The sequence below is a fragment of the Lepus europaeus genome, chromosome 7, assembly GCF_033115175.1.
Source record: "Lepus europaeus isolate LE1 chromosome 7, mLepTim1.pri, whole genome shotgun sequence".
Lineage (NCBI taxonomy): Eukaryota > Metazoa > Chordata > Mammalia > Lagomorpha > Leporidae > Lepus > Lepus europaeus.
In genome coordinates this window covers 91,376,742-91,445,615 of record NC_084833.1, presented here as the reverse complement: position 1 = coordinate 91,445,615, position 68,874 = coordinate 91,376,742, and the positions used below count along the sequence as shown (strand labels likewise).

The window sequence follows — 68,874 nt, the reverse complement described above, 5'->3', positions numbered from 1 at the left end:
GTCTCTGAAGAAGCTGCAAGCAGAGGAGGTACTCGGAGCTCCCTGTCCAGTAATGCTTGTTCCTTGTACTTCTATGCAGGTAACTGAATGGTACTTTTGCTCTAATTTTTTTTAAAAACTCACTATCAGCTATGTTCATTCCTACCTCAAATATCTAGAATATGAGACTATAAGTTAATTAATTCCAAATTTCCTGCAAAAGAGGAAGAAAAATAAGAACCTTTTGAACTTTAGTGCATGACTTAGAGCTTACAGTATTTAGAAAGATGTGGTCAGCTAATTTTGCTGTAAATTACTATGGTTTCAGCAATACCTCATGTGTCTGGGAATGGTTTCATTTCCTCTACAATGATCAGTAATAGTCACAAAAAATTAAGACTGTGAAAAAAAACCTGTGTCTATATACAGACAACAGATCAGTTCCTTTTCATTACACAACAGTTTGGGGCAATTTTAGTGACTCTTTTTGTATAACCTGCATAGAAGTTTAGTTTTCATGCTTTTATAATATAGTTATTAAACTGACCCAAATAGTGGAATGACAATGTTTTGGTCTGTTTGGTCACATAGATCTATTTATTACTTATAATGCTAGGTAGTGTGTAGAACTCTGAATATTGTGCTATGCTTAGAAGTAAGCCAATAGGTTCGCCTCAGTCTTTACTCTGTGCTTGACTTTGGCTTCTTACTACCTTCTCTCCCAATAGAAGCAGCAGAATTGGCTAAAAGGTTTCCCCAGGACCTTGGATAATTATGGTTCCTGGCTTCCTACATCCAGTCCTTCAAATTATGAATGTGGTGTCAAAAGCTACTCTACAAATGACCTGTCTCAAAGTCCTTATTTCATTTTGAGAAAAGAAGAAGAAATAGACGAAAAAAGTAAAGTTTGGTTCTCTTCTATACAGGAGGATTCAAGTTGTTAGAATCAGTGTGAGTTTCAAATATTGGATTTTACAAATGTGGTTATTCACTGGAACCAGCCAGGACTTGAATCAGTGCCCATATGGGATGCCAGCATTGCAGGAGGCAGCTTAACCTGTTATGCTACAATGCTGGACCCAATGTAGTTCATTTCTACAAAAAATAGCATATTTTTATGCAAAGAAAATTCTATATATCTTTTAGATAATCCTCCCTTCCTTATGAGTTTGCTTTTAGAAATAAAATTTGGCTCATTGTACTGAGGGACACTAGAACTTATCCAACCTCTTTCTATGCCTCACCTTAACTTTCCTAGCCTCTAGTAATCACCATTCTAAGTTCAAATCTAGGATTTTTTCTAAACTTCCACTTATCAGAGAAAGCACATGGTATAGGAGGAACAAGTTCTAGTGTTCCACAGTATAGTAGGGTGAACATGGTTCACAATAGGGTATTATACACTGTGTAAAGAACAAGAAAGGAGGTGGTAGTTTCCAAATGCAAAGAAAAAATAAGGCCATGGAAAAGCTAGTTGCCTGCCTTTATTGGTTTATGCTGTGTATATATGTTGAAATCTTGTATAGTACCAAATAGAGATGTACAAGTACAATAAGTTACGATTTTTATTTTTCTCATTCGATCACTTCTCTCTTTTGTCCATCTATCCTTCCTTCATTTCTTTAAATGTTCCCTGTCATTCACCTTTATATTTCTGTTTAAAAAAAGGTTTTTCTGTTTATTTGAAAGGCAGACAGTGCTCAGACGTACAGTTGAATAAAGATAATCTCTTCAAAAAATAGTGTTGGCAAAACTGGATATGTAAGAATGAAATAGACCCATGTCTCTCACCATATACAAAAATCAACTCAAAATGGATCAAAGACCTAAACGTAAGACCTAAGATTATGAAGTTGCTGTAAGAAAATGTAGACAAAACACTTCAAGACATTGGTGTAGAGGATAACTTCTTGGAAAAGACACCCAAAGCACAGGCAACAAAAGCAAAACTAAGCAAAGGGAACTATATCAAACTCAGAAGCTTTTGCACAACAAAGGAAATTTTCAAGAGCGAACAAGAAGCCAACAGAATGGGAACATATATTTGCAAACTAACTATTGGACAAATGATTAATAACCTGAATATATTAGCAACTTAAAAAAAACTCAACGACAACAACAACAAAAAACCAGTACAGCTGAAAAATGGGGAAAGGACTTCTATAGACAGTTCTCAAAAGAAGAAATACAAATGACCAACAAGTATACGAAAAAATGCTCAACATGACTAGCAATCAAGAAAATGCAAATCAAAATCACAATGAGATATCACCTCACCACTGTCAGAACAGTTACAATCCAAAAACACAGAGAGTTATCAATGCTGGGGAGGATGTAGAGAAAGGGGAAGACATATTACTGTTGGTGGGAATGTAAATTAGTACAGACACTGTGGAAAATGGTATAGAGATTTCTTCTTAAAAAAACTAGAAATAGACATTCCATATGATCCAGAAATCCTACTACTGGGTTTATATCCAAAAGACTTGAACACAATGTGCCAAGGAGATACCTGCACCACCATGTTTATAGCAGTACTGTTCACAATAGCCAAAATTTGGAACCAATTATAATCTTATACATTTAATGAACCAAATGAAACTGATTCTCCATTCTATATCCTACCCTTTAACTTGAGGTAAGACAAAAGTCTATTCTTATTTTCAAGATAGAGTTTTAAGTGTTCATAAATTTCTAGACCACATTCAAGAAAATCATGTCTTTAATTTTGTATGTTGTCTCTCTTCAACTTAAACATAAAGTTTCAGCAGATTTTATACTGGCATTTATCATCTGGTCAAACTCTTCACGTGTCCTTCAAATGAATCAAATTTGAGATTCCCAGTACTTTCCACATCTACCAAACAAAGTATAGAATTAAAAGATTCAATTAGGATCTGCTTTTTCCTTGCCACATGGGAATTCCAGTCACTATTTGGACTGAGTTTACAAGATGGGCAAATATAGGTGTGTTTCTTGGCCTGGTTCTCTCTCTCTCTCTTTTTTTTTTTAGAGATAGCACATGGATTTTATTTGCTCTTTTCCCTCATTTTTAAAAAAATATTTATCTATTTGAATGGCAGAGTTACAGAGGAAGAGAGGTAGAGAGAAAGAGAAAGAGGTCTTCCATCTTCCGGTTCACTCTCCAAGTGGCCACAATGGCTGGAGCTAGGTCAGTCCAAAGCCAGGAGCAAGGAGGAGCTTCTTCTAGGTCTCCCATGTGGGTCTCCCCCAGTACTTGGTCCATCTTCTACTACTTTCCCAGATGCATCAGCAGGGAGTTGGATTGGAAGTGGAGCAGCCAGGACTCGAACTGGAAGCCATATGGGATGCTGGTGTAGCAAGCAGCAGCTTAAACTACTGAACCATAGTGCTGGCCCTATTTGCTCTTAAATCAGTGTTTGTCAACTTTTTTGTTTGTTTGTTTAGTGAATTTTTGACATTTAATGTTAAAAATTAAAAAAATCAATTCTGTCTAAACCATACTCAAAATTATTTTTTAAGATTACATAGCCCCGGTTATCAGAAGTTTTTACCATTTATTATTGCCGGAAATGGTGTGGGATTATTATTATTTTTTTCCTGGTCTCATAGTTCTGCAGTGAAAACTTTCCTTAAATTAACATTCCTGGTCTGTCTCTACTCCTCCACCTTCTTTTTTTTAAAACTTTTATTTAATGCATATAAATTTCCAAAGTACAGCTTATGGATTACAATGGCTTCCCCCCCCATAACTTCCCTCCCACCCACAACCCTCCCCTTTCCCGGTCCCTCTCCCCTTCCATTCACATCAATATTCATTTTCAATTCTCTTTATATACAGAAGATCAGTTTAGTATATATTAAGTAAAGATTTCAACAGTTTGCACCCACCTAGCAACACAAAGTGAAAAATACTGTTTGAGTACTAGTTATAGCATTAAATCACAATGTACAGCACATTAAGGACAGAGATCGTACATGAGGCTTAAGTGCACAGTGACTTCTGTTGTTGACTTAACAAATTGACACTCTTGTTTATGGCATCAGTAATCTCCCTAGGCTCTAGTCATGAGTTGCCAAGGCTATGGAAGCCTTTAGGTTTCGCCGACTTCGATCTTATTCCGACAGGGTCATAGTCAAAGTGGAAGTTCTCTCCTCCCTTCAGAGAAAGGTACCTCCTTCTTTGATGACCTGTTCTTTCCACTGGGATCTCACTTGCAGAGATCTTTCATTTAGGTCTTTTTTTTTTTCTTTCTTTTTTTTTTGACATGGTGTCTTGGCTTTCCATGCCTGAAATACTCTCATGGACTTTTCAGCTGGATCCGAATGCCTTAAGGGCTGATTCTGAATTGGCCTGGTTCTCTTAATCATAGAGATGTAAAAGAGAAACTGAGATCATGAGGAGACTGGTTGTTGTTGACTGCAGGGCATTGCCATCTGCCTTGTTGGTGGCATTGGTTGGACTGGAGCAGCTGGAGCATTCTGGGGGTTATTTGACATTGTCATAATGGTTGTTTGATTTGTATATATCTGAATGGGTAGGAGCAGTGCCAGAAAAATCTGTCCTAGCCATGTCTTCTCCATTGGTATGTGGTAATCACACAGGTTGCTAAGTATGTGAGAATCAGTGGTGGGCAGGCACAAGTGAGGTCTATCAAAAATTTTAAATAGAGGTGGGCATTGTGGCCTGGGGTTTAAACAACTATTTGGGATGTCCACAGCCCATATCAGAGTGCTTGAGATTGAGTCTTACCTCCACTTCCAATCCACTTTCCTGTTAATACAGCAGGGAGGCAGTGGATAATGGCCCAAGTGCTTGAGTTCCATCCACTACCATAGGCGACCCAGATGGAGCTCCTGGTTTTACTGTATCCCACCCCTGGTTGTTGTGGGCATTTGGAGAGTGAACCAGCAGACGGAAGATCTCTCTCATTCTGTCCCTCCCTTTCTCTATCAATCTGCCTTTCAAATAAATTAGTAAATCTTACAAATTAAACAAAATGATTTTTAAAAAATTGATCATTCCTCCAGGAAATGCATTATGTGACTGAAGATTACTTGATAAAATTTAAGCAGTTCCTAAACAGTATGGCTGTGACATTAGCTTAAGAGTCTTTCTCTTCTCTTTTTCTTTTAAATATGCCTCTGGGTATAGGACTGCACTGTGAGAACCTCTTGTTTTTGTTTTTGTTTTTGTTTTTTTCCCCAACAGCTAGGCTCCCCTCCCACTAACTGCTACTACTACTACTACTACTGCTGCTGCTGCTGCTACTACTACTATTACTACTACTACTTCTTCTCCTTCTCCTTCTTCTTCATTATCTTACTTTATTTGAAAAGAAGAGTTACAGAGAGAGAGATGCGGAGATAGAGAGCTTCCATCTACTGGTTCCCTCCCCAAATGGCCACATTGTTCAGGCCTGGGCCAGGTCAAAACCAGGAGCCTGGAACTCTATCTGGGTCTCCCATGTGGGTGACAGGGTCCAAGGACTTGGGCCATCTTCTGCTGCTTTCCCAGGTGCATTCGCAGGGAGATGGATAGGAAGTGGAGCAGCTGACTTGAACTGGCATGCAAGATGGATGCCAGCATCACAAGCGGTAGCTTAACTTGCTGAATCACAGCACCAGTCCCTCTCACTAACTTCTGGAAGGTCTTATGCAATTCAAATTGTGCTTAAGATAGCAAAGCTCCAGAATTCCTTTTTACTGCTTTACAACAAGACTTGGAGACTGCCTCTTTTAAATTATAAAACCCAGAAGATGACTTAGATTCATTGAGCCATAAACTTTTGTGACAGAATTTATTTCCTGCTTTTTCATTCTTGCTCCTCTTGGGTGAGAAGGTAGGTGCTGTGGTTCAGATATGACTTCAGAATGTCCTCGAGGGTACATGTGCTAGAAGCTTGGTCTCCAGTAGAAATGTTCAGAGGCAGTGGACCACTTAAGAGGTGAGGCCTAGCCGGTTCTATTCTTGGCTGCTTCACTTCCGATCCAGCTCTCTGCTATGGCCTGGGAAAGTAGCAGAAGATGGCCCAAGTCCTTGGGCCACTGCACCCACGTGGGAGACCCAGAAGAAGCTCCTGGCTCCTGGCTTCACATCGGCACAGCTCCGGCTGTTGCAGCCAACTGGGGAGTGAACCAGCAGATGGAAGACCTCTCTCTCTGCCTCTAGCTCTCTCTGTAACTCTTTCAAATAAATAAAAATAAATATTTTTTAAAGTGCTTTCTAAAAAAAAAAAGAGGTGAAGTCTAATGGGAGTTGATTAGGTCTTTAAGAGGAATTAATGCTTTTCTTAATGAATTCTTAATTTTCTTAGGGAATTCTTAATCTCTTGCAAAGTCCCTTGAGACTGGTCATTGCAACTGAGTCTGACACATCCCCTGAATGTCTTTTTCTTCCAGTCTTTCATGTGATTGCTCCTGCCATTGTGGTGCCATCTATACCAAGGCCCTCACCAGAACTAAGCGAATGCTGGCACTATGCTCTCGAACCTCCAGAACTGTAAGCTTACTAGACCTCTTCTGTTTAGCCCTAGGTATTCTGCTGTAGTAATAGAACATGAACCAAGACCATAGTTTCTTGATTTGTTGATTTTATAGCGTAGTTTTATATAAGTTCTACCTCGAGACAGTCAAAATTAGCAAAAGTTGTCTTCATTTTGTTTGTTCTGCATCTGAAGAGTGACCTGATGTTAGAGGAACCTGACATTTCATTTCCAGTAGCATTAGGTCAGAACGGGGATTCACGGAGCAAGACAGAGGGGATGAGGAGAAAAGTGCCTGGACGCTGGGAGGGATCTGATGATGCTTCTGCTTCTGAAGGAAGTTTCAATCACACAGAAAGGTGACTGGATAGAAGGAATATTTTAAGCCAGTGGTTCTTAAACTTTAACCTGCACCACAAAACACAGGTTGCTGGATCTGCAGCCTTCTGTGTAGTCACTGGAGAATTGACATTTCCAACACATTTTTAGGTGATGTTAATTGCTGCTGATCTACAGACCGTACTATGAGAACCCTGTTTTATGCTAATCTTCTTTTAAAAAATGAGTAGCCATGAATGAGTAATATAAGACATTCTTTTGGATGGTCAGCTGAACCTCTGTGAACACCGAGATACTATTGTCATAACTCAGGGGTTACACATTGCAATAGTCTTTATCCTTCCCTTAAAATCCTTTAATCTGTGCTCAAATACCAAGGCTGTTGAAGTCTAATTTAAAACATTTGATTGGAAAATGGCACAGAACTGTACATTCTATATGGTTCCTTCATATAAAGTTGCAAATCTGGCAAAATTAGTACAGATGGATCGATATAAGAATAATTTTTACCTTTTGAGGATCATCACTTTTGGAGGGAAAACAAGAAAGGCTTTTGGGAGGCTGGAAATACCGTATTTTGATTTGAGAGTGGTTGCACAGGTATGTGTGTTGAATTTTAGCTGGATGCTGAAGATTCGTATATTTCACTATATACTGTGTACTTCAGAAAGTTCATGGAGAATGGAATTAAAAGATAAGTTTATTTTGTTTCAAACATTTTGAAATCCATACATACTATTATCATAATATATATTTCTGTAAGCTTTTTGAAAATACCCTTATAAAGATTTTGTAAAAATTTTTGCACCAAAATAAACTGAACTTTTAATTCTATTTCCCCATAGACTTTTGAAGTAGCCATACATGTTATACCACAATTGAAAACAGAGTTGTAAAGGCAAATTTTTAAAAATGTTTTTATAGGAGATTCCAAGACGGCAGATTAGGGAATGACATATTGGGCTAGGCTAGGATAAATAGTAAAAGAAAAAAAAAGTGTAGGAAATGCACTCAGGGAGGACTGGAGAGAAAAATGCATTGGGAATCCTACAAAAGGAAGAGGAACGCTGTGAACTTGTGTGGAGGGTGTGGACACACAGCACGGACATGAATACAGTACAACTGCCACAGCTGAGAGCCAGAGCAGGTGCAGCTTGGAGATGGAGCTAAGATTGGAGTGCAGCAACCCGTGGTGATATGACTAGAGAGAGAACTTGGCATGAGTCTGGACTGGAGCCTTGGGAGGTAGTGGTTGTTAGCAGTTGCTCGTGGACCTAGTAGATATAGGGGGGCATGCTTATCCCACCCCAACTTCCCCACAACAGTGTCTGCTACTTGGCTGAGAAAGGGGGAGCTCCATTTTGGGCTTGGGTGGGAGGTACGGAAGACTGTGCACACACACAGCAACTGGCTGCAACAGGACACCAGTCCCAAAAAGACAAATCTCATATATTTTTCCTGATCTGAGGTAACTAATAGAGTACCTGAAATGTTATGTAATGGAGTGAATGAGACATTTTGGGATTCAGTGATTGTTTACAGACCTGTCTCTTCTGTTGAAGAACATTGGGTTTTTTTTTTTTTCTTAATGTTTGTTGAACTCTTTTACTTATGTAGGGTTAACTATATGATCATTAAGTAAGCTGAAAATAGTTCTTGTAAAAATTAAGAGTGAGAATATGAGAGGGAGGAAGAGGAAGGGTTGGAGCATCTGTGGGAGGGAAGGTAGGGGGAAGTGTCACTATGTCCTAAATCTGTATGTATGAGATAATGAATTTGTATAAGTTAAATAAAATTTTTTAAAAGGAGAGCACAATTGGCACAAAAGGAAAAAAGGTATTTATAAAGTAAATTGAAAGTGCATCATTATAAAAATTAAGAGATGGAATAATAGAGGAAAGAGGAGGAATAATGGGAGTATGGAATGGGAAGGTTCCCTATATTCCTAAATCTGTATATGTGAAATACATGAAATTTGTTGACCTTAAAATTTTAAAAAAAAATAAATTTTAAAAAATGTGTTTGTTGTTAGTCTCCCTCAACTTGACTCATGAGGATAAGGAATTTTATTTGTTTTGTTGACTGTGTCTAGAACAATACCTATCACACAGCAAGTGCTCAGTGTTGAATGAAGAAACATGCTATTGAGTGTGTGCCTGATCAGTTTCCATGCCGAAACAATACGCTATGGTGCCACAAACCAGGCTTTTATATTTCATCTACTTTCCTTCTAACATCTTGCTGGTAGAGTAATTCATATTTAGAAAGGATTAATGAGGGCCAGCACTGTCACATAGCAGGGAAAGCTGCCGCTTCAATGCTGGCCTCCCATAAGGGCACTGGTTTGAGTCCTGGCTGCTCCAGTTCTGATCCAGCTCCCTGCTAATGCACCTTAGAAAGCAGCAGAATTTGGCCCAAGTGCTTGGGCTCCTGCATCCACATGGGAGACCCAATGAAGATCATGGTTCCTGGTTTCTGCCTGGCCCAATTCCAACCATTGTGGCCATTTGGGGCATGAACCAGTGGATGGAAGAGTCTCTCTCTGTGTGTGTATGTGTGTGTGTGTGTGTCTTCTTCCTGTATCTCTGTAACTATACCTTTCAAATAAATATTGTTTTTAAAAAAGAAAGGATTAATGTTTTAAAAAGAGCTGACTTGAAGATTTATGTGAGAGGTAAAACCATAAGAGCATTCTCCCAAGTGGCAACAACACGGCTACGTGAGTTCCAGGGCCTCAGGCAACATCCCAGCTAATTTCCAGGGGACCTGTCTGGGCAGCTGCGAGTAGCTGAATCATATACAATCACAGGAACTTGAAGAACCTTTAGTTTGTAATCTAAACAGGAATGTTTAGAAGGGTTTAGAAATTAATCTTTGAAAAAGAATGAAAGTTAAGAACTTGATAGAAGATGAAGATGGCATTTTTGTCCTGTGGGAACTTGACAGGTAGTTTGAAAAGCAGTACTGAAGTAACTGGCTATGCAGAAGCAAAAAGCAAACTCTGTATACACACCCTCTGTAAAATTAAGTTCTGGATGGATTAAATATCCAAATGTCAGAAAGAAAAGATTAAAGATATTAGAAAAAATTTAGAAGAATATATATATATATATATATATATATAATTTTAAGAATATGTTTGACATATATAAGCACAATAGGAAATCTGAAAGCCAGAAGAGAAACGGTGAAGATATATAATGTACATATATGTTTATTATGAGTATAATAGACTAAGAATCAATTTCTATTATAAATCCAAAAAAGTTTTACAGACTGATAAGATGAAAAAGATAACTGATTAGAAAAATGGGCTAAAAACATGAAAAGGAAATTCAAAAGCAAAACATATAAAGGCATTGATTCTCTGTAGTAGTTAGGAAAATGCAAATCAAAATAATAATCAGATGCCTTTATTTTATCCATAGTATTGCCAAAAATTAATTTACTTTTTGATTTCTTTAGTTCTTGTAAAATTTTATGACATTCTTTTTAAATGTCTTTGGAAGAGTAGACAGACTTAATATTTCCTTTAGGAATTGGCAAACTGTTGGTTGAGATTTTCAAATTTAAGTTAGAAACCTGAGTAAGAGGATGGGCAGCCACTTAAAAATGTGACAGCAATCCCTCACTCTCACTGCCATTCTTAGCTTATACGATAGAGCCCAGACATTTTTGGCTTCTGCTTTTTAATGCCTGTATTCCAAGAGTCAACTCCAGCAATACAAGTATAACATGAGTTAGTGGTTAAGACACTGGTGTCCCTTATCAGACCAGCTGGGTTTGATACTGGGTTCTAGCTCCTGACTCCAGCTTCCTGCTAATGCAAACATGGGGGTCATCTGTGATGGCTCAAGAAATTGGCTTCCTGACACCCACCTGGATTTTGTTCTTGGCTCTGGGCCTTAGGTCTTAGCTGGGGGTTGTCACAGATATTTGGGGAGTGAACTGGGAAATAGGGTCTCTCTCTCTGTGTCTCTGTCTCTCTCTCTCTCATTCTCTCCTTCTCTGTCTCTTAGACAAATAATTCAACATATTTTCTGGAAATGAAATTTTAAAAAAGAGTGTTCTACTTTATTTCCTGTTAAGAAAAAGTGACAAAACTTTGAAGTAGGCAGAGAGAAGACAGTATGTTCTTTCAATGTCCTGTCAGAACAGTGTATAATTAGTCCACCCAAAGATTAATCATGTAGGGAGATATATTTTTATTTGACTTGCTATTCACTATTGACTAAAGGTTTAGACTTTTAAAAGTTATGTGGTAATTTATAAGATTTTACTTATTAGCAACATAAATGATTTCTGTCTGATGAAAAAAGATGACCCCAGGAGTTACGGATTTATTGGCTTATAGAATATTTGCTAATTTTGTAGCTTAAACTTATTTAAACATTCTTTTTTCAAATTCTTATAATACTCAATTTCTTAAATGTTCTTTGGATCGACTTTACCATTCTGTTGATTCTCTCATTAATAAACTGAATTAATTTTCATGAGTCATCTTTTTCATTTTTTGAAAACCATTCTTTGATCTTCCCCTTCTTAATTTTACATAGTCTTCAAAGCCTAGCTCAATGCTTTATTTATTTATTTATTTATTTTTTGACAGGCAGAGTGGACAGTGAGAGAGACAGGGAGAAAGGTCTTCCTTTACCATTGGTTCACCCCCTAATGGCTGCTGCGGCCGGCGTACTGCGCTGATCCGAAGCCAGAAGCCAGGTGCTTCTTCCTGGTCTCCCATGCGGGTGCAGGGCCCAAGGACCTGGGCCATCCTCCACTGCACTCCCGGGCCATAGCAGAGAGCTGGCCTGGAAGAGGGGCAACCGGGATAGAATCTGGCACCCCGACCAGGACTAGAACCCAGTGTGCCGGCGCCGCAAGTGGAGGATTAGCCTAGTGAGCTATGGCGCTGGCCAAGAGGGACTTCTTTGTTGGGAAGAACTAATAGCAGAGTCAGAGGGCAAGGATAGGAAGGATGGCAGTGCTGTTTGAAGGGAACTGTTGGCGAAGAGAAACTTGATCTTGATACACTAGGTTGTGTTCATGTTTTGCTCATACAGTCTCCACAAGGTTACCATCACACACACACACACACACACATATACTCCCTCATCCACTCCTGTACTCCAGCCACATTGACCAGGTCCTCAGAATGTGCCACACTTCCCTTGGGCTTTGCATGTCCTCTTACCTCTCCCAGCTTCCCTGCCTTCATTATGTTTCCCCTCTACACTCTAACTTGGTTTAAGACTGCACTTAGCCTTCTCCTGGGAAGTCATTCCTGATCCAGAGGAACGGGTGTGTCCAACCCAAGTGTTTTCTAGGATCCATGACACACCCCTGTCACTTTTTGATTCCTGGAATGCCCTGGGGTCAGGACACATATTTATCAGTGAACTATAATCATCCCTTGACTTCTCTGTCTCCTCTATTACATTGTGAGCTCTTTAAACAACAACTGTGTCCCTAGAACCTTAAACTATGCCTGGCACACCATTGGTAGGTATTTGTGGATTTCATGGTTGATACTATGACACTATCTTTTTAAAAAAATTAGTACATATTTTGTATTAGACAATTAAGCTATACAATTTAGAGAATGCAGAAAAACACAAGTAAAAGTCACTTCTTCCACTCCAGTCTGAGATAACCAATTTTAATTTATGTATGGATTTTTGAGAAAGGGAATATTATGTGAAAATTAGAACACAGGCAAAACTACAACTACATTGTGTTTCACAGAGAGGATGGAATCAAAAGGCCAACCAGAAGGGGGTGTAAGACCCTGGGTGTGAGACGGTAACCTTTTGGACCAGATGGGAATTAGAACAAAGATGAACACAGTACACATGATGACAGGCCTTGAAAACTGATTCAAGGTGGTGGGTGTGGAGTACAGGTGAGGAAAAGAGTCAGGTGATCCAAAAGGCAATAAAATGTGTTAACTATATGAATGTTTTTGAGATTGGATGGGTGGGAATATTCTTCCCTCATTCATTCCTGCATCAAGTTGTGTTTGGTACCTACTTAATGCCAAGCATTGGTCTCCATAGGGGACCGCAACAGTCCTGGCCATACTGAAGCCTTGGTTCCAGTGGTAGATATTACGCCCCCAAGAGATCAACAGGAGGCTGCAGACTGGGAGATGAATCAAGGAACATTAGCAGGTAAAGAGTTTTAGAGAGCACATGTCAATCTCTAGGGCCCTGAATATGCATGTGTATGATGGGAGGAAAGCCTATTAAGGGCTGTCACAGCAGAGTGAGCTGGGGTCTTTCTGACCACAGTGAAGGAAATTGACAATTGCTCCAGACAGATATGTAGAAACCCTAATTACACCATAGCCAGTGTTATGTCTGTGCCAGACGTACACATGGGAAGACTTCCTTCTTGATGAAAACTGGGAATTTGTTTCTGTCTGAAGGGACATCCCCTAATAAAAAATTCCTTTAATAGTCATTAGTTAGAAAAACCACAGAAAATGTAAGAAACTCTGAGAAAAACCACTAACTCAATAAAATGGCTCCACTAGGTTGTCTTTGCTTTTCTCTCATACAGTCTCCACAAGGTGACAAAACCATAACCCAGCCCGTGAGGATGGTGATTTTATAGTTACTTGGAGAAAATACATCGAGATCAGCCATTATGATTTATATATTCTTCTGTATGTATACTGTATATTAATAAAAATCTTATGTAACACTTTTCCAGTTCCTTCACTGCCTACTTGACCACAACAAGTTATTAAAACTCACAGAGCTTCATCTTCCTTATATGCAAAATGGAAATACCACCACCCTTTGAGGGTCATTACAAGTCCAGAGGAGACAAAGAATATGAAGTGTGTGATCTTGCACTTGCCACAGAATGTCCTTACTCATGCTAGATCTCATCTTCTCTGGCTTCTCTATTTTACATCTTCATAAACTTCTCTAGGTCAGACTTTCCCAAAGGGTCAGACATGCCAATGCCTAAAGGGCAGAAGGGACTCTGAGGACACTTTTTTTTTTAAAGATTTATTTATTTATTTGAAAGTCAGAGTTTCACAGAGAGAGGAGAGGCAGAGAGAGAGAGAGAGGTCTTCCATCCGATGGTTCACTCCCCAATTGGCCGCAACAGCTGGAACTGCGCCGATCCAAAGCCAGGAGCCAGGAGCTTCTTCCAGGCCTCCCACGTGGGTGCAGGGGCCCAAGAACTTGGGCCATCCTCCCCTGCTTTTCAGGCTACAGCAGAGAGCTGGATCAGAAGTGGAGCAGCCGGGTCTCAAACCGGTGCCCATATGGGATGCCGGCGCTTCAGGCCTGGGTGTTAACCCGCTGTGCCACAACACTGGCCCCTGAGGACACTTTTGCTTCCAGGAAGAATCCAAGCCAGCCAGGCCCTGGTGCTCTTGGGTAACACGGAAAATGTGAAGGGAACCTGGTCATAACTGACACTCAGCCAAACACTGCTGCAGAGGTGCCAACAATAATAAAAGGACTTGCAGCAGAAATTTTGGTATTTGCTTACTGCACAGTTTTTTCCCACAGAAAAATAGAGGGTTAAGTCAAACTGGCAGAAATACGAAATATCAAAACAGTGGGAAATGGGATTCCCCACACCATGAGCATAGCAGGGGATTTGGATGTATTTTTTGGTACCCACCTTCCAGGAAATTGGTTGACTCATTAAAATTCAGTCAGGGGCTATTTTCCCGTGTGCCATCTTCTGACACAGGATTTCGGGAAACTGAAATATTCTTCTGTCAGCAGAATGTGCCACTAACTTATTCGTATTAAAATCGTTTTCTCCAGGTGTTTCATTCTCCCTAGTTCAGTGCCTAAGGTGATCTGGCCAGTGTTCATCCAGCAGGAGAATTTGCATGGTTGTTAGCGCTAAAGCTTCGGCTCCGTTACTCCCTCTTTGATTCCAGAGGAGTCTGGGTCTTGCCTGTCTTTCCTCTGATGCCTTCTTTGTTTCACTCACAGCCCTAGCCTGGGGTTGCCCTCCGGGATGGCTCCTTGGCAACCTTAGGATTCCCATCCTAGTCATGCTTAATTGGTTCAGTGTTCCCCCTGCAGTAACCTCAGCTTTTCTTCTTTATGCTCTTCATGCAAGAAACATCTTACTAATTTAAAGCCCTACTCTGAGTCTATGGGTGTTATTACTACTTCTATAAGTCATGACAATTTGATATGTGGGGAAAGGTATTTCAATATTCTTTTTAATTCCTTTGATAAGTACACTGCTTGATTCTTTTTTTTTTTTGGACAGGTAGAGTTACAGACAGTGAGAGGGACAGAGAGAAAGGTCTTCCGTCCACTGGTTCACTCCCCAGATGGCTGCAACGGTTGGAGCTGATCTGATCCGAAGCCAGGAGCCAGGAGCTTCTTCTGGGTCTCCCACATGGATGCAGCAGCCCAAGGACTAGAGCCATCTTCTACTGCTTTCCCAGGCCATGGAACAGAGCTGGATCAGAAGAGGAGCAGCCGAGACTAGAACCGGCACCCACAAGATGCCAGTGCTGCAGGCAGAGGATTAACCTACTGTGCCATGGTGCCAGCCCCTGCCTGATTCTTTTAATTCCTCCTGAGAGTTGTCTGTTTTTATTGGCCTAACTTTTCATTGGAATGTAAGAGCATTATCAGTTTTTACATCCTCTTTATTTACTAAGTGGATTGAATTCAAATCAAACATAAATTTTTCTAATTTTCACTTTATATATAGATTAACATGTAGAAGTTTTAAAATTTTATGCAGTAAAATTCATTGTTCTTTGCTACTTTAATTTTTCCATTGTTTTTGTATACTCTATGTCAGCTTGGTTATTTATAGTTACTCCTTTTTTAATATTTTTAGTTTTGATTTTTGTCATAAAAAGAAAAAACAAAAACAAAACAAACAAAAGCCCTCATCTTTTGGGAATAGGGAGGCTGAGGTTTCCATTACGACCTTGTACTCTTGAAGGTTGTATTTTCTTCCTTTTGGAAACCTTAAGTGCAAAATAACAATCCCATCCACCTGTGACTTAAATAAGAGGACATTGATTGTGTAAAATATATATTGCTTAAACTCAAAATATTCTTCCTTCAAATGGTATACAACACATGTGTCGTTGGGTACTAAGTTTGCAGCCTTGATTCAGTATAACACCTGATCTTCGTCTCTGATGTTTCATGATCTTGGACTGGCCTCTAACTTTTAGGGGACACTGGGAAATGGGAGACAGATGCAGGAGAAATGACATTGAGTTAGATTCCTTAACCTCAGCATTTACATTCCACTTATTTATTTTTTCTTTTTTGTACTCCAGTCCTTCTAGTTATTACAGAAACAGAGGCTGCCGCTCTTTTACCCATCATGTTGAGCACTTGATACAACCGCTGTTTCTTCCCCATCGAGGTGATTGCAGAAACATGAACACTGCTAGAGAAGAATTAACAGAAAATTACTGTAACAAATCTGCAAGGTGGGAGAAGACTCAAGATTCCCTTTTGACTGCTGTATTATTGAGAAAAAATTGAAAACAGACTATATACTCATCAATAAAGAAAGCCTTGAAAACTGCAGCACATTCAAAGTGTGCACTATAATAGAGGCATTTTATTAGTTTGAAAAAAATGAGTTCCAGTTGATTTGGAGTTGATCATAAGATGGAAAAATCAAGTAAAAGAAACATATGTAATATAATTCTATTTTTATAGAAAAAATCAACAAATCTTTCCCACCACATATTTGTATATGTGTATACATGTACATGCACATGTGTGTGCATACATACAAGGTGAGAAGAAGAAAAAGATGGCATCAGATTGTTAATGAAGAGGAACCAGAGAATAAGATGGGGTGAGTTATTCATTGAAGAGAGAAAAGGAGAAGGGAACGTATGAAAACCAATTAACAAGCAAACAATTACAAAAGACCCGTTCTATTAAAAAGGAAGGTGTCCATAATAAGAACTGCATATCTGGTATGAATCATTTATATAAAATTAACTGTATGTAAACCTATGTGTAAAGAGCGGCATGAAAGATGGTGACTGTGATGGTGGGTATTTCATGAATAGTATCAACCAATAGTTTTTTCTATCTCTCATATGTTATAAGTTGATTCTTCACTTTTTGGAGCTGAAATATTTTATGCCGGCATGTTATTTATGTAGTTAGAGAAAATTCAAAATGTTATTGTTATTATAAAGAAAAAAAATACCTGTTACTTTTATTTCAGGTGGCATCTCCCATTCTCCATATGTAGTTCTCATACCTATTAAATTATTTATCCTCAGAAATGAGGCTCAGAAAGCGATGTCATGATTTCTGTACCACACACCCTAGTTGGGCAGATTTGGCATGAACATAGCATGAGGGTAGCTGCCAGTGTGAGTGCCCCCATGGAGTGGTTTACAAGTTAAGGAGACCCACTAAAGCGGGCTCTGACTCTGGGAAAGAAGTCAGAATGTGAATACTCTGCTCCAGGTTCAAATGCCGAGGCAGCTGGTACAGAGTCTGCTACCTGCTTGAATAGGCTTGAAGGAAAGGAGGGCACCACGAGATAAGGCTTCCTGGGAGTTACCTTACCAGAACCAGGTCCTGGAGCACAGGCTGCACTTGATTAAGAAAAAATAGAATCAGAATTTTCCAGAAGCAGACAAGAATGTGAGAAAAGATATGAAGGACTTCCTTGAACCTCAATTATACCTAAACCACAGCAGTTTAGACATTACTGTCTTTCACTGTGAGATATTTTGCACTTATGAAATCAATTCTAAGTATGATTCATCCTCCTTTGCCAGGCTTATTAATCATCTAGTGGGCTTTGTGTTAGAAGGAAGTTCCTTGCTCTCTTCACAGAGTGGGCCTTCCTGGGGCTAATTTGGGTTGGAAAATCCTAAGAGATTATTGTTCATAATGAAACTAAGATGTGAAACTGGAGCCCACAAAGTGCCTCAGTTCTGAGGAAGGATCTCTCTTTGTTATCCATGTTTGTTGAGGTAAGTTATGTAACCATTGTGGGTAGAGAGAATTCCACTTATGATTTAGGAAAGCTGGACCCAAATGGCTTCATTCTGTTCCGTGTGTGTGTGTTCTTGTCTCCATCCTTTCCCTGGATCATCCACCACAACTTTCTTCACATGGTCCCATATGATTCTCCCACAAAACCTACGTGGTTTTCTTCTTGTTAAGATACTGGCAAAGAAAGGCATCCAGAGGTAATATGGGGCTCCCAAAGGAAGATCAGCCACTCAAAAAACTATCTCCCACATAGACTAGCCTGGCCCTGGAGTCTCTGAGTAGAAAGTCCATGACTGTCCATATTTTTCCATTATAGGGTCTCATTTTAATACTTTGAGATTCTTTTACAACTTTCAGAGTTCTCTATGGAAATGCAAATGCCCAAGGTATAGATGGCTCTTTAAGCAGTCATACCTTGCAGGAAAATTTATTGAACAGGAGCCGTGAAGAAAAGGGAATTCAGAGAGTCCCAATTTGTTTGGAAAGGAATTGGAATAGGAGTACATTTAGATACTTTATAGTTTTTCCTTGGATCACCCATAGTTTGAGTACATGTTTGGAAAGGGATTTCCTGCCACAGAAATGTGACCATATGCCTGTGCTAGATCTAGCGATGTCATCTCCATGTTTTTATTTCAATTCATTTACTGTCAAACACCTATTTGTTATCTAGTGATACTATTTATTTGCAGTCTTTTATTTTATTTTTTATTTTTGACAGGCAGAGTGGACAGTGAGAGAGAGAGAGAGACAGAGAGAAAGGTCTTCCTTTGCCGTTAATTCACCCTCCAATGGCCGCCGCAGCTGACGCGCTGTGGCCCGCGCACCGCCCTGATCTGAAGCCAGGAGCCAGGTGCTTCTGGTCTCCCATGCAGGTGCAGGGCCCAAGGACTTGGGCCATCCTTCACTGCACTCCCGGGGCCACAGCAAAGAGCTGGCCTGGAAGAGGGGCAACCGGGACAGAATCCGGCACCCCAACCAGGACTAGAACCCGGTGTGCCGGCGCCACAAGGTGGAGGATTAGCCTGTTGAGCCACGGCGCTGGCCTTTATTTGCAGTCTTTGAAGGCTAAAAGAGGATACACAGCCACTACAAATTCATGAAATGTGCACATTGCTAATCGTGGAATTTACTTTCTTGTAAATTAAAACAAAACATTTGGAAACTGATACCTAGGTTATATTAATAGTGACGATAATAATAATAATGGTTATATATCATCCTCAGGAATCAAGGTATCATGTTAAATATCTTGTACATGTAGCATGTTTGAATCTCAGTCCAGCTGTGCCAGATATATTGCATTTTCCTTGCTCAAATTTGCCTTTATTTCCAAGCCTGCACTCCTTGGGCTGGCAGGAAATCCAACCTCAGTCATTTGGGAGTTCCATGTCCCCCTGATCTACCCATCTAGTCTGCACATCTTCCTGGTTCTGCTCACCGCTGCCTCTACAGCCTGCTTGCTTCAGGAAAGTTAGAAGCATAAGTACCAGGATCTCACCTGCCTGCTGCACCCTGGAGCGTTCCTTCTGTGGTCCTACAACATCCTGTGGTGCGATTGTGGAATGTGACCCACATCTTCACAGCACCCAAAACATAGACTCTCCTGCCACTCCCAGAATCCTTTCAATTTAGGAGAAATCACCTTTTTCTTAAACCATATCTGGTTTAGTGGACTTAAGCTCTTGGAAAGAAGTCAGAATGTGCTCAATATCATGAATGCTGAGGCAAGAAACAGATTCTGCGGCCTGTTTGAGTGACATTTAAAGGAAAGAAGAGAAATACAGAGAAAAATTAGTAACAAAAATTATCTTGCCTTACTCTTAAAGAACTGTTCGGGGAGGGTGGTGGTGCTGTGGCATAGTGGGTAAAGTCGCTGCCTGCAGTGCTGGCAACCTATTTGGGTACCGGTTAGAGACCCGCCTGCTCCTCTTCCAATCCAACTCTCTGCTATGGCCTGGGAAAGCAGTAGAAGATGGCCCAAGTCCTTGGGCCCCTGCATCCACGTGGGAGACCTGGAAGAAGGTCCTGGTGCAGCTCCAGCCTTCGCGGCCAATTGGAGAGTGAACCAGTGGATGGAAGACCTCTCTCTCTCTCTGCTTCTCTTTTTCTCTCTGTGTAACTCTGACTTTCAAATAAAAAAAAAATCTTAAAAAGAAGTTTGGATTCTTTTTCATTTGTTCTTTCTAGCCAGTGATTTGTTTCCTTTCTGAGTCTATCTAATGGTTACAACTGGCCAACCCTTTTTGACTATTCTACTACTCTTTAATGATACAAATCCAGATTTCTTGGCTTCATGGATGTTTTCCAGAAATCTTTCATCAATGCCCCAATGAGATGCATGTCAGATCCAGTGGAAACGATGGCATTTACTGACCCAGTCATGTAGAATACAAGCTGTCTTGTCACATGCATTCACTTTAGGTCCTTCTCACCCAAGTGGGTGAAAATTTGTCATTGGGGTAAAAAAAGACAACTTACTTTTGTATGTAGAAAGGATAAACATGCACACAGCACATTAGAAGATAGCATATCCCTGGAACTTCAATTTTACAGGGGGGAGTGACCAACATGTTTCAAATGCCTCTTTCTGGGGAGAAATAATAGAATAAATATTAAGAAGCACAATTCGGGATGTTACAAAGAAAAGAGAACCAGCAATTATGGAAAGGGTGTTACCATGCCAGGCACAGTGCTGAGCAGTTTCATATCTTATGTAATTCTTACAGTAGTCATTTTTGGGTGAGGAAATTGAACTTCAATAACTTGTCCAAAACAACACACTTTATAGGTAGCCCAGCAACGGTTTGAGGCCAAGTCTGTTCCCCAAATCTTACTGTTTCCATTAAATCAGCCTGCAAAGTTAGAGGCAGTTCAGAGGCTCTGAGTCATTAAATCTACCCTTAGATATTTGAACAAGAACAACAATGAAGACAGAGAGAGAGAGAGACCCATATGTGTATATCAACATATGTAGATGTCATCAAATCGTCTCTAATTTATGATGAAATATATGATCCCACTTCTTCTGTGACATTTTATGTCTTAGTTTACAGTTGTTTGAAAGGGAACCATTGATGGGGAAGGGCTGGAGAAAAGTCAAGAGTGCGCTTTGCTTTCCTCTTTCCTCCTTTGACTTCTGTTCCCTGGGCTGCACCCAGCCAGAGTAATTCCTTCCAAATCCTACACATGCCAGGGTTTTCACCTGCATTCTGCAACTTCCACTTTGAGAAGAATGTCTTGGGATTTGGGAGCTCTCTCTCACCCAGTTTTGGGCTGAGCATTATTTCAGAAGGCAGTAGGTTTCTAACCAGTCGCTCTGACCTTCTCTTACAAAGATGAGCTGAGTAGCAAGCAACTCCATGTAGGGTTGATACCCAGCTATCTGATTAAGAAAGTGGGAGGATCTCTGGGTGCCAACTCCATCATCAATGCCAGCTGTTTCCAGGATGTTTGTTTGTTGGGTGTAGGTGAACTTGTGGCTGAAAACACTCAGACCACAGAGGAACCATGAAAAGTTCTGGTTTCCCACACATTCTCAAGATCTCCTTTTTTGGAGAAGATTTTTAAACAATTAAGTTTTACTTGTTGTTTAAGTTAACTTTACTCCCATGCAGAAGCAGTTAGCTGGCCAAACCTAAACAGGCTGTGTCCTACATGCATAGGCAAAGGGAGAAGGCAAAGGATGAACATCACTGAGGCCTGATCATGCAAAGACATTCCACTAGATGCTTTTAATGGATTGTGTTGTTTATTTTTTATGATTCTAATATTATACCTATTTTATATATGGAGAAAATGAAGCATAGAAAATTAACTTGTCAGGCCAGTGTTGTGACATAGCGAATTAAGCTGCCACTTACAATGCTGGCATCCCACTTGGTTGCTGCTTCAAATCCTGGCTGTTCCATTTCTGATATAGCTCTCTGCTAGTGTACCTGGGAAAGCAGTGGAAGATGGCCCAAGTGCTTGGGGCCCTGCACCAACATGGGTGATCTGGATGGAGTTCCATGTTCCTGGCTTTGATTTGGTCCAGTTCTGCAACTGAGGCTATTTGGGGAGTGAACCAATAGATGGAAGATTTTTCTTTCTCTGTCTCTTTCTCCCCCCTACCCTCCACCTCAAAACTTTCAAATAAACAAAAGAAAATTTAAAAAAATGAAAGAAAACTAAGTTGTCTAAGTCCACACAACTGGCTTGGGTGAATCCAAACCTTTTCTTTCTCTGAGTGCTCTGGGTCAATTTCTGGGCACCTTAGCACCAGAGCACTGTTGGGGCCAATGTACCATCCAGAGGGGTGTGTGTGTCTGTGTATGTGTGCATGCGTGCACAAACCACCCTCCAAAGAACAGATATTACTGCCACCTCCCTGAGGGATCTAGATTCACCTACAACATTCCCGGAACTGTCACTTTCTCCTGACACCCACAAGAACAAAGGAATAGCCTGGCTTTAACCGAAGCTTAAGTGTACCATGCTACTGTTTTGCAATGTTTGCAGTAGGATAATATTCATAGGAAACCAGAAATCTGAAGAAAAAATAAAGATGACAAAATGAAGTGTGTTGTGTGTGAAGTCAGGACAGTCAGGAGACTTCCCAGATGTCTCCTTAAGCAATTCACTTCCCTTTTCCAGACTTCCATTTTTTATCCATAAAAGGAGAAGATTTACTAACTGATGTCCTCTTCCTGCTTACCAGTTATTGGTGTGTGAAAGGGTCAGCAAGGGGGTTCCTTGGGTGACTTGGGAGCATGACTCCTTCCTGGTTCTTAGTGGTGGCCTCCATTCAGTTTGACTCTGAATTCCAGGGGATAACACCATAAATAGCATCAGGTATCAAGAATATACCCTGGAATGTCCTGGTATCTGATGCAGGAAGAAAACCATGTCACTGAGCTTGGGATGCTTCCGGAAGTTTTTTTGCTATACTCATACAATCTACTTTCTGATAAGGTATATCTTAATCACCTCAAATCACTGCTCTCAAGAGAAACTCTGATCTTGGCTACTTCCTGCACTTTCAGAAACATTCTCTTCTTCACATAGAGCATCATTGTTGACCCCTTGATTCCTGTGTCCCTCAAAATCCCCTGGAATCCAAGTCTCTGAAGGGAACTGCAGCTTCCATCTAGGGACTGAGTTAGAATCTTGTTGTCACTCCTTCTACCACAGGAGAGAGGTCTAGGTTTGTAGTTGATTTTCCTTGTCCTCATTGCCAACCTTTTGAAAATGTCTTATATTAGAATGCAGTGAAGGAAGTGGAAGGAAGATAGCAGTCATTGAACAATTGAGATGTGTTGTGGGCTAAAAATTTTCCCTGTTATGAAATGCTATCCCTATAACAACACTTGATATATCTAATATTATTCCAATTTTACAAATGGAGAAATTTAATTTTAAATAAACCAAAGTGATTGCCTAAGATAATAAACGATTCACCTAAGATTCTAAGGCAGGTCAGCCTGTCTGAGCTCTAGGATCTAAGTTTATGACCAATGCAATAATCCATCATTGTGCAGGTAGCCTTTATCTCCTTGTATTTGACCCATCTGAGACTTGGTTAGTCAAGAACTAAAGAAAATTCAAATTTGTGTATAGTATTCTATTTTATTTCCAGTGCGGACATTCTTTCACTTCTTTGTATCTTACTGATGGAGAGGCAGATCCTGTGACACAAGACAGTTGGGTCTAGAGGCAATGAAGCTGGATTGATAGAAGAAAAGAGTTCCTACCTCTCAAAGTTGAAAAGTGTTAAACCTTGTGCTGACAAATCTAGACAATTTAGAGACTAGGAGGCTGTATCTCCAGATGCACAGTTGGGACTGAGTTTCAGCTTAGATGGCTGGAGGTCTCAAATTATAGAATCAGTATCTCAGCCACTATAATACATAGACCAAGCATCATAGTGTCAAGATGCTATCAACTTTTCTTTGCTAAATTTGAAATCTACATATCACAGTTCTTTATGGAATTAGATTCAGCTCTGAGAGAACCCATCTATTCTGGCAAAAGGATTTTATTTATGTAATCTTCAACATTTTAAAAACTAATTTTATCTAAGAAAAACATAAGGAAATTATTGTAGTGAAAAATTCCAAAAACATATTTAAAGTTGTCTTTATATTTTAGGTGCTTCACGTTTCTTTTACAATGGCTTATTTTATGGGGTGGGTGGAAATAGGGGCTTGTCATTTTGAAGAAACATATTGAGTTGATTGAGTATGTGATAGGTTAGATGCTAATTGACCCATTGTTGGTTGAATAAAATCATGTTTTCTTGCATGCTTTGATATAAATCAAAGGATGATATCAACTGTGAGTCACTGGAAGGATTTCACATTCACAGATCCTGGCCTAAAGACTATATAAAGAGTGACATTTAAGGAACTAGTATTAAAAGGGAAGAGAGGAAACTGAATTAAGCCATTCAGGAGAAGTTCACAATGAAGTTTCTTCTATTGATACTGACCCTGTGGGTCACTTCTTCTGGAGCTGATCCTCTGAAAGAAAATGATATGCTATTTGCTGAAGTAAGTATGACACTGTAGTATTTATGTAGTCTGATAACTATCTTTAGGATTCTTTGCATTAGTTTTATTTTTGAAAGTTGCTAGTTGAAAACTGGTCTTGGACATTGCATGCTTTCAACATTGAATTTTTCTTTGTCAAAGAGTAATACAAAGCAGAGATATTGGCTTTGAAGAACTGTTGTGAAATTGGTGAGTCAATGTGTTCCTTCTATTCAAACATTTTGACCAAGGAATGTAAGTTCAATGCAATTAGAGTTGTCTTCTGTTATGAGATGAAGGTACTCACAAAGTTCATGGAAGATGGAACTAAAAGATAGATTTATTTTTGTGCAAAACATTTTTTGAAATCCCTGCAATTGTCGGATCTTCAAAATGCTCCTGGAAAAGATATGTTATGACAAAAGTACATATGGATTTCAAAATTTTTTTACATTAAAAGAAATTTAACCTTCAATTATTTTTCCTGATCTTTCTGAGGTATCCTTGTGTTTTACAGCAATCATTTACATTCAGTTAATAATCTTAGAATTCAATAATAGCTTAATTAATTCAACAGTGTCAGGCAGCTATAATAATTTAGCCATACTCCCATTACACTCATTCATCCCAAATATTTTTCATAAGAATTTTTGAAAGGATTTTTTAAATTCTTACTTTATTTTCCCTAATTAAAAGTTTGTTTTCTATATTTTATAAGATTATTTTAACTTTGAATTTTTCATAGCTGTCCACTGTTTTATGCCATGGATTTTGAAGCAATAACCACTTTTTGTTTCTTTATTTATTTGCAAGAGTTACAGAGAAAGAGAGGGAGAGACAGTGAGAAATCTTCCATCCACTGGTTCAGTCCACAAATGGTAGCAATGTCTGGAGCTGGGCTGCTCTGAAGCTAGGATCCAGCAACTTCTTCTGAGTCTTCTTCATGGATGCAGGGCCAAAGGACTTGGGCCGTCTTCCACTGCTTTCCCAGGTGTATTAGCAGTGAGCTGCATTGGGAATGGAACAGCTGAGACAAACCAGCACCTATATAGGATGCTGGCAACAGAGGTGGCAGCTCTACCTATTACATCACAGCATTGGCCCTGAAATGAGAAACTTTTAAATCACAACTTAATTTAATAATTTATGTATCATCATAATAAAGATGGCTGCTTACTGAAAACCATTATATGCAAGTACCTGAAATAGCTTTTAAAGAGTAGAAACAAGTTTGAAGAAATAGGAACATAAAAGTTTCCCCTGGTCTTCCAGGAATAAATCTTGCTAACAAAGTGACATGTCTTTAATAGCACAGAAAATTAAGATTTGTTTCTCATTTTGTCCAGTGTTCTAACCTGTAATTAAGATGTCCAAAAAACTTGGTTTGAAAACATCAATTTGCAGTTGAATCATTCACATAGTTCCCAATAGATACTGAATGTGTTACTGAATGTATTCTTGCAGAACTACTTGGAAAACTTTTATGGCCTTGAGGTGAAGAGAATTCCAATGACAAAAATGAAAACTAACAGGAACTTTATAGAGGAAAAAGTCCAGGAAATGCAGCAATTCATGGGGCTAAATGTGACTGGGCAACTGGACATATCTACTTTGGAAATGATGCACAAACCTCGATGTGGAGTGCCTGATGTTTATCATTTCAGGACCATGCCAGGGAGACCAGTATGGAGGAAACATTACATCACCTACAGGTAATGGAGGTGAATGTAGCCATGCAATTTTCTACTCTCCCATAGCACTGAATTCTAGAAATATCCACAATTTAACTATAGCTCTAAATCTGGAAGCTCATAAGTAGCTTCCCTCCACAGTTAACGCTATCTCCGTGTCAAAATTTACTATCTCTACAAAAGAAGATTGCTGACCCAAGGAAGAGAATTTGGCTTGCTGATCAGTCCAGAGCAGAGTAGAAAAGTTACAAATAAAATGAGAATGAAGTTGTATCTACTGTAAGTAAGAGATAAGACAGGGGCCAGCGCTGTGGCACAGCGGGTTAACGCCCTGGCCTGCAGTGCCGGCGTTCTATATGGGTGCCGTTTCAAGACCCAGCTGCTCCACTTCCAATCCAGCTCTCTGCTATGGTCTGGGAAAGCAGTAGAAGATGGCCCAAGTCCTTAGGCCCCTGCACCAGTGTGGGAGACCTGGAAAGAAGCTCCTGGCTCCTGGCTTCGGATCAGCACAGCTCCGGCAGTTGCAGCCAATTGGGGAGTGAACCATCCCATCGGATAGAAGACCTCTCTCTCTCTCTCTCTCTCTCTCTCTCTCTCTCTCTCTCTGCCTCTCCTCTCTGTGTAACTCTGACTTTCAAATACATAAATAAATCTTTTTTTTTAAAAGAAATAAGACAAACTTTTTAGAATATTTAAGATAAAGCAAGAGCAAAAAGTGTAAACCTCTTTGAGAGTCAGTCCTTCACAATGATGATCTGCACATCACACATACGAAGAAACTGAGCTAAATTTTGATTAGAGGAAGATTTCCAAGAAAAAATATTTTCTGTACTTAACTAAGCAACTTTTTCTCTGTGGACTCTTGATTTGACTCACCCTTCAATGCTGCTAGCAAAAATGAAGTATTGTGATAAGACAAAATTGATGTTCTTTCCATATGCTTTCCCCTCTCTTTTTCCTGATAAAGAATCAAAAATTACACTCCAGACATGAAGCGTGAGGATGTTGAGTATGCCATTCAGAAAGCTTTTCAAGTATGGAGCGATGTGACCCCCCTGAAATTCAGAAAGATTACGACAGGCGAGGCTGACATCATGATACTTTTTGCTCGTGGAGGTACGCAACTTAAACTTTATCTGTGTAAATTGGCACGATGCACAACATGTACAGAAGGACGAATCTCCCCCCTTTTTTTCACAGCTCATGGAGACTACGGTGCTTTTGATGGCAGAGGTGGTGTCATAGCCCATGCTTTTGGGCCAGGACCTGGTATTGGAGGAGATACACATTTTGATGAGGATGAAATCTGGACTAAAAATTATAAAGGTAAGCAAAAAAAGAAACACCTCCTCATGCATTGATAATCTTGCCTCTAAATCAAATTTTACACCTTGTTTGGGTCTCAGTTTTACCCTCTGTAAATTGAGGGTTTTGGGTCAGCTCTAAGAGTGTATGAGGATTCTGAGTTATGAGTTACTTTATTAGTATACATTCAGAGGGTGGAAAGGTAAAAGCTGTTACTTAGATGTGATACATTTTTGATGATAAAAGCATCAATTCAAAAGCAAATGCTGATACTAATTCTGTGTGTGCCACCTCTGGGTAACACGGTCAGCTATGTGATTCTTAATAAGTGGACAGTTTCTTAAAACTCATAGTGACACAGAAAGATAAAGTCATAAAGAACTTAGAGGTCCCTATGGAGAAATATATGAGATTATATGGTCATGCAATCTTTGCAGTCCTGGAATAGAAATGTCAGAATATCCAACAACTCATTTAACACCACCTTGTGTGCATTATAGAGACTGTAACTCACCATCATTTCTGGATAGTTGGTGGATGAAATAACTATGTTCTCTGTTATTTGGGGGAAATATTGGCATGGGAAAATGTAAACCAATGCCTTCCTACTTTCTCTACTGGAAATTATGGAGTCTATGATTCACACATGTGTGGAAGGCAAATAGGGAGACGTCATCAAGTGCATGTTCTACTCATCCTCTTCCTTTGTCTGGCCGCTTTGCACATTTGATGGCAATATTAAAATAAACACCGCGTCTGCTAAAAAGCTATGTATTTTGGTATGACACATAGCCTAAGGCTTATCAAGCTTTTAAAGAGAAGAGGATTTCTATTTTGTCAAAAGACTTGTCATGTAGGATTAGATACTTGCCGAACTGCAGGACCCCAGTCAGACATGTTAAATGTGTCTAAACTTAATACAAAGTTACTTGGGAACTGTAATCTCTTCATTGGAAAGGGTAGATGCATGCTGATTAGACATTTTAATATTCTTCTAAGGGAACATGAAAAGTAATTCAACACATTATCTCCATGGATACAGGAAACAGAACCAGGGGTTAGTAGTTAATTTTGGGGGAAGCTGGGGCCAGAATGAGCATTTCCTGGCACTTTGCCCAACATCTAGTTTCTACCAGTCCATGTTGTCTTGTTTTTTGCTTAGTTTGACCTATGCTTTCAAAAATGTACTTTATTTATGAAAATTCTGAGAATCCTTATTTTCAGCAACTTTTGGAGCCACTAAACGAAATGTACAATGCTTAACTGAATTTCCATTAGTGTTGGTTGACAGAGTGTTTGAATACAGAAATTAAAAAAACCCACAATCCTACCTTTGAGCACATAATCTAATAGGAAAGAGAACACAAGAGTAAGTTTAATACTTTGGAATAGGACTAATGGTGCTGGTTTGTATAAACTTAGGAGAATTGGGAATAAGGCAAATTCAGGTTTAGGCCAAATTGTGAAAGTTTTGTTTGTTCTTTCCAGTCTTATCCTTAGTGGAGAGAACAGCAGAGTCCTGATTTCAATTATCTATTTGAGGCAGGAAATGGAAACAGATCTGAGTTGGTTGCTGGACCCCTGTTAACCTTGTTACCCCTGTTGGCATGCTGGGAGGGTCTGTGTTCTTTGACATTCCCCAAGAGAGACATGTAGACTCTGTTCATTCTTGGGTACCAGAGAATATGTTACGGCCAGGTTCAGGAGCTAAGTGACATGTAACTCTGGATAAGTAATTTACTTTAAGCTACATCTTTGCTATAGAAAAAAATGTAGATATTGGGCTAGAAAACATAAATGTCAGGAGTCATTCAAATCTAAGAAGTAAGAAATTTGAGAGAAGGAACCATTTTTCTCTACAATGTTGAATTCTCTAGAACATACATAAAAATGAACAAGCAAGATTATAGCTTCATAGTCTAAATATGTCTATATTGTAAGTGTAATAGAATCATTTGTGTAGTAAAATCACAAATTCTGGAGCTAAGAAATCGTGATTTCAACCTGGGCTCAACCATTTTATTGGTCAGTTAACCTTTCTGATGCTGCTTCCTCATCTGTAAATAGCAATACAGTGTTGTTTCATCTCATAATCAAAGCATTGGAGGCTTTCTTGAATTTGAATAAGGATTGAACATCATGTGCTGTATTTCTTTGCTATTCACAGTGCCTGGGATTTAATGGTAGCTTTAGATATGAGCTTATTAAGGTGGTTGCTAAAGACTTTTCTATATCTTCTGAGGCCCAATCAACCGTAAAAGCAGAAGGGAGTCATGAGAGTAAAGAATGATTTAGAAGGAAGGAGCACTGTTGGACACACCTGTGAGTTATTCTAAGAATTATTACAACAGAATGTTTCATTTGTCTGCTAGTGAACCTCCATGGGGACATTGACAACATCTAATTTTGACTGTCAAAATTGGAAAGGGACTTTCTACCTGCATTTAGTGGTACAACCAGAGATTTATGAACATCTATAATGCAACTGACATCCCTGTCAATGAAGAATCATGAGGCCTATAATGTTAAATGTACTAAGGTTGGGAAACCCTATTCAACAGGGTGGAGAAATAAGTAAAGGATTCCCACATGTTTCCCTTTCATACACCAGTTGCATTGATAACAAGGTAACTATGTATTTCATGACTTTCTCTCTTTTGGTTGATTTTCTTGCAGGCACAAACTTGTTCCTTGTTGCTGTCCATGAGCTTGGCCATGCCCTGGGACTTGATCATTCAAATGATCCAAAGGCCATAATGTTTCCCACCTATGGTTATATTGACCTCAACACATTTCACCTCTCTGCTGATGACATACGTGGCATTCAGTCCCTTTATGGTGAGTTGAGTTTATTATTTTGCCGTATGAAGACTCACCCTTATGAATAGTCAAATAATATCCACATTTTGATAAAATTTAAATAACTACTCGTCTTTTCTTTTGATCACTGTGAGGATCCTAAAGCAGGTAGCACAGATAGCATCTCTCATTCACAAATGAGGACAAGGGACCCTTATGTTGATGTCAAAGCAGAGGCAGAACCTGAGATTCCAAGTCTGGTGTTCTCTTTCATTGTTCCTTTCTTAAGATTTATTTGTTTATTTATTGATTTGAAAGGTGGAGTATTAAGACACTTGGGGGAATTTTCCACCTACTAGCTCATTTTCCAATTGGCCACAGCAGCCAGGCCTAGGCTAGGGTCAAATCTGCAACCAGGAACTCGATCTGGGTCTCCTACTTGGCTGACAGGGCCATCATCTGCTGCTTTCCCAGGTGCATTACCTGGTAGCTGGATCAGAAGCAGGGTAGCTGGGACTCAAACCTGTGGTCTGATGTGGGATGCTGCATCACAAGCAGAAGCCTAACCTAGTATACCACAGCATCCACCTCTAGTCTGGTATTTTTTTCTATACAACATGCCATTGTTCTACTGTAGGCATATAGAGAAAAAAATCTAATTGGAAGGAAAAAAACAAAATGATCAGATTTTTCTTTCCCATGATATTGCAAATTTATGGGGTGGGGTCCCTTATTGTGAATTTCATAGAACGTAAATAAATTTTGATGCATTTTTATCAAGAAAATTGAATGTTATCAAAAGAATGATTCTTCCCCTTAAAATTAAAATGCTGACTTTTTTCCCTCCAATGCTTTTTGGGATGTATTTTCAGGAGGCCCAGAGCAGCATCAACCCATGCCAAAACCCGACAGTCCAGAACCAACTACCTGTGACCACAATTTGAAATTTGATGCAGTCACTACAGTGGGAAATAAAATATTTTTCTTTAAAGACAGGTAGGATCATTTTCTTTTTTTGTTTGTTTGTTTTTTTAACTTTTATTTAGTAAATATAAATTACCAAAGTACTGCTTATGGATTACAGTGGCTTCTCCCCCACCATAACTTCTCTCCCACCCGCAACCCTTCCATCTCCCGCTCCCTCTCCCATTCCATTTACATCAAGATTCATTTTCAATTCTCTTTATATACAGAAGATCGATTTAGTATATATTAAGTAAAGATTTCATCAGTTTGCACCCACACAGAACATAAAATGTAAAATACTGTTTCAGTACTAGTTATAGCATTAAATCACAATGTATAGCACATTAAGGACAGAGATCCTATATGAGGAGTAAGTGCACAGTGACTCCTGCTGTTGACTTAACAATTTGACACTCTTGTTTATGGAGTCAGTAATCTCCCTAGGCTCTTGTCATGAGTTGCCAAGGCTATGGAAGCCTTTGAGTTCGCTGACTTTGATCTTATTTAGACAAGGTCATAGTCAAAGTGGAAATTCTCTCCTCCCTTCAGAGAAAGGTACCTCCTTCTTTGATGGCCCGTTCTTTCTACTGAGATCTCACTCACAGAGATCTTTCATTTAGGTTTGTTGTGTTTTTTTTGTTTTTGTTTTTTTTTTTTTTTTTTTTTTTTTTTTTTTTTTTTTTTTTTTGCCAGAGTGTCTTGGCTTTCCATGCCTAAAATACTCTCATGGGTTCTTCAGCCAGATCCGAATGCCTTAAGGACTGATTCCGAGGCCAGAGTGCTGTTTAGGACATCTGCCATCAGTTCACAATTGATCATACTGATAGGTCTAAGAGTCAGAGGGATCACATAAATAAGACTAGTGTTTGCTAATACTAACTGATAGAATAAAAAAGGGAGAGAACGATCCAACATGGGAAGCGGGATACACAGCAGATTATTTTCATATTTAAAAATTAGTAAAGACTCTGTCCTCATTTTGTCAGAAAATAGTGGAAAATTATGCACATGACATTTGTAAGCAGAGATTTGACTTGATTCCATAAGCAAGAAAGATTTTGCAAGACTGAAACAAGAGAGCAGTGTTATTTCATTTGTGCTTTAACTAGAAAGCTTGTATGTGAAAAACAGATTAGTTCTGGAAATATGGCTTGGGGCATTAGAAGACAGAAAGCAGAGAAGCCAGACTATTTTATTTAGTTAGTTAACTAGTTATTTTTAAATATTTATTTTATTTATTTGAAAGATAGAGTTACAGAGAGAGAGAGAGGGACGGACAGACATAGAGATCTTCCATCTGCTGATTCACTTCTCAAATAGCTACAATGGCCAGGGCTGAGCCATGCTGAAGCCAAGAGCCTAGAACTCCATGTGGGTTTCCCACATAGGTGGCTGGGCACAAGCAATTGAACCAACTTCTACTGCTTTCCCAAGTTCATCAGCAGGGAGCTGGATCAGAAGTGAAGCAGCTAGGACTCAAACTGGTGCTCTCATATTTGATGCAAGCATTGCAGGCAGTGGCTTAACCTACTGTATCACAATGCTGGTCCCAAAGTCAGACTGTGTTAATCATGGGTAACAATGATGCCATCTGGAACCAAGGGTGCTAAAGAGTACCAGTGTAAACGACTTGATTTCCTGATCATAAAGACTTGTGGGGAGATTTGTGGCTTCTGTCATGAAATATAGTTTAGAGCTGGTATGGGGCAAGGGCAGTGAAGAAAATGAATACTTTGTGGGTAAAACAAATATTCCCCAGTTTTGAGGTTATAAAACTGATAAACCTAATTAGGATACATCTTTTAGCTTACAAAACTGGTGAATGAATTGGAAGCCAGACTAGAACCCTAGATCCAGCATATTCCCATGTTCCAGGCCATCTGTTGAAGTTGTGATTATCAGAGAGTTCTTGAAGATTGTCTCCTTGTGGTACTCCTACACAGACATTGTGGAATCAAATGTGAATATAATGGAAAGAAACATTGCAGGGCTTCATGGAGTCTTCCCATGCATGTTTCAGGGTTCTTAATTCTGCAAGCATCTTTAACATGTGTTAAATGTCTTCCATGTCAGCTTTTTTTGGTGGAAGATTCCTAAGAGTTCAACGACCAGTGTCCGTTTAATTTCTTCCTTATGGCCAACCTTGCCTTCAGGCATTGAGGCTGCTTATGAAATTGGAGACAGACATCAAGTATTCCTTTTTAAAGGTAATTTCAGTGTCTGCTTTTGTCCTTAAGTTTATCTTGAAAAAAAATAACAAATTAAGGAAATATAGACCAAAAAAAATCCAGATTCTATTAATGGCTGCTTTGAACTATAAGCTAAAGTATCTTAAATAAATGGATAGCATAGACAGTTTGGAGAGAACTTTGTAAAAAATAGAAGATGGTAATACTTTGGTAATACTTGTGTGACAATACACATAGCTATAGCAGATAAATCATCCTTAAGAACAACATGTGATATATGTTAGAACTATTGGGAAAGAACGATGTTGCACTTTCTAAGTTTGCGTTTTTATTGCTCTTTCTGCATAATCCCACTATACACACTTGATCTGTCTCCCCAGGTGACAAGTTCTGGTTAATTAGCCATTTAAGACTACAACCAAACTATCCCAAGAGCATACATTCCCTGGGCTTCCCTGACTTTGTGAAAAAAATTGATGCAGCTGTCTTTAACCCCAGTCTCCAGAAGACTTACTTCTTTGTGGATAATCTGTACTGGAGGTGAGCTTCAGTGGTTGGTAATTTGACCCCTAAGGTTTGTGAAATATTCACAGAGAGGGGTTTTCCAGAGGTAATTTCCAGAAGACCATTGACCTTCCTGGGAGAAGGGAACAAAAGAACATGGATCTGAAACAGTGATTGTCAACTTAATATTTTTGCTATGCTTTGGGTTTCTGATAGAAGGCAATACATTTATAATGTGCTGTTTAAAAGGAACAATTTAAATAAAATGTTACACGAGTAATCATAATGGAAACACTGGCAAACCCAGTGTTATAGATGTCTAAGACCTGGTATTTAGTGTATAGTCAGTACTGCTACTGTATGGGTTTCCAGCTGCTTTTCCATAATCACTGGACACAAAAGATAAAATGAGGAAACCATCCTCTGAGTGACAGGAGTCCCTGCAAGGTCTTCCCTAACAGGGAATCAGGTAGTCAGGTAGGGATAGAAGCTCGTCTGAGTGTCTGTCTCTATTTTCTGGAGTAACTAAATTTTGGAGGACAGTTTCTTCTATACTGTCTTCTGCAGAAACTAGTAATTTCTTGGATTGCTTGCATGGTTGAGCTGAGGCATAATAGAATATTGTTAAGAAGGTTACATTATAACCACTATTTTTTTTCTCAAACATGTAAAATTCCGATTGAATACCACATGCTTATGACTCAAGCTTGTTCACCAACCCACAGTCTTGTTTGAGAAACAAAACCTTATATTTTTGCAAATAAAACTTCCTGAAGAGCTAATAAAATGACATAGTCATTATGAACATTCACATTTCAACTCTGGCTAGTGACTCGGTTTACTTTTCTGCTTATACTTGGGCCAGAACTTTTCTTTTCCTTAAAGGTCAGTGTGACAGTGCTGAGCAAGCAATACTGAGGAGGAAATAAGTGCTTAAATAATGAACCTGAATTAAAATAATAGGTAGATCCAACTGCCACCTGCAAGTTTAAAGAGAACCATAACTCTTCACTTGCTGGTAAAAGGGAATTTGGGCAGCAGCTAGGCTGTGAATGTAAAACCTGGGCATGATAAAAGGATTTATTTTACATCTCTGTCTAATGTGTGTGATTCTGTGGCTCCTAAACCTTTGCCCCTTCTATTATTTTCTGGAAGGAAGTTGTTGATTTTTGCCTCAGTGGAAAACTTTGGGGGAAAAGGCAATGAAAGGCAGTGAAATAACTGGTCAGTGGTACCCATGCTGTATCCAAGTCACCTTCAACACCAGGTTCTGTAAAGCAGAACTGAGCACTGGGGAACTATGGGGTGGCGGACAAACACTGATCCAGAGTCAGAAAGCCTGGCTTTGGAGTCTCACAGGGACACAGAGTAAATCAAGAGAACTGTTCTTGGCTCAGGATAGATGAGTTTATGGCTTATGCCATGAAATCTGCTTTCTGATTGAGTGCCTGCTGGTTACTTCTTTCCTCAGATACGATGAAAGGAGAGAGATCATGGACGCTGGTTATCCCAAATTGATCACCAAGAACTTTCTAGGAATTGGGCCAAAAATTGACGCAGTCTTCTATTTCCAAAGTAAGTATATAAAGAAAGCATGGAGGTATTAGAAACCTCCTTTTCAAAACACTAGAAAGTCTCAGGCATCCACTACTGCTGCTCCAAGTTGAAAGGACAGGGCCCTGCAGTTCTCCACAGTGTTACAGAGGGAAAACTCACTCTGTTCTTGGCTCACAGTAGGCAGACTGTGAGAATGTGGTAGGGGTGGGTACCACCAGTGGTGAATTCCTAGGATGGACTTGTAGGCAAGAGGATTGTTGTTACTTCCCAGGTGTCTGACTCTCTTGAATTTCACATCAGCTGCACAGTACATGCAAGTCAGGCAAGCCTGTAGTGCCCTACTTTTCTGCTCCTGACATTCTTTATTCAGTCTCTTCTACTCTCAGTGGCCCTAAGGATTAGGGCTGAGGGTAGGGTAAGAGAAGCCTGCATTTGTATTGTGAATATTCAAGGAAGGACAGTTTAAACAAAGTTGTTCACTTGGCCATGATGTTCTGTTTTTTATTTTTCTCCCAGTGTCTTTTTCTGCATCAGATCCCCCGACTATCCTACTAGGGCTTAAGATCCTTTCTCTTTGGTGCTCCCCCTGAGTGTGACTGGGTCTAGGTGGATATCTGGGGAAGGAATACACATCCAAAGGTTCCCAGTATTTATATTCTCAAGCCACATCTCATCTAGATAATCTATAGAAATAAATCTGTTTTATTTTTTTAAAACAAACATGCCAGGAGAGCATTAAATGATTTCATTTGTTTTCATTTTCAGGATACTACTATTTCTTCCAGGGACCTAACCAACTGGAATATGACATTTTTTCCAGTCGTGTCACCAAGAAGCTGAAAAGCAATAGCTGGTTTGATTGCTAGTAATGGTGCCAGTTGACTTCCACTTAATAAGTATTTATTACATACACACTATGTGCTCAGTGTAACACTACATGGTGATGTGTATCATAAAATAAGGTAAAATAAATAGGCCATAGAGAAATGATTGCACAAAATATATGTTTTTCAATTTTGAAAACCTTTATTATACATTTTTGCTTAACTCTACTATTAAATTTGGAAATAGATGCCTTCAGAGGCCAAGAGAGTATCTTTTGGAGAATGCTTTGTGAGTTGGTTCCTACCATTGTTTGAGAAGTTACAATTATATATTATTCAAATAAAAAATTCAAATAAAGTATATATTATTCAAATAAAAATTTGAAGGAAACTCTTTCATTTTTAATATTTTTTCTGACAAACAAAATGTGTATTCTGAAAATAATTCTGAACCTAGTCCTAAATAAAATAAGCACCTCTGTGACTGTACAAAGGAGTGAATATAAATAGGGCAACTAAGAAAACTAAAAGCTTAGGCTTCTTTTGGCTGTTTGTGTAAGGTCACCTGTGTCCTTGATCTCAAGATAAGAAAGCATCCTCTAGACTTTACAAGACCCCAAGGGGTACCTCCGTGTATGACCACTATGCTGGAGAGAAGGGAGGAAATGAGAAATCTCCATTCTGATAAAATTTGCAGTTCTAGCTCAAGTCTCACATCGTAATGTTAGACATGATAAATCTAAGCTACCATACATTAAGAAAGAAATATTAGTGGTGCTCACTTCATAGATTTATTGTGGGAAAAAAAAAAAAAAACATAATACTTGATGAGCACATGGTGCTGGTGTTATGGGGGGTGGGGAGAGTCCCTGGCTAGGCTTACTCCAGGTTCCTGTCTCCACACGTGAAAGAATTAGAGGAGGAGATGTAGGTAAAGATGAACAGAAAAGCAAGACAACGGGGAATTAGACATCCAGGAATGTGGAGATCTGGATAAAATGAACTACATTGAACAAAGTTCAGGTTCGTCCTTTCATAGGACAGGGGAAGTTGCCCAGGGCAGGGCTTCATTGTGTATTCAAAGGAGGTGGAATTTAGGACAAGGCTTGAGCCCAACTCATTTCCATGCCTCGGCTTTGGAAATCTCAGATTGTGTATGGTGCATGATGGGCCATGGCTGTGCCAAGCCTGTGACCATACTTGGTATTTCTAGCTGGTGCAACCCAGGCAGATGCATCTGCATGGAGGCAACGGGATTTGAACAGTGTGAAGCAGTGGCTGTAGGTGTTGCTGGCTGGCTTCAGTCCATCCTCAGTCAGTCAATACTAGCCTATGCCTCTGGTAACTTGGCCTGTCTTATATCAATTTTCCTTACTACCCTAGATTGTGCATGCTGTAGAACTCTCACTAATAGGGTTTGTAGAAGGCTTCTAGTTTTCAATGTATTGGCAGTCCATTGCTGACATACTTAAAAATTCCAAGAAATGGTTAAGCCATTTCAGAAGTGGCTGACCCATTTCGGGTCAGATGATTGTTTTTGACCAGTAGAGCAACCTATAATCAGAAAAAAATATGAGGATCTGAGGGAATCTCCTTGGGGAAGGAGCTCTTCCTCTTTATATCTTAGATCTGCCCTCGACTCAAGTATGCACCCTTCAGTGTAACCGAGTAGATTTGTTTCCCCTAGAGGAAGGCTAGACAATCCACATGAATCAAGATGCTACATTTTTTACAGAAGAAGAACCTTCATTACAGGATCAGCATCTAAATCAAATTGAATGGTATCCAGGTTGAATCGTATTTGTTTGTAGGTAATGTAATGGTTGCATTTTCTCTTAAATGTTAGAAAAAAGCCCTGAATACATCTCTCTCGCTATCATGAGTTTTCATCAGAAACACTTTCTCCGAAGGGAGGAGAGAATTTCCACTTTGATATGACCTTGTCTAAATATGATCAGAGTTGGTGAACTCAAAAGGCTTTCATAGCCTTGGCAACTCATGACTAGAGCCTAGGGAGATTACTGACGCCATAAACAAGAGTGTCAAATTGTTAAGTCAACAATAGGAGTCACTGTGCACTTACTCCTCATGTAGGATCTCTGTCCTTAATGTGTTGTTCAATGTGAATTAATACTATAACTAGTACTGAAACAGTATTTTACATTTTATGTTCTTTGTGGGTGCAAACTTATGAAATCTTTACTTAATATATACTAAATTGATCTTCTGTATATAAAGAGAATTGAAAATGAATGTTGATGTGAATGGAAGGGGAGAGGGAACAGGAGAGGGGAGGGTTGGGGGTGGGAGAGAAGTTATGGGGGGGAAAAGCCATTGTAATCCATAAGCTGTACTTTGGAAATAAAAAAATTATAATATAAACCCTTCCTCCATTTACTTATATCAATCTTTGTTACATTTTCAAATGTTATTAAATCCTAGAAATGTTAATCAAAGGCACTATTAAAAGTGCTACCCCCTAAAAAATAAAATTAAAAAAAAAACTACCTCATTTAATATTCATTACAAACATGAGGTAAATATTGTCTCACTTTTTAGGTGAGGGGATTAAGACATTGAGAGTTTAATTAATTTGCCAAAAATTGCCTAACCTTGGAGCTGCAATTCAACAGCAGGCAGTCTGACCCTAGAATTTGTTGTTAAGTACAACAAAATTATATACCTGTGACATTTATAAAGTGAAAAAAATCAATTAAAGTGAAAAGTTCTGGCACTCTTTAAAAATTTTCATTTTTACTTGACTTTTCAGTTAAAAGTCTTCAAAATGTCTCAAGAATTCTATGTGCATCCAATCTGGGAAATATAATTTTTTTCCCTGAGAAGAGGAGCAGTATTACCTTGCTAGTGTTGGAAAAAGTAAAGTCCAACACTTGGAAATTATGGGTGTCTTTACAACGGAGTGCTTGAAATTATCTACGGATCTTCTGGAGAGTAATTGATGTTATGAGGGTCTTTAAATTTATATCAGGCTATTTTATACCCCTTTAAGTTATAAAACAATGCTAGAAAACTGATAGTAATATAAATATATTTTTCTGTAGTAATGTAAGTAAATCATATCTATTAGAGATACGATTGATTTGTACCTAGAAGAGATAACCTCAACATTACATTTTATTGCCTTATATTAACCCACTTACATTAATAGAAATGTATTTCAGCATTCCTTATTGTTATATCTGTGCAGATCCTTGTCTGAGCTGATTCCCTTATTAACTAGTGGGTTAAATAATGTCTTTAACAAATTAATTTTATATCCATGTAAAGCCATATATATTTAATCTTTTGAAAATTATACTTTATGATGTAAGGCAACAGGGAACACAACACACCTGTCCATCTTTTGGACTGCCTGGTGGATAAGACCTTACCCTCCAGAACTGAAATCTAGCTTGCTAATTCTGCCTATCTCCTTATCTATAATAAGACAGTGGAGACACTGTCCTTGTACAAAATAAAGAAAAATATATGCCACATCTGGGTTACATAGAATTTCCCAAGTCTACTTTTTGGGCTTTGATCATTCACTCAAAATACTTGTTGACAATATACTAGATTCTAGACCCTGTGAGAGACATGGGGAACAAAAATAAGACTGAGAGTCTCTGCCTGCAAAGAGACACGATATGGAAAGAATATAAACAAGAAATACATGTAAACAACAAACTATCACATGATGTGGCAGGTAGACTAGTAAAAGCACATTAAAGACAGAGGAGTCATTCAGTCTCTGCAGAAGGATGTGGGAACCCTAAGTTGCTTACTGTGGTAAATATTTGAGACATGCTTTGAAATGAGAGGGGTTTGTTAGGCAAAGTAGATTCCAAATGGAAGAAGAAACATCTTCAATGATACATTAGTATACAAAGTTTTATAAAAATCAAAACATAAGATACGAAGGAAGGAAGAGCAGAAGATGAGATGTGAAGTCGTGAGGAAACTTTTGTGTCACACATTTGACTTTTATCTAGTGATAGGGCTGTGTTGGGATCTCCACAGGGAGAAATGACCAAACTGAATATTAGAATATATCTTTAGTGGAAATATGAGATAGATCAGAAGGACTTATGGCTATATGCAGGGGAGAATAACTATTGTACTACTGTATTAGTTCATGTCAGAAATACTGAAAAGCTAAATTATAGTCACAGAGTGGAAATGTGAGCACTAGCTGGAAGGAGGAATTAATAGAAGTTGGTGACTGCTTTGCATATGGAGGATAACTGAAAATGAAAAGAATGAGATGACCTTTCAGCATCTGGTTTAAGAAGTGATCTTCAAAATAGTTAAGATATGGAATCAACCCAGATGGCCATCAACTGATGATTGGATAAAGAAAATGTGGTATATATACGCTATGGAATACTACTCATCCATAAAAAAGACTGAAATTATGTCTTTTGCAACAAAATGGATGCAACTTGATATGATTTTGCTTAGTGAAATAAGCCAGTCCCCAAATGACAAATATATATTTCCCCTGATTTGTGGTAGCTAATATACAGAGCACAAAATATTTAACGTATATGAGAAAAATTGACATTTTGAGATTTGATTATTATTTATATCCCTTATCTATACTCTTGAGGAACAGTGCTTTTTCTACTTACAACTTGTTGAATTCTTTATTTGGTGCAGGCTTAAGCTTGTCATTATAAAATAAACTAAAAAGATGTCATTGTAAAAATTAAGAGAAAAAGTAAGAAAGGAAGTTGGAGGAAGGGTGGGAGCGTGTGCAGGAGGGAGGATAGGGTGGGAAGTATCATTATGCTGTCAAATTTGTATACATGAACTACATGAAATTTGTTCACCTTATAGAAATAAAAAGTTAAAAAGAAATACACGAAATTTGTTTACCTTATATAAGTAAAAATTTTTAAAAATCTAAATAGAAAAAAAGAAGTGACCTTGAATAGGGGATAGAGAAAGAAAAGCGTGTAGTTGTGATATTGTCTGGACTTGATTATTTAAATATTCAAGGACTTTGTGGGTCTAGATCTGTTACTTGCTGTTTCTATTGACTTTCATTCTTGGAGTTTTGTTTCCTTGTGCATTAGGTAAGCTTTGCTTGTGAACTCAGAGTTTCGGGTTAAATTTTAAGCAGCAGCAATCTCAGGGGCATTCCTTTTTCTTTAATAATACAGATAATTTTTTCTGTTAGGGAGCAAGGGAGTTTTTCTCACTGAGGACTCCCTTTTGTCTCTTTCTAGGGTTTGCGGTAGGAGGCTTGGATTCAATCTCTCCCACCTTGAAGATGACTCGAGATTTTGTCTGCCAGGATCCTTCTGATATAAGTAGCTACTCTTGGGAAATTTCTTCCTTTCCATCATTTGATCTTACCTAGCTGCTCAGTTCTTAGTCTGGTTTCAGTTCCTTCTGTGTCTGTGCACACACACTTCAAGGAACTGGAGAAGTCTGGAGATTTCTCCTGTTTCCTACCAGCCTAGCGATGGATTGAAAAGTAGATTTTATTAACTAGTTTTATTAAGGCTGCAGGTGTTTTATGGTAGAAGGGCTCTTCAGAGTATATCACCTGTTACACTGCAGAAAGTGAAGGTGAGGCTTGACTCTTGACCTGTTCCAAATATCCTGAAAGGCAGAGTGCTGGGTAGTAACTTGTTTTACAAAGTCCATATCCTGATGAGTTAGAAAGTCTCTGACTCACTGTGTGATGGTAGCCAATTTAGTTGACCTCTTTGAATGTGAGGGGAGATAATATCTACCTCTTACAGTTGGCCTGAGAATTAACACAGACCTTACAGTGTAAGTGGAAAAACATCTCTCAAGCCTAACTTATGTACATATCTCCCTTAAGATATTTTCGTGGTAACTCCACTGCTCCAAGATACAGAGGATGAGCAGAACTTTTGATACTGATAGTTAATTAATAATTTTATTTTGTACCTAACAATTGAGCCAAAAAGGTGAAGGTGAAGCTTCTGGCAATTAGCATACACACAACTGAAGCTTGCTTTCTTCCTATTCCAACTTCCTCTTGGCCCAGAATTCCCCAGTTTTGCGGCTGGCCTCCTCAGCAGGTACATTTATACCCCAATGACTACACCAAATAGTGGGGCAGGTAAGAACCCAAAGAATTCCTCTTCTGTTTTTCCTATTTTTCTTTTGTTCCCAACTAATAAGGACCATCTAAAGTTCAAAATTCTGTCATCTATTTTTTGCCATAATTATGGTATTTAATTGTTATAATTAACAACACTTACGCTTCTAGAAGTTTATGGACATAGAGAATGTAGGTATTTTGTTTGGTGTCATAGAGCTGAAAAGTAGAGAAATTAGGATTTTGAGGGTGGTTTAAGCCCAAAATGCATGCTTTTTCTACTAAACCACTTGATTCATTTGGCTGATAGTCTTTTTCTAAAAAAAAAAAAAATTATTTGTTATTTATTTGAAAGTCAGAGTTACACAGAGAGAGGAGAGGCAGAGAGGTATTCCATCTGCTGGTTCACTCCCCAATTGGCTGTAATGGCCAGAGCTGTGCCAATCTGAAGCCAGGAGCCAGGAGCTTCTTCTGGGTCTCCCACATGGGTGCATGGGCCCAAGTACTTGGGCCATCTTCCACTGCTTTCCCAGGCCATAGCAGAGAGCTGGATCAGAAGTGGAGCAGCCAGGACTAGAACTGGCACCCATATGGGATGCTGGCGCTTCAGGCCAAGGCATTAACCCCCTATGCCACAGCGCCGGCCCCTGGCTGATAGTCTTTTAACTTACAAGAAGTAGGATCTGATATTTTTTGGCTCAATTGTTAGGTACAAAATAAAATTATTAATTAACTATCAATATCAAAAGTTCTGCTCATCATCGGTATCTTTTGGAGCAGTGGAGTTACCATAAAAATATCTTAAGGGAGATTATGTACATAAATTAGGCTTGAGGAGATGTTTTTCCACTTACGCTGTAAGTTCATGACTTTGAACAGCATGTTCCCGTCTTTCAATTTAATAAATTATGGCTTTTGAAAATAAAGAAGGATTGTGCACTGTGTAGCAGACCACTTAAGTACTGGATTGAGGGCATATACTCTGTTCCCTAGAGTTGGATTTTGTTCAGAAGTGCTTAGGGCTTCGTGGCCAGCAAGTGTCAGCACGTGTCTATAGGATTTGGAATAGGAGGAGCTTCTGCGAATTAGGGAGGCTCTGTGTTTTCTAGTCTCAGGGACATTTAGTGACTGCTCCTAGACTTGTGTCCTGACAGTGTCACATGTGGGCAGCTGAGTGGAGGATGACAGGCAGGAGAGATTGGGATTAGCAAAGGGAAATCAGAAGATCAGGGGAAGAGGGTGCCCAAGAACCTGATCACCAATTGTCAGACTGACACTGGGTTCAGGGAAACATGCAGGGTGCAGGTTTTAAGAATGTGAAGACTCGTATAGAACTTGTGGGAAGGGTGAAGTCTAGGCTATAAGGATATTATAAACAGATAAGATGCAGGAACTGTGATTCATGTAAAGTTACTACAAAGCCTTATTGTTGTTCATTCTGGTTTTGATTGGTCATTGTTTGCACTGTCTCTGTGGATTTAACAAACATTTTAACTTTTCCTGAACTTCAATTTCCTCATCTGTGAAATGCAGTTACTCATCTTTACCATATGCTGAAAGATTATAGATAATGTTTGTGACATATTGGGCACATAGTGGATAACATAAGGTGATTTTTCTCCCCTCTTATGTATTATATATGATTACATATTATATTATATATTATTTGGGTATATGTACACATACATATTTTTTAACACATTATACACTCTGAGAATTCAGCATCAGTAATTACCTAAAACTATACAAAAATGAAAGCCTGGGAGCCTGGCTCCCTTCTTGCTGCCGTGTGACTTGAGTGGAGAATGGGCTCGCCCAGCAGCTCCAGCTCTGTGCCTTGTGTGACTTAGGTCTGCTTTGGTATACATCCATCCCGATGTTAGCTGTTACTACAACACCAACTTTCATTTTGTCTTTCTTACATAATGTGACCCATCCAGAGGATGTGTCAGCATGAAGAAAGTCATGACTCAAAAGAGGATGAGGTCTCTCAGAGCTGTGGCAACACGGTGCCCTAGAAGCATCACCACAAATTTGTCAGGGCAATGAGCACTACTGGTTACAGTATTTGAGAAAAATATGAAGAAATACAACCACTAAAATATAGCACTTATACATTATGGAGATTAAACAAAAACTATGTGGTTAGCAGGGAGAAAAATAGATGTAATCCAACCAAGGGGAAAACCCAAGACTTTATCCATTACAGAAGTACCTAAGCCATGAAGTGAAGAGACATTTCCAGTGAGACTGAATGTATTGATGGATGATGGCCAACGTTATATAAAAGCTGAACTTTGACTCGAGATCTACAGCAATCTTACAGGAAACCAGTCCTTATCTATTAAAACAACATTGGCCCAGGAAGCTAGTCTGCTGAGAGTCGGGCTTACAAGTTACACTTTCGTTATCTCTAATGACAATCCAGGGAGCTATACAATAACTTCTGTCACAACTGGCTCCAAATGACCAGGCTTTGATGAAAACTATTGTGTTTTTAATTTTTGTTCCTATTTCCAACTTAGAACCAAGTGGAGAAAACAAAATACGCACCTCAGGCCAAACCCAGGGATGCCCCACATTGAGCTCACTTGCCCGTGGTTCCTCTGCCAACAGCCTCCGGCTGGGGCCTACCTGAAGCCTTACATTTTTCCCCAGTGTAGAGTGTTCCCACTTCTCTGCTTGTCTTTGACTTTCTGCCAGAACTTCAGTGACAACGGTTGACTCCTTCGCTATGACGGGCTCTGAATAAGCAGCCTTTGCTTTTTCTCATTTGAGTAGCCTTTGTTTGTTTCCGTAGCAGGCGAAGCTCTGCCAAGTCACAAGAAAGGAACCCAACCCTGACTGCAGACTAGATGATTTCAATTCTTCCAACTGTGCAGGACTCAGTCCCATGTCACGCGTGTTTCATCCTGCTTGTGCTAATTCTGACTGTACTAATTCTTCCCTGTCTCCTTTCTCTTTATGCGCCGTCCTCCACACTGCCTTGATAGCTCCCTTGAATGATTGTAATAGTCCTGAAAATAGTCCATTGTGCTTTCTTTACATGCTTGTCCACCTCTCATTCGCTGCTAGGAATGACACCTCACTGAGGCACACTGCTGGTGCTGGCATTTGTCTGACCCAGAGCATTAAGTGGGAAAGTTTTCAGTCAAAAACAGAAACTTCTTATGTCCACCGAAGCAGCGTGTCCCAAACTTGCATAAGACCACAAAGAATGAAAGGAGGAAAAAGGTTAAAGGAACACAAATAAGGTTGCTTGTTTTAGAATGAATTTTTCCACTTTGTATAGGAATGGTGAAAATATATTAGAAAATATTTTCAGAAATCTGTCCGCGTTTGTCATGAAGCCTCAGAAAACACCGATCAGCTGAAAGACCTTTTGTTCTTCACAGGAGCCAGCAACTATTTTTCTAGCAACAAGAAAACTTAGAAAGTGTATCTCTACTGAAGGGATGTTAATTCTAAAAGAGAGATGAAAATTGTGACCCTAGAGTTTCATACCCACCCAATACATCTCCTAAAGGACATATTAACAAAACACACACCCAGACATGTTAGAATCAGTAAGTTTCATTCATAAACCACCCATAGGGAAAAAAATTGCATAAAGACACAATGCCAGCTGAGTAAACAGGAACAATTCCAGCATTTGTACATCAGGGTATAAAAAGCTTACTAGAACCGTCTTCACTTACCTTGACAGCTCTATGAATATAGATGGCTTGTCATGTGAGTTTTGCAGCTGTAGCTGAGGTTGCTCCATCCTGTTTCTCACACTTGTTTTCCTTCTGCTTCTGTTTTAGTCCTCCTATGAGAAAATGTGTTTCTCAAGCAACATTTTTTACCCTATAATCAGATGAAATACACTGTCTTTTGGAGTACTTCTGAAAATCAGAATTTATGTTATTCCGCTTTGCACAACTAAAACATGTTAAGAATATTACAAAATGCTCCTCTTTACTCAATTAATCAATTGCCCGGAACCACATAAAAGCCGTTGTCATGGCCAAGGAATTTGAAAGATGGGTTTCAACATTCTTATCACTTGTGTTGAGTGACCTGAATCCTTATTCTTGTATAAATGAAAATAAGACAGCTATCTACGTGCAGATTTACCTGTCTCTAATCCTCTTTTCTTTTCTAGTTCACCTTCCTACTAGAATGTTTGAAAGTTCCGGGCCGGCGCCGTGGCTCAACAGGCTAATCCTCTGCCTGCGGTGCCAGCACACCGGGTTCTAGTCCCGGTCGAGGCACCGGATTCTGTCCCGGTTGCCCCTCTTCCAGGCCAGCTCTCTGCTATGGTCAGGGAAGGTAGTGGAGGATGGCCCAAGTGCTTGGGCCCTGCACCCCATGGGAGACCAGGAGAAGCACCTGGCTCCTGGCTTCGGATCAATGAGATGCACCAGCCGCAGTGGCCATTGGAGGGTGAACCAATGGCAAAAAGGAAGACCTTTCTCTCTGTCTCTCGCTCTCTCACTGTCCACTCTGTCAAAAAAAAAAAAAAAAAGAGAGAGAGTTCCTGTGGCAAATAGGCATACAAATTAGTCCTTGTGGTCTGACTTCAAAGATGAAAAATTAGTGAAAAACCTGTAAGCAATGGCTTTACCCTATGTTTCAGATAGAATAGATTGCCTTTATTATAAGCAAAGGTTTCTTTCTGGCTAATGTGATTCACAATTTTGGAAAAAGAATAGGTTAAAAGACAGTGCATAGTTAATCATATTGATATTTTTCTTATAACATGATTGTAAATGATTTATTTTCTTCTTTTTGTATATTCTTTATTTTCTATAATAACCATTTAATACTTTATTTATTATGTTCTATAGAAACATAACTTTCCACCAATGTAGAATGAATGCTGAACACTTTAGCTGCAGATTAATAGTCATCCACAATCAGGTCCTAACCTATCTGCTCACAACTCTATTTCATTATTAACCCTTGCACAATTTTTACTCTGATAAAAAAGTAAGCCTTTGGGACAGGTGTTTGGTACAGTGGTTAAGATGCCACTTGGAACACTGCATTTCATCCCAGAGTGCCTAGATTTGAGTATCTGCTCTACTTCTGATCCACCTTCCTGCTAATGTGTAGTTTGGGCATCAGCAGAAGATGATTCAAATAGTTAAGTCACTGCCACTCATGTGAGAGACCTGAAAGAAGTTCTGGGCTCCTGGCTTCTTCCTGGCCTAGCCCTGGCTATTGTGGGTATTTGGGGAGTGAACTATGGGATGGAAGATCTATATATGTCTCCCTGCCTTCCTCTTATCATTGTGGTTCAAATAAATAAAAATAAACAAATAAAACTTTTTTTAAAAGTAACCATTTAACATTTTCCATATAGACTCTAACTTTCTCAACTCTGTAGTTTTTCATTCTGTCCTTGGATTTTCCTCTATGTCAAAATCATCAAAAGCTCATCTCATCCATTGCTTTATCTGTGGTTTTCCAAAGTAAACACCTTCTGTTTAATTCCTGTGCAATTTCTTATAACCTTCCATCATTCCTTTTTTTCTTCCTTCCTTCTTTATTTTGAAATAGCTAATTTTGTCACTTGTTTTTCTAAATTTCTCTTTTTAAATTTTATTTCCAATTCTACATTCTTTTTTGAGAGATTTTATTTATTTGAGAGGTGGAGTTACATAGAGAGAGGGAGAGCCAGAGAGGCAGGTCTTCCATCTGCTGGTTCACTCCCCAAATGGCCACAATGGCTGGAGCTGAGCTGATCCAGAGCCAGGAGCCAGGAGCTTCTTCCAGGTCTCCAAAGGGGATTCGGGCCATCTTCTACTGTTTTCCAAAGCTATAGGAGAGAGCTGGATAGGAAGAGGAGCACCAGTACTAGAACCAGTGCTCATATGGGATGCTGGTGCTGCAAGTGGAAGCTTAGCCCACTATTCCACAGTGCCAACCCCCAATCTACATCCTTAGTTTGGGCATTCTGAAGCATTTAAGACTCAGACACTTGAAAAAATGCTTAAAGAGTGATTCTATCAGTTGGATGTAGTAAGGGTTGTACATTATCATGTCTTATTACTCATGGAGAAGCTTAACAAACAGGATAACAAATGTAAGTTGTCATGTAGAATGTAACCTGGACTAGCTGCCAGCATTTGATTGTAAGTTTGGACCAGATTGAATAGAAGCTTAATTTTAGGCTTCTAATCCCTGGAAAATCAGATATATAAAACCAGCCGTATCTCACCCATGCATATATGTAGCTATACTACAAGTGATTGTTTCATGAACAGTAATTTTCATTTTTGTGCCCATTTTTCCTAAATATTTAATATTCTCCTCTACATGTGATGTATTTTGTCTTCCTTTTCTTCATCCCTCCTTACATTCTTCCCTTTCTTCTACCCAGTTGCTCTTTGAGTTACCTATTCCTTTTCATTAAGGCATTGTCTTTTAAAATTTAATCAGCAAAATGCAGTGTAACTATCTCTCTCATGGTCAGAAAACTCCTTGGTTCTACAATTCTAGTTTGGGTATTCTGAAGACATACGAATGACCATTTCAGGTATGTGCCTTCAATTTATTCTTTTATTAGAAAGACTGGAAATGCTAGATTGAATCTTTGCCCATGTGCATGATTTCTGAATTTTCTGAGCTTTAATTGACCTGTTTGATTTTTTGAAGAGCTAGAAACTTTCATTCATAATTTAATGTATTAATTACTTCTCTAAGCAAGTTTAAGGTACCTAACATATGCCAATTTCTATGCTAAGTAGTAGGAATACAAAATTAAATGATTTGTGATCTGTCCCCTTGAGTAATTTACAGTAAAATAGGGTAGAAAAATAAGTAGACTCTTAGAGTACAGTTCTGAGGGAAAATGCAGTCTGAGGGAAAATGTTCTGAGAGAAGAGGCGGGTTCAAGGTGCCACTGAGGAATAAGCAATGATGTCTCTTGAGATCTAGCAAAGATGTCTCAGGAAAGTCTCTGAAACTGTTTTAAGAGAATAAAATTCTACTCCACAAGCTTTTATATTTATTTCAAGAACAACATAGTCAACTCTGCTAATTATATTTGAATAATAGGGAAATTATATTTGAATAATAGAGAAATTATATTTGAATAATAGGGAAAGTAACCATGATATCTGTCAAGATTTCATCTAAACTTTACATGTTTTATAAGTTACTGTACTAGAGAAAATTCATTAAAACAGGTGCTTACCTTTTGGTGGTTAGCCACCTGCCAAGTGGCCATCAGGCATCTACCTCCCATTATAGGACTCTTACTACCACTAAGGAATCCTGCTTCATCTTTTATACAGACTGGATGAAATCACTCCAATGTTCATTAAGAAATATATAAGAAATAACTCCAAAAGGGAAACGCAAAAGAGATGCAAACAAGGAGGAGCAAAATTTATGTTTATTAAGCACCCAAGGGCCTACCATTTTTATTTATCATTTTACTTAATTCTCACATTCAGAGTGCTCTGCCTTCTAGCCAACAAATAATCAAACAAGCAAGCAAAGAAAGAAAGATCAATCAGAGCATGGTGATCTGGGAAGGGTAGGGGAGACACGTGGTGGCAGGTGGTTATGCATTAAAAAAGTCTGACAAAATCATATGCTCTGAGAATGTTAACCATCTTACCTACACACATTCACTCTAAGCCAATGGTGTGAACTACACTCAGCAAAGAAAGGGAAGAAGAAGGCAAGGAAAGGAAGGGGAAAATGAAGAGCATGAGAAAAGTGTTTAAGAAAGCTTTCCCCCGCAACGTCAAAGCATGTACTAATCGGGACTTAAGGAAGAGGGGAAATAATTGAAAGAGAGTAAGAGAGGTGTAGGAGATAAAAACAAAGGAGACTTTCCTTCTAGGGAGCAATGTGCTTCATTTCGATCCCACAAGTACTTATGGAGAAGATATTTGGAATCTATCAACAAAATATTAACCAACCCAAGAACACACAATTTCTTCTTTCTATAGACCCTCGATCTGTTCTGTCCATGGGATGTTCCTCCTCAAGGACTAACAAATCCCACAGAAATCACTAGTAAACATATCAGATCACAGACTTAGAAAACGAACTCTCCTTCCCAATTTTCTTTAGATACCATTTCCTGTATTTTAGAGTATAATAATGCAGGCTCTAGCTATCCAGTACAGTTTTTCATTTGCTTATATCTTTCTGTATTTAATTCTTAAACATGTTCTTCCTAAAATAAAGCCACTCTTAAAAGTTCTGCACAATTCTGACTTTTTAACCAGGTTAACCTTCTTCTCCCAAACACATGAACATAAGTTTTCTAGTAAATTCTAGTCAAATTTTCCAGAGGTAAAAAAAAAAAAAAAAAAAGCCCCAGTTTTCTCTTTTGCCAAGACAGGAAGCATTTCCTGGAGATTAATCACTGTGTTGCCTTACAAAATTGGGAAGGTTGAGAGAAATTAGTAAAGTAGATTGTATCATCCTACTTTGAGTTTAAAATTATTTGGAAATGGTCCTGGTGGCGTTTGGATGAAGGCAATGAGTCAAGCTGCAGATGATCTAAACAAACATTCCTACCCTATAAAAGTTGAGCTCTGGAGAGTAGATCTAGACGGAGATAGACCGAGAGCAAGGCATCGAGACAGCATAGAGCTGAGTAAAGCCAATGGAAATGAAGACTCTTCCAACCCTGCTGCTGCTGTGTGTGGCGCTTTGCTCAGCCTATCCACTGGATGGAGCCTCAAGGAATGCAGACACCAGCATGGACCTTCTTCAGGTAATTCATGGAAATAGCCTCGCAACCATGGACAGGGCCAAGTGGAAAAGCCATCTCAGGTTGCACCTTAAGGTCAAACCATTCTGTGTGTCTTAAAACAAACACACAAAAAGTGTTGAGCTTACTGTACTAGAATAGTTCAAGGACAGATAATTATAAAGTGTTGCCTGGTCTTTTATGTGAAAGTCCAACAATATTAAATGTCTTTTCCTATTAAAAAAAACTTCACTGCAGAAGCAGTACTGGGGCTTGAGGCCCATGAATAACAAATCAAAGAATCTAGGAGCTATTTCTTGCTTTGGAACTTCTTCAGGTATGTTAGTCCAGTGTAATTTTGTTTACATATTTATATTGCTAGGGTCATGTTTAGACCAAGGAATTTGTCTAACTTGTTCTTAGCAAGGTCCTTGCGAAAAAAACACAAAGTAGAAAACTGAGAAAATTTAAACATTTTTACTTGAAATATACAATTATGTCCAAACAGCTTTGTTTGTTTTTCTCCTTTAAGTACACAGGATAAATATCTCAGTTTTTTGCTTCACTTTCCCAGCTTTGGTAGCATACTACTAGGAGAGATATTTAGTCACAAAGCTAAAGTGAAGGTGAGGGAGAGATTGTAACTGAAGAATTAAATGAAATGTTTAAGTCATTAAATAATTATTTCAGCAAACTAGAGAAATACTTGAAATAAATTAAGAAAAGTGAGAAAGTGCAAAAAATTTATTATGAATAAGCAATAGCTAAGAATCTTAACAATCATCTAAAGGCTGTACCTATCTCATTAGCAATATCTGGAAAACTACTACAACCTCGAAAAAGATGTGAAACAGTTTGTTAGAAGAAAGGACAGTAGTCCTGTTGTTAAAAAAATCCAAGAAATGCAGAAGTTCCTTGGGTTGGAGGTGACAGGCAAGCTGGACTCCAACACCCTGGAGGTGATACGCAAGCCCAGGTGTGGCGTTCCTGATGCCGGTCACTTCAGTACCTTCCCTGGCACCCCAAAGTGGACAAAAACTCACCTAACTTACAGGTAATGGGTCCAAAGAGGTTTTCACATAATCCTGAAACTTTGGGCATTACAATGGCAGGTGCAAATGTTACCTTCAATTTTTCTCCTACAGGATTGTGAATTACACACCGGATCTGCCAAGAGATGCTGTTGATGCTGCCATTGAGAAAGCTCTGAAAGTCTGGGAGGAGGTGACTCCACTCACGTTCTCCAGGAAGTACGAAGGAGAGGCTGACATAATGATCTCTTTTGGAGTCCGAGGTAAAAGCAAAACAACAAACAAACAAACAAACAAACAAAAAACACTTGAAATTCATCCATTTATCTAGCATTGCTTTATTACAAAAGTCTCAAGAAATCCTAACTACCTGTTTTTCCAATAAACATTTGTTTTTCTATTAGAACATGGAGATTTTATTCCTTTTGATGGACCTGGAAATGTTTTGGCTCATGCCTACCCACCTGGGCCAGGAATTTATGGAGATGCCCACTTTGATGATGATGAACGATGGACAAAGGATACAGCAGGTTAGTCATCTATCTCTCAGAATGATTCTGATATTAATTTCCTTTTAAATTTAGAAAGTTCTTTTTTTAACTTTTATTTAGTACATATAAATTTCCAAAATACAGCTTATGGATTACAATGGCTCCCCCCCCCATAACTTCCCTCCCACCTGCAACCCTCCCATCTCCCGCTCCCTCTCCCATTCCATTCACATCAAGATTCATTTTCAATTATCTTTATATACAGAAGATCAGTTTAGTATATATTAAGTAAAGATTTCAACAGTTTGCACCCATACCGAAACACTGTTTGAGTACTAGTTATAGCATTAATTCACATTGAACAACACATTAAGGACAGAGATCCTACATGAGGAGTAAGTACACAGTGACTCCTGTTGTTGACTTAACAAATTGATACTCTTGTTTATGGCATCAATAATCTCCCTAGGCTCTAGTCATGAGTTGCCAAGGCTATGGAATCCTTTTGAGTTTGCCGACTCCGATCTTATTTAGGCAAGCTCATAGTCAAAGTGGAAGTCCTTTCCTTCCTTTAGAGAAAGGTACCTCCTTCTTTGATGGCTCATTATAGAAAGTTCTTAATAGCCAAGAATGTTTAAAAAAATACAATGTTCTGGGTTTTTCAATGAGTCAGGAATCAGGATAATATATTTTTTGTTTTAATCATTATCAAAAATATTTTCATAAGTCGAAAAATTTATTCTCTGTCTTGGTAAACACAACATAAGAAACTTCAGTAAGTATTGCTTTAATGATGGTGGATCCTGTGTGATCTAAGGACCATAATTATAAAGAATCTTATATCATTTGCAGACACAAAGGGGCAGTGTTTGCATTGTATATACACTAGCGTGTGCCCTGGATATTGCTTATGCAATTTTCCCCTCTACTTAACTTTTTATAACAAAAATCAGAATTGAATTAAAGAAACTAAGATTCCCTTTTATTTTCTGTATAATACAATATTTTATCACCCATAGGTTAAGAATAATTTTTATTGACTTGTTCTGTAGGAAAGGAATGGCCTCCAAGTACAATGTCCAAATTGTTGAGGTAGAAAAATATTTTTCAGTTCATCACTGTGTACTTTGGGGAATGGTTTCCAAAATTCTCAAAAATTTCCTGAATCAAGTAATACTACTTCTTGAGTTTTAGTTGTGATTTGCAGTGAAAAGGTCAACACCATCTCTGCAGGAAGTACAAATGTGGGTTTACTGCTGGTTAAAATTGCTGGCTTGACTGGTTTAACACCTCCTTGCAAAGGAACCCTCCTAAAAATCTCAAATGAGAATGTTCCCCTCATGTAGGATCTCTGTCCTTAATGTGTTGTACAATGTGAATTAATACTATACTCAAACAGTACTTTACACTTTATGTTCTGTGTGGGTGCAAACTGTTGAAATCTTTACTTAATATATACTAAATCGATCTTCTGTATATAAAGATAATTGAAAATGCATCTTGATGTGAATGGAATGGGAGAGGGAGCAGGAGATGGGAGGGTTACGGGTGGGAGGGAAGTTATGGGGGAGAAAAAGCCATTGTAATCCATAAACTGTACTTTGGAAATTTGTATTTACTAAATAAAAGTTAAAAAAAAAAAGAGAATGTTCCAAGGATCACAAATAACGTAAGCAATGCTTCCAAAAGTAAAGTAGATTTATTTGTTACGTCAATCATAATTCCCAATGGTGTCAAATTTCAGCAGTATGGGTTTTTCAATATATATTTGAAGGAAACTGTGAATATAGCCAGTGTTTTTATATTTACAAAATATCTTTTGTGACCAATATTAGACATGATTGGGCATGTATGTAACCAGTCAATTTTGTAAATCCAATGACATCTATCATTATTCATATTTTTAGACTCAATATGTATGTAATATTGATGATGAGGCAGGAAAATTATGCAACTAATATTCCAATGGAAAATAACCAGAATGTGATTGTTTAATGATTTCAGAACTGAAATGAACACGCTGAGACTGCAACTGGCAAATGTTAGTACATTGAAACATTGTTTAGCTTTTAATTGAAAAACAAAAAAAATTTTACTAATAAACAAGTGGGTTCATTTCCTTCTTAAGTACAAGAAAAGGGAGCCAGTTCTCTTGGAGTATAGAGATCCCTCAGGTTAGAGAGAAGCAATTGGATGTAACTGGATACTTTATCTCAAACACAGATTTCAAGCTGTTTCAATACAATTGGCTTCCCATTGACTGTGTAATCAGCTAATTGCTCAATAAAGCAACAAATAAGACACATTAAAAAAAAGCCCTGTGTGGTTCCAGGACATCAACAAACACTATGCATGGCTGATCTATGTAATGTATATGTGTTTAAGAAATAATAAATTATTGCTTATAATTTCTTAAATAGGAACCAATTTATTCCTCGTTGCTGCTCATGAGCTTGGCCACTCCCTGGGTCTGTTTCACTCGGCCAACCCTGAAGCGCTGATGTACCCAGTCTACAACTCCTTCACAGACCTGGCCCGGTTCCGCCTTTCTCAAGATGATGTGAATGGCATCCAATCCCTCTATGGTGGGTAATGCTGCAAAAATTGGGCATTGTGGCTTTGCAAAGTTGGTCTTCAGGGAACTTTAAAATGATACATGAATCTTTTGTGATTTAGCTCAGAAACACCTTGAGAAAGTAAAAAAAAGTTTATAAATTGACATATGTGGCACATATCTCTTAATATTTGCACACCTGAACCTGTCCCCTTTAGGACCGGCCCCTGCCTCTCCTGATAACTCTGGAGTGCCTATGGAACCTGTCCCTCCAGGATCTGGGACCCCAGTCATGTGTGATCCTGCTCTGTCCTTCGATGCAATCAGCACTCTGAGGGGAGAAATTCTGTTCTTTAAAGACAGGTCAGACCAGAAAATTATATTTTTCATATCTGTTTTCATCTACAGTGCTTAGAAAAGAAAACAAATGGAAACTCAACAGATATTAAGCATTTAAAACAAAAACATTTCCTCTGAGCTTGAAGTCATTCAGATATGCTACTGCCCTTCTACATTTTCCTAAAATGGTCATGTTCATTTTTGAAGATTCAGGATGATTTGCTTTTATTCTTGTAGTCTCGTGGGTTGTCCCCAAATGTCCTAAGTCATGGTTACTGTTCAAAACATACAAGCAGAGCTTTAGAATCAGAACTGTATCTTTACCTCTTAAAAATTACACCAGGATAAGTGTAATAGGTAATCAATTAATTTACTGGCTTCTGGATAAATGTATATCTGATAAACACTCAAACTACACAAATAGGAAAAAAGTGAGCAATTTTGGTTCCCATTCTCCCTATATGCATCTACTGTCAAGGCATCTTAAATAGCTTTCCAAAACTATCCTAGGCATATGCAAGAATATATTTGTCTAACACATCACATGCCTGTACATCTTTTTGGAAAATATAAATGGTGTGGAGCAGACACTGTTTTCTGTGCATTGCAGGCAGCTTACAGTGGGTAGATTAATTTGCATGGTAGGATAGCTTTCCTTCACTGAAGACATTACTTTGGAACTCTAAGACAAGAGGTCCACTGTGGCATCTGAAGGAAAAGGAAAGATATTTTCTGAAGGGCAATGTCTGTTGTCATGCAGTTTGAAAGATGAGGAAGTTGAAGATGGGTGAAATGGGACAGTGAAAAAAATGTACTAAAAGTAAAAGATTTTTTCAACCCACACCTCTTTTTGTACACATTTCAGGTATTTTTGGCGCAAGTCCCTCAGGATTCTCGAACCTGAATTTCATTTGATCTCTTCATTCTGGCCGTCTCTTCCTTCAGCAGTGGATGCTGCATATGAAGTTATTAGCAAGGATACTGTTTTCATTTTTAAAGGTGATTATCATGTAAATCTCTTCATTTTGCTGAAATAAACCCTTTAGCAAGAAAATTGAATAGGACTTTGCTTTTATCCAGTAGGTCAAATTTTGGTTACCTTTGTAAACAAAGATAGTGAAAAGACAACCAGGTCAGGCTTAATTTTTTTATTCATATTTTACATATGGGAAAAACCCCACAGGACTATACATTGTCCAGAGTTTTATTAATTTTGAAAATTCTATATTAATTGTATATTTATTTAAAAGACAGAGAGACAAAGAGAAAGATAGCTCCATCCACTGGTTGCCTCCCCACATGCCCACAACACCTGGGGCCAGGTCAGGCTGAAGCCAGGAGCAGGGAACACATCTGGGTATCCCACATGGGTGGCAGAGGCGCCGAGTATTTGAGCCATCACATACTGCCTAGCAGGGTGCACAATAGCAGGAAGCTGGAATCCAGAGTGGAGCTGAGACATGAACCCACACACTCTGATATGGGATGCAAGCCTCCCAAGTGACTTTTTAACTGCTGTGCTAAACACCCACCTCTGCCCAGAGTTTTAAATAATCTCATTTGATCTTTGTTAATTCATTCAATCTGCAAACTTTTGTTACCTACACACTATGAGCTGGTAAGTAAATAAAAAATATGAGCTTTCTCTTTACCAAAAATTAAAGGTGCCAAAAATATGTTTCTGAAGCCAAAAGGCTAAATTTTAATTGTTATAAATTCAACATGACTCTGGATTATTTTTTATACAGGAACTCAGTTCTGGGCTATTAGAGGAAATCAGGTACAAGCTGGTTACCCAAGAAGCATCCACACCCTGGGTTTCCCTTCAACCATAAGGAAAATTGATGCTGCCATTTCTGATAAGGAAAGGAAGAAAACATACTTCTTTGTGGAAGACAAATACTGGAGGTGAGATGCAATAGGAATGACTTTGTATGAAGTTAATCAGGAAACCTATGTTCCTTACCTAATAAACCCTCCACTCTTACCCCTCTGGCTTCTCAGTAGGAAGGGTGGGGCTTAAGATAACTGTGGGGAAGTTTAGTGTGAAACACTGCAGCTAATTACAACAGGGATTCCCTGATGAGTTCTCCTGATCTGGGGCCCATATGCAGGTTGGCTCTGCCTTCTGCATTGTTGCCTCACCTGCCTGGATCCCCCTTCTTCCCATCCACCTATTCAAATCCTGCCCATCCTTCAAGTCCTGGCTCAAGTCCTATGAAATCTTCCTTCCTGAACTTCAAGCCCAACTGAACTTTTCTTCCTCTGAAGGTAGACACTGCAAGAATCCAGGGCACACTTTAGTATTTCTTTGCCACTGTCTCATGCAAGTTCTCCTAGCTCTGCTCATTATCTCCTGGTGTTTGGTCTTCCTAACATTGCTATATGGGACTTTCAAAGATTCCCTTTACCGTCACTCATTCGTTACCTCTGCCCATTTAAAAGGGGGTAAACAATAGATGTTCAATTCTATGGATATGATTCAGGATTAACAGGCTGATTCCTAGGCCATCTGCCCAGACTTTGAGATATCAGGGTAGACCATCAGCCAATAATGGGCCAAAACACAGTTACTGTGCTTTGCTTCTCATTCCAATCCCTTTTCCTAGGAGGTTGCCATAGAAATTTGGGTGAGTTGTGGAGGGGAGGTATAGATGGGATAATTATGGTAGAGAACTTGGAAATGTGTTTCAGATGAATGATTCAATTCACTTTCTGTATGTTTCTGTTCATACCTTCATGTCTTTGTGACAGAAAGATGATTAACACCCTTCATGGTCAGGCTTAAGAGTAATTAATTAGGGGCTGGCACTTCAGGCATAACAGGTAAAGCTGCTGCCTGTAATGCCAGCATACCGTATGGGTGCTGTTTCTTGTCCTGGTTGCTCTACTTCAATCCAGCTCCCTGCTAATGGCCTGTTTCGGTCCCTGCTACTCATATGGGAGACCTGAGCAAGGCTCCTGGCTTCTGGCTCTGCCCTGGCTGTTGCAACCATCTAGGGAGTGAACTAGCAGAGGGAAGATCTCTCTCTCTTTCTCTCTCTCTCCCTCTCCCTCTCCCTCTCTCCCCCCACCCCACTCTCCCTCTCCTTCTCCTTCTCCTTCTCCTTCTCTGTAGCTCTGCTTTCAAACAAGAAAAAATGAATCTTAAAATAAATGAATCTTAAAAACCAGAATTGATTAATTGATGCTGCCACCTCAAGACGTTACCCCTGTTCCTAATGGAGAAAAGGTTTTTAAATAACCAAGGGTGCCATACAAATAAAATAACATATTTCTGTAGTGCTGAGTATGCTTGACACTTATTTGCAGTACTTGGAAAATTTACTAGAATCCCACTCTGAAGCTAACTGTGATTTATGAATTTTGGTCACAGTGGCCTCTGTGTAATGCTGAGCTGTGTTTCTCGCACTTGTACAGGTTTGATGAGAAGAGACAGTCCCTGGAGCCAGGCTTTCCCAGGCATATAGCAGAAGACTTTCCAGGAATTAATCCAAAGATCGATGCTGTTTTTGAAGTATTTGGTAAGATGATATTTATTTTATTGGAAATGGGTCACTTGAAATATTCTATCATGTCACTAGTTCCCTGCCCGAAATCTCAGATCACCTATTTTTGTACCAATTATATGGGTACTTCATGTAATAAGCTGTTTTGCATCATAAAGATAATTAATAGAAGTCTATTTTATACCTGCATATAAAACCAAAGTACTCAAGTGTCCCTCCCTCACATCTGGTGACCTTTCAGATTACTGTGTTAGCATAAAAATCCCATCCAATGGTGTGGCCAGGGTTAGTACTGGCTGCCTGGCTTTCTCCTTCATCCCGTTCTGTCGCTACTATGAATTCCCAGGAGGATTGTCTGTCTTTCTTAAGTAGTCAGTGCTTGCCTAAAGTTTAAACAATAATTTTGCCCCCTACTCAAGGATAGGTGGTGGGAGGTGGTGATCTTTACTGAAAGATAACCGGGCACTGTGTTTGCAGAACAACTCAAACTTCTCTTGATTTATCAAATGGCAGTTTGTGCATCTCCAGGGCCAGGTTACATTGGAGAAAGAAGAGGAGGAGGGGGAAAATTAGGGAGAAAGGAATTAACAGATGATAGTTTTCAAGCACAGAATTTTTTTTGACTGGAAGTAGAATAACCTAATAACCCTGCCTTTGCTGTGAGGTAGTGCTGAGATAGAGTGATGTCTCTGTCCTTTTTTGTTGAGAAACTTTGGGCAAGTACCTGAATCTGTCTGAACCTCAATTTGCTCATCTCTATAATGGAATTAGATATACTTAGTGCACAATGTAGTTATATAAATAAATGGAAAAAAAAAACCTTATAAAATGCCAAGCATTGTCCCTTAGCACAGTGTAAAACTCTATAAATACTTTTTTTTTAAATTTTAGTTACCTATTTTTCTGAGCTTTGTATGTTGCCAGATTTCTTTATTTGGAAAAAAAAAACTCACTATGTCCCTTGTACACCTTTGCAGGGTTTTTCTATTTCTTCAGTGGATCTTCACAGTTGGAGTTTGACCCAAATGCAAAGAAAGTGACACATGTTTTGAAGAGCAACAGCTGGTTTCAGTGTTAGGAGAGGTGTATAGAAGGCACAACATGGACGTTTTAAATGAACCTAATTGTTCAACACTTAAGTCCTTGTGAGTTGAAGCGGCTCTTTTCCTCCTGCATATGATGTGATCGGAATCTCGAGCATGAACTGTGTATCTAACTGGACTTTGCACACTGTTACGGGCGTTCAAACAGGCTGCTGCTTAGCTTGCACATGATCACATGGAGGGAGCTTCCACGAGACGGGGGAAGTACTCATGTGCAACAGACAAGTGACTGTGTCTATGTGGATTATTTGCACATTATTTAATAAAGAGGATTTGTCAGTTATTTTATTTTATTGTTTGGTGTGGTTGTTTCAGGAACAAGACATTCTTACAATCTTGGCCACATCAGGGACTGAGCAATAGGAAGCCTGAGGTGCTTGGCAGTAGAGGCCCAGGGTCACGGTCTCCATGGCTGGGCCCTCACACTGGACTCATCTAGAAAAAAAGAGAATGCCACCTGCCCTCTCTGTGCACAGACAGGCTGCTTGTTTCTACCACCCAGACGTGTGTGTTCTGACATACCTAAGACAAAGATGGGAGGGGGGCTTGTCCTGTTAATGGGCAGGCCCTGGGAACAATCACGGAGTGAGCCCTACAATCAGCAAATCACCTAACTCCCACAACTTAGTTTACAGAGTGGGGAATAAAACTGTTTCTTCATCTTTCCCCTTTGCTTACATATTCCCCCAGTCGGACCCTCTTCCATGCCTTAACAAACAGATGTCCCCTGATGTATAATACTCACCACAAAAATACCTCTTGTATGCACTGTGTACCTGTCCATGCTCACTTGTAAAGGATCATTGCCAATGACAGTTCTAAAACAGGTCTGTTGTCCATAAGCAACACTTATATTGCACAATGCTTGTTGGTACATGGTAAGAGTCCATTCACTCTTCAACTCAACCATTCATTTGAGGTAACTTACTAATCACCTTCTACTGTCAGGCCCTCTGCCAGGCTGTAGGAAGAGGAGTTTGGTTTTAAAAAAAAATGGAATAGTTCCTGCCCTCATTGCAATTATAATCCAGCAAAAAATAATATATGCAAATAATCACAAATATGAATATGCAATTATAAATATAAGAATTGAAAAAGTAGATTTTGATGGATTCATTGGAGGACCTATTTTGAGCTACACAGTTTTAGAAGAAATTTTGATATTAGAGAAGGAGTTTTCTTAAGATTTATTTATTTGTTTATTTGAAAGGCAGAGTGAACTAGGGAGAGATAGAGAAACCTTCCATGTGCTGGTTCACTCTCCAAACGCCTACAAAAGCCAAGGCTGGTCCAGTCTGAAGGCAGGACCCAGAAATTCCGTCTGGGTCTCCACAGGAACCCAGACACTTGAACCATCATCTGCTGCTCCCTGGCACATTAGCAGGAAGCTGGATCAGAAGCAGAGATGGGACTCAAGCCAGGCAAACATCCCAAACAGTGATTTCACCTGTGACACCACAAAACCCACCCATTCTTTCTTTTTCTTTTTTTAAGATACATTTACTTTAATATCAAGATGTAATATTGTAAGTCAGAAGCTCAGCTGCTGGGAGACTAGGTCTGGAGTCAGTCAGGACAAAGAGCAATTCAGAGCCTTTTGCAGATTCATACCTTTTCATTTCTCAGCAGTAGCAAAAACACACAGGAATGCCTTCCCTTGCTTGTGGTGGCATTCAGGCTACAAAAGAGTTCCAAGTGTAGCCATGCCCTCCTCAGCTTCTTATAGCAGCCAACAGCCAATAATAGCACGTAGCCTAGCACTTGTAAAATGGAACTACGTCAGTTCCAGGTCTGCTGGTTGCCACAGAAGAACACAGATAAGGGATAGAGGGCATGGGAACTTAATAAGCTCAGTTTCCTAACAAATAAAAAAGGCCCAAATACAATGAAGGCACACATTCGCCCATTAAAATCAACAAAAATGCTTTTTAAAAAAAAATCATATACCATCTCAATGGAGTAGGAATTTAATGAAATTCACTATTGAAAAAAGCATGTACTAGGTCTCATCACACCCAATATCCTTGTACCATTCAATTGTGAAGTGTATGCTTATAATACGCTGAGCAGTTTAAACCTGACATATGATACCACAGCGTCTTCCTCTTTATACAGTCCTCAGTAAAATTAACTACAATTTTTACAGCCATTTAAAGTACAAATCATTTCTTAGCACCACATTGGTTTAGGCAAAAGCGTGTTTGGGGCTAGGAGTCTGCCACTCTAGAGTTACCACTCTAATACACACTGTCTCCCTTTACCAGCTCTCTTCTCTGGTGTATTAACTGTTTAGCAGGGCTGGTATTGTGGCATAGGAGGTAAGCTATCACCTGTGATGCCAATATCCCATCTGGGCACTGGTTTGAGACTCCACTTCCATTCTTGCTCCTGGCTAGCTAATGGTCTGGGAAAAGCAGCAGAAGGTGGCCCAAGTGTTTGGGCCCCAGAACCCATGCTCCTCACTTTGGCCTGGCCCATCCCCAGCTGCTGTGGCCACTTGGGGAGTGAGCCAATGGATGGAAGATTCCTCTCTTTCTAACTCTTCCTCTCTCTTTGTAATTCTGCCTTTCAAATAAGCAAACAAATATTTAATAAATACATTTTATTATAAAAATAGACTAATTTAAGACAAAAAATCCCCAAACCAAATGGTTGAATATATGCATTATATGTACTGGTATCTATTAATTGATTCTCTCATATCTATTAAAAGTTAATTCTTAGCAAATAAACTCTAAAGGCAGAATTCACTTTGAGTAAAACAAAGCAAAACCAAGCAATTCAATATCATTCAATATCAGTCTTATTGATAAGCAACATCTCTAAGTCACTATGCTCAGTGTTAAGAACAATGTAAATTACAGGGGCTGGAACTATGGTGCAGAGGGTTAAGCCACTTGGATCCCTGCCAACCATATGGGAGACCAAGATGGAGTTCCTAGCTCCTGTCTCTGCCTGAACCAGCAAACTTGTGAAAGGAAGATTTCTCTCTCTCTCTCATGCACACTCTTCCTTTCAAATAAATAAATCTTTTTTTAAAAAAAAATACGTGTTTTTACATTTTACTGGGAATATACACATTCAATCCATGACTTAAAACTTCTCAATTTCCATTCCTCCAAATTATCCAAAGGCACCGAGTGCCAGAGATTTAAGATTTCTGTTTCTCTCCCTATCTTCTTTGAATAGAACATTTAACAACTCATGTTCTAGACACAGAATTCTTTGGAAGTGGCCACTTCTTTGGAATATTCTGATCTTATCCATCAAACCTCTGAAGCAAGGGGACCAGGAAGAGAAAAAAGCTGAAAGGCAAGGTTCATCTAAAAGGTGTTGCATTAACCATTACCAACTGCATAGTATAAAAATGTGGCTTTCTAAACATTTATTACTGGCTCAAAAAGTCAGTCTGAGGGAACAGGACTTTGCTGTCTCACTACAGCTTTCTTAGTCGTGACTATTTATCAGGTGCAAACTTGCAGGCACTCAGTTCATTTTGTTCCAATTAGTCTTTAGTCTGTGCCAGCACACCTTTCCGTCTTGGGAAAAGCAAGCTGATGGCTGGGCCTACCCTTGTTGACCTCAGCTGCACAATGCTAGATGGCTAGACTTGCTTGAAGTACTGGATTTGAGCAGCTGTCTCTTGCCTGTTGGTTGCGTGCAGCTCTCCTGCTGTTCTTGCTTTAGTTTTTTGCAAACTCTCGTAAGCCAGATGCATCACTCAAGTTACGAACTTCCCTCCAAAGCCCACACATATGCTTTATATTGTTTTTCAGAATGAACTAATCTCATGCCAAAGCTTTGAAGTCTGTTTCACTCAGAAAAACCTTCTTGGCAGGAGTCAGCTTGAATCCAGAGAGCATTCTACCAGTCATTCAACTGCCACAGAGCCCTGCCTGGGAGGAACAGCGTGGTGGGGGAGTGGCCCCAGGTGTTTTCTGTGGATCTGGATCTCACCTGGCCCTCTCCCTCCCTGGACTTCAGCTGATGCTATGCTAGGCAGCCACCTGGGCTCAGCAAGCCTCTCTCACTCATCTGCATTCCTTTTTTCCCCCAAAGACCAGGTTGGCACTTATTTTTCTGTTCATGACACTCAAATTCATAGAGTGTAGGAAGATTACAGAATATCATCAAAATAACATACATGCGAATTTCAAAAATATTTAACCATCTATCCTAGATTGCTCTATAAACTATATAAAGATAAACATAAGCATCTTCATATACATTATGTTTAATTGTCTGTATACATTGTAAAACAATTATCAAAATTCACATGAAGACCCTAGTGCAAGCAATTGTGTATGAAAGTACAAACAAGGTCAGTGATGAGTGATGTGTCACCAGCTTGTCACTTCAACATACTTTGCATCCAGCCAGATGCCTTACTGCAGGCCCTACTATGGAAAATGCTTTTATTTCTTTTCTTATAACATGAATGTTTAAAATTTATTTGAGAGGCACAGAGGTAGGCAGACAGAGAGAGCTCCTATCTGCTGGTTAACTCCCCAGATGCCTACAATGGCCAGGGCTGGGCAGGTAGAAGCTGCCAGAAAGTCATTCCAAGTCTCCTACGTGGGTGGAAGGAACCCAATTACTTGAGGCATCGCTGCTACCTCCCAGAGTACACATAAGCAGGGTGCTGGAACTGAAAGCAGAGTCTGGACCTCCAGTATGGCATCCCAACAGGCATCTTACCTACTAGGCCAAATGCCTACCCCACTTTATCCCTTTTAAGTAACTTACTGCATTCACCCTGAGCACTCTGGCTTCAGTGTGGCAATTGACTATAAGTTCAAGTTAGGAGTAGCACCAGGGAGTACAGAAACTGATATGAAATTGGCCATTCTGATATTAGCCTTCAGTTGCTAATGAAAACAATTTAAAAAAAAAAACCTCTATCTCAAAAACTACACAATTATCATCCACTTTGACCTCAACATTTTTAAAATTAAAATTAAATCTAATTCCTCAGTTAAAATGCTTGCTGAAGGAGAATCCATACATGGTAATGAAGCTCTTCCAAAAATAGTTCTGTGTGAGGCATGCCTTGTGGTAGAGTCACGTGGGACACCTACATCCCATATCATAGTGCCCGTCTGAGTCCTTGTTACTCTGCTTCCAGTCCTACTTCCCGCTAATGCATTGTGGGAGACAGCAGGTGATAACTCAAGTGCCTAGGTGTCTGCTACCCATGGGTGAGACCTGGATGGGCCTATGCTCCTGGCTTCAGCCTGGCCAGGCCCTGGCTATGCAGGCATTTGGGGAATGAAAAACAGATAGAAGAATTGAAGCTTTCTCTGTCTCTCTGTGTATGTGTGTGTGTGTGTGTGTTGTTCTGCCTTTCAAGTAGATAAAAAATAAACAATTGTTCAGTGTGAAATTACTTTTGTACTTCTGCACTAACATCTAGTGGGGGAGAGGCACACCTGAAACAAGGTTTGCTTTGGATAAACTCATCTACTTTCCTTGGTTACTTAGGATGCTATTTAAAAATTGGATCAAAGTCCTGAATAATCAATGAGGGAAATTAAATATATTAGCAAGTTAGTGTTCTAAGTTACAAGAATAAAAATTAGTTGATTCAGAACCACGCCTTCAATAGATTCTGTGCTTCTGTACACACTTAGAGCTTTTAAACTCCAGATATTTTGGGTGCAGATATTTGTGGGGTCATCAGCTACATTCTTTGAAATAAATATTTATTTACTCAGCCCCCATTTCTGATTGAATATATACATTTATGTCTTAAATAAATACATGTATCAGGAAATACTCATAAACTGTTAAAATGAACATAATAGTTGAACAATCAAAACTAAAAGCTATAAATATCATGTAAGGAATATAATAATTTCATAACATACAGATGATATAATTTAAAATGTTTAATACATTTAAAATAAAAATAATATAAAATCCAATGAAACTGTGTGCATCAGTAGACTATTTTCAGTACTCAACTGAAGTTTACTTCTGATACTTTGTTATTATACCATTGAATATTCTTGGGCACATTTGCACTTCTGAATGAAAAATCTAATCTTCAAAGTCAAGCTTAAATAGAAGAGCAGGAAGCTATCCTTGGATTCTCCCACATGGAGGCCATTGCTTGCCCTTTACACAGTAGCGGTGATGGAGTAAGGGCATTGAATTCTGATGGAAGTGAGTAGGAAAGTTGACAGGTTTGGATTCCTTTGGTTACAAAAAGCAGAAAATTCCAACTGGTTTACACATGAAGGAGTTTACTGGTTAACAATACTTGAAAGTATAGCACCAAGGAAGGTTTCAGTTCTAGTGTGTTCAGGGCTTTTCACCCTGCCACTGTCCTGCTTCTGTCCTCTGGGTCACTTCCACCCTCAGGTTTGCTCTCCTCTAGGCAGCAGCACATCTCTGGTAGTTCCAGGTGTTGCTCCTATCTGAAGTACCACCACTAGCCATCAAAAAGCAGTTCTGCACCACCTCTGACTTGAACAATCTCTAATCATTGGTCTGCATCCAGACCAATCACTGTGGTAAGGAGGATGGGTCACTTCGTCCTGCCCATGTTGCTGTTGCAGAGTTGAGTGAGACACAAGAGTGTAAGGCAGCAATCTCTGTTCACCAAGTGCAAAAAGAAGCAAGACAGTGGAGATAACAGGTATAGATAATCCTCAGGAGAATTTGCATTATGAAAGAAGCAAAAAATATTTTCTTCATACTGTCAGACCTGATTTGTAGTTCTTAATTGTGTCTTGCCTTGGTTGGGCGAAAGGAACTCAAAAACATTTTATTTACTAAACACCTATTTAGTGCAAGGCAGTAGACTAAGGTGCCTGGTGCATGCTGTTCATTATACTCATAAAAACAGTTGGGTTGGTGGTTTGTCTCAACAGGGCAGAAATGAAAATTTAGTGACTCAGTAGCTTTTCCAGGGTCACACAGTAAATAACATAGCCACAAATAAATTTCATATTCTGATTTTAAGGATCGTGTTCTTAGTCTGTTGAGAGTAACAGACAAGAAAAGAGCCTATATGGCTTTATTTCATCTAGTTTTGATTCCATTAGAATTAGAGGTTCTGCTATATCATACTGCTTGAACGCAATAGGACTGGTTTCTTCTTCAGTTCTACAGCTCATGGCCAGGATTGTTCTCCTCACCTGAGGTCTAGTCCTACTAAATCCCAATGTGCTAGCCCAAATTGTAATGAACTATGAGAAGCCGCACACCTCTGGCTATTCCTGTCTGTAAATTTTCCCAAGGAATTTTGTTCCAGAAAGGCTGGTGGATGTTGATATTCTGGCAAGCCATTCAATGGCTTTACTGAACGCCAATCCGAGGTCGAGTGCCAGAGACCAGGCTAATAGCCCATGTCAGGACAAGATCAGAACTAATGGTGATGTGATGCTGAGTCCAAGAGTGATATTTAATTTCTGGCTCAATTCCTTTACTTCAGGGCAGGTTTGGCCCTGGGAATTTGGAGTGCATTTGCATTTACAGGAAATGATCCAATGACACTAAGTTGGAGGGTGGGGGAAGGGATGTAGAAGCCAGAAATCAGATTGGGACTTGCTAACAAACCAACAGAATAATGGAGTTGACTCAGATGAGAACATAAAAGATATCGAAGTTACAAAATCTCACCAATCAGTGATCAGATGACCTATGAACTCAGAAACAGTGAAGAACTCTGGCATCAAATATCAAGCAACACCAAGATTAGCTGTAACCCAAGGACACAGGAGGAAGAGCATAGTAAATCTGCTCCAATCTGGCAGGAATGACCTGTAAAAGCAGTTTTATGTACAACTGAAGAAGCTGGCAGGCTTCAATATGAGAAATGTCCAGCTTGCTGACCTAGATTTTTCAGAGTAGTCCTAGGAGCTGCACCAATGTTCTTAGTCTTGACTTACGATCACTGATAATAACCTATATGTATAACTTCAGTGACTGCAGTAGACCTGGAACTCATTTTGGTTGGAGAATAAACTAACTAGTTCTGGAAGAAGGATCTACATGGAGAGAGATTAGAGGTGGGAGAGAGAGAATAAAAATTAATGAGACATTCATTTAAGTACCATCAAGCTGTGCTCTGCTTGGTAGTCATTCTATCACTTTGAATATGTTTCTCTGTTTTTAAGATGTTTGAACAGGGCATGAGAAATTGATCTAAGGGATTCAATATTTTATCAGATTAGTAAGAGTGCTTAAGTGCTTAGAAATGCTTATTGAAATTTAAGTCTGCAAAATATATTTGGATTATTTGAAGGAACTAGTTACATTTACCTTATAAATATAATTTGAATTACTGGTGAAAATGTTATTTATATCATTAAAATATTTATATTAATAATATAAATAACATTAAATAATAGATAATTCATTATTTTAACTGTATAAATCAAATATTAATCAGGAGCTTGAGAGTGATATTTATTTTTATACAAATACACTAGATTAAGGTTCAAAGTGACATATTAGAAAGTTGAACTTATAATATTGAGAAAACTTAATATGTGACTTATTAATAGACTGGATATCAATTATAATATATTTTTAAAGATGTATTATTTGAAAGGCAGAGATACAGAGAGAGAAGGAGCGAGAGAGAGAAAGAGAGGGAGCGAACTCTTCTATCTGATGATTCACTCACCAGATGGCCACAATGGCTGGGACTGAAGCCAGGAGCCAGTTGGTACTTCCAGGTCTCCCACTGGTCGCAGAGCCCCCATCTTCTGCTGCTTTCCCAGGCACATTAGCAGGGAGCTGGATCAGAAGAGGAGCAGCCAGGACTTGAACCAGCACCTATATGAGGTGCTGGCATAGCAGATGGAGGCTTAACCTTCTATGGCACTGCACCAGCCCCTATAAATACAAATCAAACTCTAAGCATTAATGGACATATAAAGCACTCCTTGAACATTAACAAATCCAACTGAAAGGCTGCCATATATTACTAGCT

General features: G+C 39.0%; 2 protein-coding genes across 2 annotated transcripts; both read left to right on the top strand.

Moving 5' to 3' along the window:
* Positions 1–24,190: 24,190 nt before the first annotated feature.
* Positions 24,191–36,466, top strand: MMP12 (matrix metallopeptidase 12). Its single transcript, XM_062198330.1, has 10 exons — positions 24,191–24,306; positions 25,750–25,997; positions 26,944–27,092; positions 27,177–27,302; positions 29,958–30,119; positions 30,953–31,076; positions 33,120–33,253; positions 33,616–33,775; positions 35,211–35,314; positions 36,062–36,466. Exons 1-10 carry the CDS (start codon positions 24,220–24,222, stop codon positions 36,160–36,162), a joined length of 1,395 nt encoding a protein of 464 aa, XP_062054314.1. The 5' UTR covers positions 24,191–24,219; the 3' UTR covers positions 36,163–36,466.
* A 14,279-nt stretch (positions 36,467–50,745) lies between these two features.
* Positions 50,746–60,204, top strand: LOC133764656 (stromelysin-1). The gene is made up of 10 exons (XM_062198329.1): positions 50,746–50,927; positions 51,713–51,957; positions 52,049–52,197; positions 52,339–52,464; positions 54,846–55,010; positions 55,198–55,342; positions 56,184–56,317; positions 57,067–57,226; positions 58,739–58,842; positions 59,805–60,204. The coding sequence occupies exons 1-10, from the start codon at positions 50,817–50,819 to the stop codon at positions 59,903–59,905; spliced, it is 1,440 nt and encodes a 479-aa protein (XP_062054313.1). The 5' UTR covers positions 50,746–50,816; the 3' UTR covers positions 59,906–60,204.
* The last annotated feature ends 8,670 nt before the right edge of the window (positions 60,205–68,874 follow it).

Coding starts and splice junctions, on each gene's coding strand:
- LOC133764656 (XM_062198329.1), top strand. CDS start 50,817: ATGGAAATGAAGACTCTTCCAACCCTGCTGCTGCTGTGTGTGGCGCTT. Junction 50,928..51,712: donor CCAGCATGGACCTTCTTCAG/GTAATTCATGGA, acceptor CTATCTCATTAG/CAATATCTGGAAAACTACTA. Junction 55,011..55,197: donor TGGCATCCAATCCCTCTATG/GTGGGTAATGCT, acceptor TGTCCCCTTTAG/GACCGGCCCCTGCCTCTCCT.
- MMP12 (XM_062198330.1), top strand. CDS start 24,220: ATGAAGTTTCTTCTATTGATACTGACCCTGTGGGTCACTTCTTCTGGA. Junction 27,093..27,176: donor GATACTTTTTGCTCGTGGAG/GTACGCAACTTA, acceptor TTTTTTTCACAG/CTCATGGAGACTACGGTGCT. Junction 30,120..30,952: donor TGGCATTCAGTCCCTTTATG/GTGAGTTGAGTT, acceptor ATGTATTTTCAG/GAGGCCCAGAGCAGCATCAA.